Source organism: Ranitomeya variabilis, chromosome 2 (genome assembly GCF_051348905.1).
Source record: "Ranitomeya variabilis isolate aRanVar5 chromosome 2, aRanVar5.hap1, whole genome shotgun sequence".
In the NCBI taxonomy this organism is placed as follows: domain Eukaryota; kingdom Metazoa; phylum Chordata; class Amphibia; order Anura; family Dendrobatidae; genus Ranitomeya; species Ranitomeya variabilis.
In genome coordinates, this window is record NC_135233.1 from 866,626,635 (window position 1) to 866,698,723 (window position 72,089).

The window sequence follows — 72,089 nt, forward strand, 5'->3', positions numbered from 1 at the left end:
TTGGTTCAATTAGGCTTCGGCCTACACTCTGCTCCCCCTGCAGAGCCCGGGCTCTAACACCGCCAGTTGGGGCCCGGTACTGCTAGCTGCACAGAGAAAAACACCAGCCAATGTGTCAGTGGGGTTCAGCACCGCCAGCTGTTCCCCTGCTGTGCAGCCGGCAACGTGTCCTGCAACTGCCACGCAGACACAACAGACCCAAAGCTGCCGCCAGTGCAGGCTTCGGCCTACACTCTGCTCCCTCTCCTCCTCCTGCTGACCCCGGGCTCTAACACCGCCAGTTGGGGCCCGGTACTGCTAGCTGCACAGAGAAAAACACCAGCCAATGTGTCAGTGGGGTTCAGCACCGCCAGCTGTTCCCCTGCTGTGCAGCCGGCAACGTGTCCTGCAACTGCCACGCAGACACAACAGACCCAAAGCTGCCGCCAGTGCAGGCTTCGGCCTACACTCTGCTCCCTCTCCTCCTGCTGACCCTGGGCTCTAACACTGCCAGTTGGGGCCCGGTACTGCTAGCTGCACAGAGCAAAACACCAGCCAATGTGTCAGTGGGGTTCAGCACCGCCAGCTGTTCCCCTGCTGTGTAGCCGGCATCGTGTCCTGCAAAAGCCACGCAGACACAAGAACTGAAATTGAAGGGAACCTGTCCCCCCTCCCCCAGGCGTTTGTATGTTTTACAGCCACCTTGTACAGCGGTAATGCTGCATGTGTGCAAGGTGGCTCATAAACTTATTCTCCTCGCACATGTGGAACTGAAAACACGTCTAAAATGTGTCCTCTGTGTGACCATTTAACCGTCCCGGAGGTGTGACTTTCCTTTGTAATGACACGCTGCAACCCCCTTGGTAGCGCTGCCCGTCTTCTGGCATCATTGTTTGGCTGCCTGCGCCTCTGCGGCCGCCCTGACCCACACAACTCCCCTCGGTGTCTTATTTATTGGGACTGCGAGGGTGTGATTGACGGGCATGAGCAGTGCATATCTTCGCCTGTTGTCACTCATCTCCTTCCGTCTTCTTCAGACTGTGCGGCTTTATGGCCGTGGCATGCGGTAAGGGATCAGCTGACGCCGCACAGTCTGTAGCAGGTGTAAGGACCCGAGCGAGAGGCGAACCTATGTACTGCGCCAGGCCATGAATCCCAGCCCCGCAGTGTTTTAACTATGTAAAGACACTGCGTGGCTGGGATTCATGGGCATCGCGAACCGCACCAGCCGACATGAAATGATGTCAGAAGACGGGCAGCGCATGGCCAAGGGATAACGCAACAACACAGACTCCTGTACAGCAAAATGCGATGCTCAGGAGGCCGCGCCAAGCACCAAGGTGTGATTTTTGACATCTGTGCTGCGTCTCATTACGAAGGGAACTCTTGCCTCCAACACAGTTTGACTGTATAAAGGGCTAAATGTTATACGTGTTTCATTCAGCGTGTGCAAGGAGAAAAATTAAAAGAGCAACCTTTGACTTGTGCAGCACTACTGCTGCATAAGCTGTGGCTCTTCTAGTTTGTAACCCCTGAGGGGGGGGTTAAAGGTTACCTTTGAAATTGGTTCAATTAGGCTTCGGCCTACACTCTGCTCCCCCTGCAGAGCCCGGGCTCCAACACCGCCAGTTGGGGCCCGGTACTGCTAGCTGCACAGAGAAAAACACCAGCCAATGTGTCAGTGGGGTTCAGCACCGCCAGCTGTTCCCCTGCTGTGTAGCCGGCATCGTGTCCTGCAAATGCCACGCAGACACAAGAACTGAAATTGAAGGGAACCTGTCCCCCCTCCCCCAGGCGTTTGTATGTTTTACAGCCACCTTGTACAGCAGTAATGCTGCATGTGTGCAAGGTGGCTCATAAACGTATTCTCCTCGCACATGTGGAACTGAAAACACGTCTAAAATGTGTCCTCTGTGTGACCATTTAACCGTCCCGGAGGTGTGACTTTCCTTTGTAATGACACGCTGCAACCCCCGTGGTAGCGCTGCCCGTCTTCTGGCATCATTGTTTGGCTGCCTGCGCCTCTGCGGCCGCCCTGACCCACACAACGCCCCTCGGTGTCTTATTTATTGGGACTGCGAGGGTGTGATTGATGGGCATGAGCAGTGCATCAGTTCGCCTGTCCCTCATCTCCTTCCGCCTTCTTCAGACTGTGCGGCTTCATGGCCGTGGCATGCGATAAGGGATCAGCTGACGCCGCACAGTCTGAAGCGGGTGTAAGGACCCGAGTGTGAGAGGCGAACATATGTGCTGCGCCAGGCCATGAATCCCAGCCCCGCAGTGTTTTAACAATGTTAAGACACTGCGGGGCTGGGATTCATGGTCATCGCGAACCGCACCGGCCGACATTAAATGATGTCAGAAGATGGGCAGCGCTAACAGCGCTAGGCCAAGGGATAACACGACAGCGCAGACTCCTGTACAGCAAATAACAACGCTCAGGAGGCTGCACCCAGCAACAAGGTGGGATTCTTGACATCTGTGCTGCGTCTCATTACGAAGGGAACTCGCGCCTCCAACACAGTTTGACTGTATAAAGGGCTAAATGTTATACGTGTTTCATTCAGCGTGTGCAAGGAGAAAAATTAAAAGAGCAACCTTTGACTTGTGCAGCACTACTGCTGCATAAGCTGTGGCTCTTCTACTTTGTAACACCTGAGGGGGGGTTAAAGGTTACCTTTGAAATTGGTTCAATTAGGCTTCGGCCTACACTCTGCTCCCCCTGCAGAGCCCGGGCTCCAACACCGCCAGTTGGGGCCCGGTACTGCTAGCTGCACAGAGGAAAACACCAGCCAATGTGTCAGTGGGGTTCAGCACCGCCAGCTGTTCCCCTGCTGTGCAGCCGGCAACGTGTCCTGCAACTGCCACGCAGACACAACAGACCCAAAGCTGCCGCCAGTGCAGGCTTCGGCCTACACTCTGCTCCCTCTCCTCCCCCTGCTGACCCTTTGCTCCAACACTGCTAGTTGGGGCTCTAGGAAGACAAGCTTGAATAGGTCCCCATCCTGGTTCCAGCACCGTCAGCTGGTTCCGGGCAGAGCCTTTGGCTTAGGTGCCTCCCTCTGGGTATCCGAGTTCCACCAACGTCAGGTGGTCCTTGGTAGTGCTTTCAGGCACGGGTACCTCCTGCTTAGTAACCGGGTTCCAGTAACGTCAGCTGGTCCTCGGTCGTTCCATTGGCTCTTGGACCTTCGGCTACCCATCCGGGTTCCAGTACCGTCAGCTGGTTCTCGGCAGTGTCTTTTGCTCTTTTACCTTCTGCTCCCCATCCTGGTTCCAGTACCATCAGCTGGTTCCGGGCAGAGCCTTTGGCTTAGGTGCCTCCCTCTGGGTATCCGAGTTCCACCAACGTCAGGTGGTCCTTGGTAGTGCTTTCAGGCATGGGTACCTCCTGCTTAGTAACCAGGTTCCAGTAACGTCAGCTGGTCCTCGGTAGTTCCATTGGCTCTTGGACCTTCGGCTACCCATCCGGGTTCCAGCACCGTCAGCTGGTTCTCGGCAGTGTCTTTTGCTCTTGTACCTTCTGCTCCCCATCCTGGTTCCAGTACCGTCAGCTGGTTCCGGGCAGAGCCTTTGGCTTAGGTGCCTCCCTCTGGGTATCCGAGTTCCACCAACGTCAGGTGGTCCTTGGTAGTGCTTTCAGGCACGGGTACCTCCTGCTTAGTAACCGGGTTCCAGTAACGTCAGCTGGTCCTCGGTAGTTCCATTGGCTCTTGGACCTTCAGGTAGCCATCCGAGTTCCAGTTCCATCAGCTGTTTCTCGGCATTTTCTCAGCCTTCTTGTACCTTCTGCTACATTTCCAAGTTCAAGAGACTAAACACGATGACCCGGAAGACCACCCCTAAGATGACGACGACACCAGAGACGACAACCACCGTGATGACGACGACCCTGGAGACGATGACCCTAAAGACCACCCCGATGACGACGACCCCGGAGACGACGACCCTGGAGACGACGACGACCTGGAAGACCGAGAAGCAGAAGAACAAGAGGCTGCAGAACAAAGAGCAGAAGAACATTAAGCATAAGACTAAATATCAGAGCAAAAGATATTATCTAAATTATAAGCAGAAGAAGACTAAGCAGTGTATGGGGGTGAGTCCGTTCCTCCTCGTGGTGCCCCTGGATAAAGCCTGATGCTGCAGGCCAAACTGAACGCGGACAAATGTAACTGTTTTGTGACAGGCAGAACGGAAGGTGTAATCTTCAAACTTTTATAGATAACAACTACGGGAATGCCTGTCACAAATAAGAATATGATGAAGAAGTAGAATATGAAGAAGATAATAGTAAAATAAAAAGAATATGAACAATGTAACAAAAAAATAATAGGTAGAAGATGAAGAAGAAGATGAATAAGGTGAAGAAGTTGATGTCAAAGAAGCTGATGATGAGGATAATGAAGAAGAAAGTGTGGGAGAAGTAAAAAAGAAGGTGAAGGGCGTGGAAGTAGTGAAACATCAATATCTGACAAAATAAAAAAAAAATTAACATAGTCAAAATCTTTCTAACGCCGAACGTCATAAAAAACAAAACAAAATCCTGCTATTCTATTAGATTGGGCTAAACCTCTGTGCCTTTAATGTCTCCGCCACGTCCCCCAATACATCCTACATTATTCTTAGTTGTTTTCCTTCATGTAGAATGAACCTACAAGTTTATAAAGGGTTTATTTTAATTCCGATATTTTTGTCCCATTGACTTGCATTGGGATCGGGTATCGGTATCGGATTAGATCCGATACTTTGACGGGATCGGCCGATACTTTCCGATACCGATACTTTCCGATATCGGAAGGTATCGCTCAACACTAGTGTTGAGCGATATCGTCCGATACTTGAAAGTATCGGTATCGGAAAGTATCGTCCGATACCGGCAAAGTATCAGATCTAATCCGATACCGATACCCGATACCCATACAAGTCAATGGGACACCAAGTATCGGACGGTATCCTGTATGGTTCCCAGGGTCTGAAGGAGAGGAAACTCTCCTTCAGGCCCTGGGATCCATATCAATGTGTAACAGAAAGAATTAAAATAAAAAATAGGGATATACTCACCCTCCGACGCAGCCTGGACTTTACCGCCATAACCGGGAGAAGTTGTACCTAAGAATGCGCGCTTGAAGGGCCTTAGATGAGGTCACTGCGCTCTGATTGGTCCGTAGCGGTCGCGTGACCGCTACGCGACCAATCACAAAGCAGTGACGTCTTCTAAGGTATTTCAAGTGCTTGAAAGACCTTAGGTGACGTCACTGCTTTGTGATTGGTCGCGTAGCGGTCACGCGACCGCTATGGACCAATCAGAGCGCAGTGACCTCATCTAAGGCCCTTCAAGCGCGCATTCTTAGGTACAACGGCTCCCGGTTACGGTGGTAAAGTCCAGGAGCCGCCGGAGAGGTGAGTATATCCCTATCTTTTATTTTAATTCGTTATTTTACACATTGATATTAATCCCGATACCGATTCCCGATACCACAAAAGTATCGGATCTCGGTATCGGAATTCCGATACCCGCAAGTATCGGCCGATACCCGATACTTGCGGTATCGGAATGCTCAAAACTAACCGTTGGCAACTTTCACGGTTCCTGGACACCCCTCGGCCTCAGAGGTGCCCAGACGCAATGTCTCTCTTTTCCTTCCACTGACCCCGGTCAGTACCCCATGGATCTCCATCCGTTCCCTGTCATTGCCACACAGGTTCCCGGATCCCTCTTCTCCTCAGAGGTATCCTTTTCCTTTCAATCTGACCCCGGTCAGTACACCACGGATCTCCATCCGTCACCTATCATTGCCACACAGGTTCCCGGATCCCTCTTCTCCTCAGAGCTATCCCAAAAACAGCAGTTCTCACTGACCCCGGTCAGTATTTACTCACGGTTGTCAAGACCGTCCACTCTTCTGGCTCAGACCAGCCAGCACTGCAACCTGTGTTACTTGGATCGTTGCCCGCATTCGAAACACCAATTGTAGCATTTCACCCGCTACGGGTCTAGGGGACACTCGCTTAGGTGCGACGGGTGACACTCAGGAGACACGTATCCTTAAAAGTTCCCAGGTTTATTGCTCCATAAACCACATTGCAACAGGAACAACAGGTAAACAGTCTTACGTCAGACAGGTTAATCCTCAATGTCCATAGTAGAGCCCCGCTCTCTCAGGTCTGTGGGCACACAGACTGTGCTATGTCCAGCACATAGGCTCTCCAGCCTAAAGATGGTCTCTGTGTGTTGTTCAGGATGTCTGTCCCCACGTGGAACTGTCCAACACACAGGCTACTCTGCAGTGTCCAGCTAGGACACGTGGAAGTGTGTCCACCCTGACACACACCCACACACTCACTCCATGTGCTACACACACCTCTTTACATAGGTGTAACCACACCCAGGTACCTGTCACATGGCTAGTCAGGTGAGCATGACATCACCACAGGTCCATACACACAAAACCATCTTACGTTTTCAGACACGCCTCTTTGGGAGGGTTTGTAGGTGACTGAACCCACCCATCTCTCCAATCACCTGGAAGCCTTCCCAATGTAAACAAATCCCTCAGCAGTAGACCTGCTTGAGCAAAACATACCCAGGCTTCCATCACAGGGCCACCCACCTCTGCAATACATACCGTCCATCAATCACATGACCAGTCGCTATGCCACAATATAAAATATATATATATATATATACACTCACCGGCCACTTTATTAGGTACACCTGTCCAACTTCTTGTTAACACTTAATTTCTAATCAGCCAATCACATGGCGGCAACTCAGTGCATTTAGGCATGTAGACATGGTCAAGACAATCTTCTGCAGTTCAAACCGAGCATCAGTATGGGGAAGAAAGGTGATTTGAGTGCCTTTGAACGTGGCATGGTTGTTGGTGCCAGAAGGGCTGGTCTGAGTATTTCAGAAACTGCTGATCTACTGGGATTTTCACGCACAACCATCTCTAGGGTTTACAGAGAATGGTCCGAAAAAGAAAAAAAATCCAGTGAGCGGCAGTTCTGTGGGCGGAAATGCCTTGTTGATGCCAGAGGTCAGAGGAGAATGGGCAGACTGGTTCGAGCTGATAGAAAGGCAACAGTGACTCAAATCGCCACCCGTTACAACCAAGGTAGGCCTAAGAGCATCTCTGAACGCACAGTGCGTCGAACTTTGAGGCAGATGGGCTACAGCAGCAGAAGACCACACCGGGTACCACTCCTTTCAGCTAAGAACAGGAAACTGAGGCTACAATTTGTACAAGCTCATCGAAATTGGACAGTAGAAGATTGGAAAAACGTTGCTTGGTCTGATGAGTCTCGATTTCTGCTGCGACATTCGGATGGTAGGGTCAGAATTTGGCGTAAACAACATGAAAGCATGGATCCATCCTGCCTTGTATGGAGCATCTTTGGGATGTGCAGCCGACAAATCTGCGGCAACTGTGTGATGCCATCATGTCAATATGGACCAAAATCTCTGAGGAATGCTTCCAGCACCTTGTTGAATCTATGCCACGAAGAATTGAGGCAGTTCTGAAGGCAAAAGGGGGTCCAACGCGTTACTAGCATGGTGTACCTAATAAAGTGGCCGGTGAGTGTATATATATATATATATATATATATATATATATATATATATATTTTCACGGCTCTGCATTATAAACTTTAGTGAAACACTTGGATGTTCAAAGTTCTCACAACACATCTAGATAAGTTCCTAGGGGGGTCTAGTTTCAAACATGGTGTCACATGTGGGGGTTTCCACTGCTTAGGCACATCAGGGGCTCTTCAAACGCAACATGGCGTCCAATCTCATTTCTAGGCAATTCTGCATTGAAAAAGTCAAACGGCACTCCTTCCTTTCCAAGCTCTGCCATGCACCCAAACAGTGGTTTACCCCCACATATGGGGTATCAGCGTATTCAGGAGAAATTGTACAACAAGTTTTGTCATTCATTTTCTCTTTTTACATTTGTGAAAATCAAAAAACTGGTTCTGAAATAAAATCTTTGTGAAAAAAGTTAAATGTTCATTTTTGTCCTTCCACATTGCTTCAGCTCCTGTGAAGCACGTAAAGGGTTAATTAACTTCTTGAATGTGGTTTTGAGCACCTTGAGGGGTGATATTTTAGAATGGTGTCACTTTTGGGTATTTTATATCATGTACACCCCTCAAAGTGACTTCAAATGTGATGTGGTCCCTAAAAAAATGGTGTTGTAAAAATGAGAAATCGCTGGTCAACTTTTAACTTCCTAACAAACAAAAAATTTGTTTCCAAAATTGTGCTCATGTAAGTATACATTTGGAAAATGTTATTGAGTAAGAATTTTTTGTGACATATTTCTCTGATTTAAGGGCATAAAAAAATCAAATTTTGAAAATTGCAAAATTTTCGCCATATTTCCATTTTATCATAAATAAACGGAACGGAAGTCATATTAAAGAAATTTTAGCACTAACTTGAAGTACAATATGTCTCAAAAATTCATTTTCAGAATCATCTGGATCTGTTAAAGCATTCCAGAGTTATGACCTCATTAATGACTGTGGTCAGAATTGTAAAAATTGGCCTGGTCAAGTACAACATTGGCTCTGTCACTAAGGGGTTAATAGTCTGGGAAGCTCCATGGGTATTACCCCTTTCCCAGGCTATAAACATCTGCCCCCCGACCCTCAGTCTGCTTCCCTTCTGCAGGTTAACAAAATGTCGAGGGATCACGCACTGATTATATATTTATATTTATATCTATCTATCTATAAAGATAGCACTCTGTGAGGGCCAAAACATACAGAAACAATGGAAACATTAACTCCAAGCTGTGTTGTAACTCAGTAAGATGTTCTTACAAAAAACGTGAAGGTTCTCAGTGCATAAGTTGGCCAATTCTTGTGTGTCCATCAACCACGGCAATGTGACATTTCTCTTATGGGTCCTATCTAGTGATGAGCGAGTATACTTGATGCTCAGGTTTTCCCGAGCATGCTCAGGTGGTCGTCGAGTATTAGTGAGTGCTCGGAGATTTAGTTTTCATCGCCGCAGCTGCATGATTTGCGGCTGCTAGACAGCTTGAATACATGTGGGGATTCCCTAGCAACCAGGCAACCCCCACATGTACTCAGGCTGGCTAGCAGCTGTAAATCATGCAGCTGCGTCAACAAAAACTGGAGACCACCCGTGTATCACCATGATTAAGACGTCAGTCGAAACGCGTCCGAAGAACGCTGCCATATGTGCATAATGCTGTAAGAAATTATAACTTATTTACAAGTGGTGTACCATAGGATATAACCCTTCCTTTTTAAAAAAAAAAATGAAGAAATAAATTCACTGATTTTACTACATTCCTGCTGGATTCATCGTATTTTTCTGTGATCCAGAAACAAGCTCAAAGAGGGAGCAACAGTTCAGGGCCATAGGGCTGAAAATCACAAGCATATGAGGAAACGGGAGCAGCATGAGAATGGCAGCAACTAGGTTCAGTTGGATTTCCCAGAAAGTCCGAGATCTGCGTTCTGGAAAAGGTATGGAAGAGCCATCCTTAATTTCACCGTCGGAGGGGAAAATGGGCAGGGATGTCCAAGCAAGCAGCTCAGAAAGTCTGGAAGCTGCTGTACCGAATGGTACATTTTAGGGACAAGGATTGCCAGGAAAGCAAGGGACAGCACAGATGGAAGGAACTGTGACTAATGAGAATAACTGTGCGGTACCTTTGACTGAACTGAGCTTGTTGAGTAAAGTTAATATGTTGAAAATGGACTCAGATTCTGTCAGGTAATGTGTGGTGACATCTGGAACTGGTACAATGGAAACTTAGAAATCTCCAATGCAAAAGTGATTGTTGCGCACTACATGCAAACCACATGACAGATGGGACATTATCTTTTCTTTGCAGAGTGCCAGGGTGTGCCTGAACAGCAGCCCCTTGCCATGATAGCCTCCCTGGCCACCTCACATAGCATGTCTTAGAGACGCCTCTCCATTAGTAATTTGTGGGTATGATGTCAACTGACAATACAAAGGTGACATCATCCCCACAAATATGAACCCCATTTGCCACCGCTATAGGGCAAGTGGGAAGAGCCGGGCAAGGCGCCAGAATTGGCGCATCTAATAGATTACCCTTTTCTGGGCAGTTGTGGGCTGCTATTATATGCTATTAAAGGCTGGGGGAGAAATGATATTGACCAGCCTGAGAATACCAGCCCCCAGCTGTCTGCTTTAGCAAGGCTGGTTATCAAAAATGGGGGAAATCTCACATTGTTTTTTTAATTATTTATTTAAATAATAAAAAAAAAACAGCATGGGGACCCCTCTTCTTGATAACCAACCTTGCTAAATATGACAGTTGAGGTTTGAATCCCCCAGCTGTCAGTTTTTCCTGGTTGATTATCAAAAATACAGGGGAACCCACACCATTTTTATATTGTTTATTTAGAGCGCCAGCGCCGGTTGATTAAAACTCTAATCATCAGCTTCTACTCTAGCTGTTATTAGCGGCAGCAGGCGTAGGCTGATTGAAGCAGTAGTTCCATCAGCCAGCGCCAGTGACCGGTGGTAAACTTTATACCTCCGATCACATCTGCGGGCTGATGCTGTCATTTGACAGCTAGGGAATCATTGCTGTCTAAACGGCGGTACTGATTTTACCGCCGATCAGAAGTCGTGTTTGCCACACTGTCTTGCATATGACAGCATGGAAATCACAGGATGTTCAGGCCCCCCATTTAAGTGAATAGGGTTTTGGTACTGTTCTGGTACCTGAACCTGAACCTTTTTTTAACTGCTCGGCTAAACCCGCTGGACCCGAACATCCAGGAGTCCGCCCATCTCTATTCATCAGACAACATCTAAGTAGTCTTGAAAGTTTGCTATTTGTTGCCTTTTCAGTTAGCAATTTAAAGCTAGGGACCACTAAGACTATCTCTGAGAATATCATAAAATAATGATAGGCAAGCTGTCTTGGAGAGTGAGTTTAATTTATGGCTATGGTATGGTTTGGTCAAACTCACCCTTTAATTCTTGCTGAGTGTGACCAAATCTGTGCAGCATAAAGACAACGATAATCATGCACATGACCTGCAGGCTAACCCCATTCACCCTTCATCCTTACTGTTGCTAATTTAAATTTTTTCCCAGGTCTTCTTTACCTCCGCCTCTTGCATATACACAGCAGAATGAGCACCTTGGGCCATGTATAGAGCAGCTGAGCTAGTCACAATAACTGGCAATCATGAGGGCACTCCACCTACAGAGCCAAACTCCTAATCAGAACTGTGGAGTTTTAGGATAATCTCCTTGAACATGTCCTTCCTGCGAACCCCAGGACACGTGGGTATCTGTTGTGAATTCTGCTCTTGGGTTCCCTCCGGTGGTTGTTGGTGGTAATACAGTTGTCCCTGGGTTGCAATCCTGAGCAGGTGTCCCTGCTGATTGCAGCTCTCTTTGGGTATTTAGGTTTGCAGGATCCATTAGCCCTTGCCAGTTGTCCATTGTTCTTGGAGGTTTTACATCTCTGTCTGGTTCCTCCTGCCCTGCAGCCATATCAGCCAAGATAAGTGTCTGGGTTTTGTTTCTGCAGCACACATGCTGTGTGCTTTACTATTCAGTACTATTCATTGTTTTTTCTTGTCCAGCTTAGACTGTGTTTGGATTTTTTCAGTCAAGTTAGATTCTCAGGAGATGCAGATATACATTCCATGTCTTTAGTTAGATGGTGGAATTTTTGTATTATCTGCTGTGGATATTTTTAGGGTTTTAATACTGACCGCTTAGTATTCTATCCTATCCTTTTCTATTTAGCTAGAGTGGCCTCTTTTGCTAAATCCTGTTTTCTGCCTGCGTGTGTCTTTCCTCTAATACTCACAGTCAATATTTGTGGGGGGCTACCTATCCTTTGGGGTTCTGCTCAGAGGCAAGATAGAATTCCCATTTCCATCTATATGGGTATTTAGTTCTCCGGCTGTGTCGAGGTGTCTAGGATGTGTTAGGTACACCCCACGGCTACTTCTAGTTGCAGTGTCAGTTTAGGGTTTGCGGTCAGTACAGGTTCCACCGACTCCAGAGAAAGTCTCATGCGGCTCCAAGTTCACCGGATCATAACAGTACAACTGGCCAATAATGAGTTAAATGCATCTCAGAAGAAGGGAAGAAAGGTGTTGAGCCATTTTTTTTTCTGTAGCCTGTTTTGTCTTTCCTTCCCTCTTTTTTTCTGGGTGGCTGAGGAGTCTTGTGCTAGCATGGATGTTCTGGGATTAGCTTCTCGTGTAGACCAGCTTGCTGCTAGGGTACAGGATATTTCTGATTATATTGTTCAGACTCCAGTTTTAGAGCCTAAGATTCCTACTCCTGATTTGTTTTTTGGGGACAGGTCCAAATTTTTGAGTTTTAAAAACAACTGTAAACTGTTTTTTGCTCTGAAACCTCGATCCTCTGGTGATTCCATTCAGGAGGTTAAAATTGTCATCTCCCTGCTGCGTGGCGATCCTCAGGATTGGGCATTTTCCCTGGAATCTGGGAATCCGGCCTTGCTTAATGTAGACGCCTTTTTTCAGGCTTTAGGATTATTATATGATGAACCAAATTCTGTGGATCAAGCGGAGAAGACCTTGTTGGCCCTGTCTCAGGGTCAAGAAGCGGCAGAATTGTGTTGTCAGAAATTTAGAAAATGGTCTGTGTTGACTAAATGGAATGATGATGCTTTGGCGGCAATTTTCAGAAAGGGTCTTTCTGAATCCGTTAAAGATGTTATGGTGGGGTTTCCCACGCCTTTCGGTCTGAGTGATTCTATGTCTCTGGCCATTCAGATTGATCGGCGCTTGCGGGAGCGCAGAACTGTGCACGCTGTGGCGTTGTCCTCAGAGCAGATGCCTGAGCCAATGCAGTATGATAGGATTCTGTCTAGAACTGAACAACAAGGATTCAGACGTCAGAATAGGTTGTGTTTTTATTGTGGCGATGCTTCTCATGTCATTTCAGTCTGCCCTAAGCGTACAAAGAGGATCGCTAGTTCATTTACCATCAGTACTGTACAACCTAAATTTCTGTTATCTGTGACCTTGATTTGCTCATTGTCATCATTTTCTGTCATGGCGTTTGTGGATTCAGGCGCCGCCTTGAACTTAATGGACTTTGAGTTTGCCAGGCGTTGTGGTTTCCCCTTGCAGTCTTTGCAGAACCCTATTCCTTTAAGGGGCATTGATGTTACACCTTTGGCTAAAAATAAGCCCCAGTTTTGGACACAGGTGACCATGTGCATGGCGCCAGCCCATCAGGAAGATTGTCGTTTTCTGGTGTTGCATAATTTGCATGATGCTATCGTGCTGGGTTTTCCGTGGTTGCAGGTACATAATCCTGTGTTGGATTGGAAGTCTTTGTCTGTGACTAGCTGGGGTTGTCAGGGGGTTCATAATGACGTTCCTTTGATGTCAATCTCCTCTTCTTCCTCTTCTGAAGTTGCAGAGTTTTTGTTTGATTTTCAGGATGTATTCGATGAGCCCAAGTCCAGTTCCCTTCCACCGCATAGGGACTGTGATTGTGCGATTGACTTGATTCCAGGCTGTAAGTTTCCTAAGGGCCGACTTTTCAACCTTTCTGTGCCTGAACATACCGCCATGCGGAATTATGTTAAGAAGTCTTTGGAGAAAGGGCATATTCAGCCATCTTCTACACCATTGGGAGCGGGATTTTTTTTGTTTCTAAGAAGGATGGCTCCTTGAGACCCTGTATTGATTATCGCCTCTTGAATAAGATCACGGTCAAGTTTCAATACCCTTTACCTCTGCTTTCCAATTTGTTTGCTAGGATTAAGGGGGCTAGTTGGTTTACGAAAATTGACCTTCGGGGGGCATATAATCTTGTTCGTATTAAGCAGGGTGATGAATGGAAAACTGTGTTCAATACGCCCGAAGGCCATTTTGAATACCTTGTGATGCCATTCGGGCTCTCTAATGCTCCATCTGTTTTTCAATCCTTCATGCACGATATCTTCCGGACTTATCTTGATAAATTCATGATTGTATATTTGGATGACATTTTAATTTTTTCCGATGATTGGGAGTCTCATGTGGAACAGGTCAGGATGGTATTTCAGATCCTTTGTGATAATGCTTTGTTTGTGAAGGGGTCTAAGTGTCTCTTTGGAGTGCAGAAGGTTTCTTTTTTGGGCTTCATTTTTTCTCCCTCATCTATGGAGATGGATCCGGTTAAGGTTCAGGCCATTCATGATTGGATTCAACCCACGTCCGTGAAGAGCCTTCAGAAATTTTTGGGCTTTGCTAATTTTTATCGCCGTTTCATTGCTAACTTCTCCAGTGTGGTTAAACCCTTGACCGATTTGACGAAGAAAGGCGCTGATGTGACGAATTGGTCCTCTGCGGCTGTCTCTGCCTTTCAGGAGCTTAAACGCCGATTTACTTCTGCCCCGGTGTTGCGTCAACCGGATGTTTCTCTTCCGTTTCAAGTTGAGGTTGACGCTTCTGAGATTGGGGCAGGGGCCGTTTTGTCTCAGAGGAATTCTGATGGTTCCTTGATGAAACCGTGTGCCTTCTTTTCCCGTAAGTTTTCGCCTGCTGAACGCAATTATGATGTCGGCAATCGGGAGTTGTTGGCTATGAAGTGGGCGTTTGAGGAGTGGCGACATTGGCTTGAGGGAGCTAAGCACCGTATTGTGGTCTTGACCGATCATAAAAATCTGATTTACCTCGAGTGTGCCAGACGGCTGAATCCTAGACATGCTCGATGGTCCTTGTTTTTTTCCCATTTTGATTTTGTGGTCTCGTATCTTCCGGGTTCTAAGAATATTAAGGCTGATGCCCTCTCTAGGAGTTTTTTTCCTGATTCTCCTGAGGTCCTTGAACCGGTCAGCATTCTGAAAGAAGGGGTGGTTCTTTCTGCCATTTCCCCTTATTTACGACGGGTTCTTCAGGAATTTCAGGCAGACAAACCTGATCGCTGTCCAGTGGGGAAACTGTTTGTTCCTGATAGATGGACTAGTAGAGTGATTTCTGAGGTTCATTGTTCTGTGTTGGCTGGCCATCCTGGTATTTTTGGTACCAGATATTTGGTTGGTAGGTCCTTTTGGTGGCCTTCTTTGTCACGTGATGTGCGTTCGTTTGTGCAGTCCTGTGGGACTTGCGCGCGGGCCAAGCCTTGTTGTTCCCGTGCTAGTGGGTTGCTTTTGCCTTTGCTGGTCCCTGAGAGGCCCTGGACGCATATTTCTATGGATTTTATTTTTGATCTTCCGGTTTCCCAGAGGATGTCGGTTATCTGGGTTGTTTGTGACCGATTCTCTAAGATGGTTCATTTGGTGCCTTTGCCTAAATTGCCTTCCTCTTCTGATTTGGTTCCGTTGTTTTTTCAGCATGTGGTTCGTTTGCATGGTATTCCGGAGAATATTGTGTCCAACAGAAGTTCCCAGTTTGATTCTAGGTTTTGGAGGGCCTTCTGTGCTAGGCTGGGCATTGATTTGTCTTTTTCTTCCACATTTCATCCTCAGACAAATGGCCAGACCGAGCGAACTAATCAGACTTTGGAAACTTATTTGAGATGCTTTGTGTCTGCTGATCAGGATGATTGGGTGGCTTTCTTGCCATGGGCCGAGTTTGCCCTTAATAATCGGGCTAGTTCGGCTACCTTGGTTTCGCCCTTCTTTTGTAATTTTGGTTTTCATCCTCGTTTTTCTTCGGGGCAGGTTGAGCCTTCTGACTGTCCTGGTGTGGATTCTGTGGTTGACAGGATGCAGCAGATTTGGGCTCATGTGGTGAACAATTTGGTGTTGTCTCAGGAGGCGTTTTGCTAACCGTCGTCGATGTGTTGGTTCCCGGCTTCGGGTTGGGGATCTGGTCTGGTTGTCTTCCCGTCATGTTCCTATGAAGGTTTCTTCCCCTAAGTTTAAGCCTCGGTTTATTGGTCTTTATAGGATTTCTGAGATTATTAATCCGGTGTCTTTTCGATTGGCCCTTCCGGCCTCTTTTCCTATCCATAATGTCTTCCATAGATCTTTATTGTGGAAATATGTGGTGCCCGTGGTTCCCTCTGTTGATCCTCCGGCCCCTGTGTTGGTTGATGGGGAGTTGGAGTATGTGGTTGAGAAGATTTTGGATTCTCGCTTTTCGAGGCGGAAGCTTCAGTACCTTGTCAAATGGAAGGGTTATGGCCAGGAGGATAAATCTTGGGTTTTTGCCTCTGATGTCCATGCTGCTGATCTGGTCCGTGCCTTTCATCTGGCTCATCCTGATTGGCCTGGGGGCTCTGGTGAGGGTTCGGTGACCCCTCCTCAAGGGGGGGGTACTGTTGTGAATTCTGCTCTTGGGTTCCCTCCGGTGGTTGTTGGTGGTAATACAGTTGTCCCTGGGTTGCAATCCTGAGCAGGTGTCCCTGCTGATTGCAGCTCTCTCTGGGTATTTAGGTTTGCAGGATACATTAGCCCTTGCCAGTTGTCCATTGTTCTTGGAGGTTTTACATCTCTGTCTGGTTCTTCCTGCCCTGCAGCCATATCAGCCAAGATAAGTGTCTGGGTTTTGTTTCTGCAGCACACATGCTGTGTGCTTTACTATTCAGTACTATTCATTGTTTTTTCTTGTCCAGCTTAGACTGTGTTTGGATTTTTTCAGTCAAGTTGGATTCTCAGGAGATGCAGATATACATTCCATGTCTTTAATTAGATGGTGGAATTTTTGTATTATCTGCTGTGGATATTTTTTTGTTTGTTTGTTTCAATATGTTTATTTGAAGTTTTTCATATCAAAATATAACATAAACAATCCTCCATGCAAAGAGGTACGTAAATGATTAAAGTATACCATAATAGAAATATAGAAGCAACAGACAATCGCGAGGAGGAACAGACACACAAACCAAACAAAAAGGTCAAGACAAAAACAGAGTAGGGGTAAAAACAACAGGGGAAATAGCGTCGATACAGTCCTCATAAATATGGGGGCATTCCAATGTATCATGTGGTATTGAGAATCGATAGCTGGGCGCGCACTGGCCCACATCCACACGCAAAACAGAGTTATTCGAGCACTGAATAGACATGTGAACACATATAGACGTCCCGGACTATCTTCTTTCCACATGAGCAAGTAAGACTATACAAAGTCCATTATAAATTAAAAACTTAAGGAGACAGTATAAGGGCCTGGCTTAGAGGAGCGCCGGGATGGATCAAGGTTGAGCCATGGGTTCCAAATCTGAAAAAAAAGCATTCCAGTCATCACTCCTGGTTGCCTGGATTCGTTCACATAATAAAATCTCATTCATTCTGTCCCTTACCATCGAAATGGACAATGACGGAGATCTCCATTTAGCAGCTATGTGAATTTTAGCTGCCATACAAAGGGTATTCACCAACCTCTGAAAACTCTTTGAGAACCCATGGTGTTTCTTGCCCAATAAAAATACTGTGGGGTCCATGGGTATTGGTTTGCCAAATAACTGGTCAACAATTAGCTTGACCTCTTGCCACAGATTCTCGGCAATTGGGCATTTCCACCAAGTGTGGAGCATATCACCAGGGATACTACAGCCCCTAAAGCAGTTTTCAGAAATATGTGGATATATAGCGTGCAGTTTTGTTGGGACGTAGTATGCTCTATGTAACACTTTAAGTGATGTTTCAGTCAATGACGTCTGATGTCTGCCTTTAGACAGGGCATCACTACATTTGTGCTAAGTCTCCACAGGGAGGACAAGCCCTAAATCATCCTCCCATTGAAGCATGTATTTTAGTTTCCCTGATGTGTGCAGGACGTTCATCATAGAATAAATCAATGAGATTATCCCATTACCCATAGGGTCTCCAGAGCACCTTTGCTCAAAACTGGTGAGGCGGAAAGGGGGCCCGTGCGACAAGATCTGTCTGGCAAAGTGGAAAACCTGGTTTATGCTCATAGCTTCTCTAATCGGCGGTTCATGATATTGTGCAAATTCCTGTTTAGTGGACAATAAATCAAATGGTGTACAGAGGTGCTTCAACATGGTGATCCCCTTTTGAAGTCACCAAGAAAATAAAGCTGGTTCTAACCCTGGCAAGAACATGGGATTATGGAACAGGGGTGTAAGGGGAGAAGACTTAGATTGAAGCCCATACTTAAATCTCTCCTTTCTCCATATGATCAGAGAGAGGGCCGAGAAAGGGGCTGTGACCTGGATATCCGGTGGAAGTGTCGTTGTAGACCACAAAAGGCCACAAAGAGAGTATGGTTGCAAGAAGTGGGATTCTAATTGTACCCATCTAGGAGTATTGCTGTTGGAAGTAAGTTTGGCCATTTGGGCTATTTGTGCAGATTTGAAATATAGCAGGAAGTTAGGTAGGGACAATCCTCCAAGCTTTCTATGTAGAAACATTATGCTTTGTTTAATGCGGGGCCTCTTTCCATTCCATATGTATTTGGAAATAGTTGACTGAATATCTCGGAGACATTTTAGAGGGACCATAATAGGGAGTGATCTAAATAAGTAAAGGAATCTCGGTAGTGAGACCATTTTTATAGTATGTAACCGGCCCAGCCACGAAATTTTCAATTGAGACCATTTTGCTATATCTGCCTGGAAATTTTTGATTAAGGGGGAGTAGTTCCATTTGAAAAGAGATGATTTATGGGTCGAGAGATTAATTCCCAGGTAAGTTAGGAAGTGCTCTTTCCTAGTGAAGCCAAACTGCGAAACTAAATTGTCCTGATCTGCCTTGGGAGTATTGACAAATAAAGCCTCGGATTTGTCCACATTAATTTTAAGACCCGATATTTTTTCAAATGTGCGGAGAAGTGAGAATAGATTAGGTAGAGTGGAATAGGGATTAGTCAATGTGAGCAGAAGATCATCCGCGAAAAGACTCAGTTTATATTTTTCGCCAAGATCTGTGGGGCCTAATATATTAGGGTTGTCTCTAATGGCTGCAGCTAGCGGTTCCATGGCTAATGCAAATAATGCTGGTGACAACGGGCAGCCCTGACGTGTACCTCGTTGTATATCTATAGGTAACGGTTTAGTTGATGGGAGTTTGAGATATGCTGACGGTTTATCATATATTAGTTGAAGGCAGGAGATCAGCTTTTGAGGGAAGCCAAATTTGGATAACACTGAAAAGAGGTATGGCCAGAGAACTGTATCAAAAGCTTTTTCAATATCTAAAGCTAGTATCATTAGTGATTTCTGTGATCGGTTCGCTGAGTGGATAATGTTGAGATTCCTACGTATGTTATCAGGTCCTTGTCTCATCGGAATAAAGCCCACTTGATCTCTATGTATAAGCGAGGGGAGTAGTTTGTTAAGTCTATCGGTGATGAGTGAAGTGAAAATTTTTAAGTCAACGTTTAATAAAGAAATGGGAAGGTAATTTTTTACTGATAAGTGATCTCGTTTTGGCTTGGGAATGACAGTCACATGAGCGACATAAAACTCAGGGGGCATTTGGGAGACTGAGAGAAGAGCGTTGCAAAAATTTTTAATGTGAGGTACGAGGAGATTTCCAAATTTTTTATAGTAAAGGGCCGAAAGGCCATCTGGTCCAGGGGCTTTTCCCGTTTTTAGTTTTTTAATTATTGTATTGATTTCCTTGGGAAGAATTTCTGACTGGAGTTGCTGTACCGCAGATTCAGCAATTTTAGGGAGGGTAATGTCCTGTAGGAAGGAATTCAAAAGATTAATGGGGGTGGTTTGAGGGGAGGAATATAGTTTCTGATAATAATCATGAAAGACCCTATAAATGTCTTCTGGATGAGCTGATGTACGTCCAGTGTTATCTCTTATTGAGGGGATGGTATTTAGAATTCCGATACCGAGATCCGATACTTTTGTGGTATCGGGAATCGGTATCGGATCCATATTACTGTGTAAAATAAAGAATTAAAATAAAAAATATTGATATACTCACCTGTCCGGAAGCCCCTGGACATCACCGCTGGTAACCGGCAGCCTTCTTTGCTTAAAATGAGCGCGTTTACGGCCTTCCATGACGTCACGGCTTCGCGTGCCACTCATGTGACCGCCACGCGACCAATCACAAGCCGTGACGTAATTCTCAGGTCCTAAATTCCTCATTCTAGGAATTTAGGACCTGAGAATTACGTCACGGCTTGTGAATGGTCGCGTGAGCGGTCACATGGGCGGCCGCGACCAATCACAAGCCGTGACGTCATCTAAGGCCCTTCACGCGCTCATTCTTAAGACGGAAGGCTGCTGGAAAGAAGCAGGGCGCGTCCGAGGGTGAGTATATACCTAATAGGAATATACTCACCCTCGGCTTCTTTCCGGCAGCCTTCCTTCCTAAGAATGAGCGCGTTCAGGGCCTTAGATGACGTCACGGCTTGTGATTGGTCGCGGCCACCCATGTGACCGCCACGCGACCAATCACAAGCCATGACGTAATTCTCAGGTCCTAAATTCCTAGAATTAGGAATTTAGGACCTGAGAATTACGTCACGGCTTGTGATTGGTCGCGTGGTGGTCACATGAGCGGCACGCGACCAATCAGAAGCTGTGACATCATGGAAAGCCCTGAACGCGCTCATTTTAAGCAAAGAAGGCTGCCGGTTACCAGCGGTGATGTCCAGGGGCCTCCGGACAGGTGAGTATATCAATATTTTTTATTTTAATTCTTTATTTTACACAGTAATATGGATCCCAGGGCCTGAAGGAGAGTTTCCTCTCCTTCAGACCCTGGGAACCATCAGGATACCGTCCGATACTTGGTGTCCCATTGACTTGCATGGGTATAGGGTATCGGAATTGGCGAGATCCGATACTTTGCCGGTATCGGCCGATACTATCCGATACCGATACTTTCAAGTATCGGACGGTATCGCTCAACACTAGTATCTGGCCTTTGCAGTGGATGCCTCCCCCGCTTCTACTGCCTGCTGAATGCCGTAGACTCTCCTTCTACCTCTGACTCCATCTTCACTTGTGAGACAGCCACCATGTACTATCCTCATGGGTCATCGTCTTTCAAAAATCCACTTGGCAAGCTGCAAACTCTGTGAGAGAGCAGTAAAAGGACTACGCTTGACGGAGCGGGAGCTTACATACACTTCTTGTCTAGTACATTCCTCTTCCAGAAAACCATATCCCCACTCCCTGTCAAAGGACAGCACCATCCCCTGTGTCATCTGTTGAATTAGGCATTTTCTCTCTGGACCAGCCAACTGGGTCTTCACTTACTCCTCACTCCGTTGCTTGGCCTCTATAACCTCTGAGATCCATTAGGGCATAGCTGTGTTTGTCACCTTTGCCTATAAGACTACAAGTGGCTTGGCCCTCTCGGCATGCTACATGAAAATGGGGGTCCTGGCTGGGTGTGTGCATTTTAGCTGTGGACTGATACAAAGCACTATAGGGTGCACCAAAAACCAGATATTAATCAATGCGGGTGCAAAAACCATGCATGGAAAATTAGACCATGAATTTGAAAAAGAGAAATGACCAAGCAATAAATCGTTTGCACACCTGAATGAATATCAAATATATAAATCACAATTTATTGGGAAAACAACACACACAAAAAATCTTAAAACCATTTAAAAACACATGCAAAATCAAATCATAAGACCCCTAGCACAATATATATGTGTAATGATAATACAACCCCCTATTGCACTATAACACTGGTATATGAGACCATGTGTATTTGTCACATTCAATAGACAGGCAATGATTATTATATAAGCAAAACAACAAAAAAAAAAAGGCAAAGCTCTGATGATATTTACCAAACCAGTTTGAATAAAGGCAAGGAGCAAATGGAAATGGGCTGAGGGTCCACAGGAAAATGGGGAACACAGGTGTGGGGAAAGCCCCACGCGTATCGCTGGACAAGGCAGATTCGTCAGAGAAAGCTTTCTTTTTTTTTTTCTTTTTTGTCGTCAGTCTCCCTTGGTCAAGGGGCTTTCACATAGCAATCTTTTTTTAGCTATAGGCATGGGTTATTCATCACGGGCTTTCTAACACATAGGGGTTCACTGTTTTCTATTTAGTTATACGTGGACATTTGTATACATGTGCATGCTTCCTCATGTTTTGATTATATCATAATCATTGCCTGTCTGTTGAACGTGACATATACACATGGTCTCATATACCAGTGTTATAATGCAATAGGGGGTTGTTTTACCATTACACAATATACATTGTATTATCATTACAATGTATATTGGGCTAGGGGTGTTGTGATTTGATTTTGCATGTGTTTTTAAATGGTTTTAAGATTTATTGTGTGTGTTGTTTCTCCAATAAATTTTGATTTATATATTTGATATTCATTCAGGTGTGCAAACTATTTATTGCTTGTTTTTTTCTCTTTTTCAAATTCATATTTTAGGTGTGGGGCGATATGTGCTTGCAGAACACATGATGCCAATGAATTTGGATGGCCAGGACCAGATAGTGTAGCATTCAATGAGGGAGTTCACCACTCAAAAATAAATGGTCTTTTACTGAACAATAAAGTGGGAAGTATGTGCAGCAGACAGAGGGTTTATAACTTCCTGGACGTTTCTCTTATAACACAGAACATCTTCATACACATTCCCATTCCTTCCTAAGTTTGGTCTGCCTCTGTCCATTAGCCTCTCTCTCTAGCTTCGCCATCATGGAGTACATCACTTTGGGAACATCGCCATCATGGAGTACATCACTTTGGGAACTTCCCTACTCCCCAACAACAGCACCTGTACCCGGAAAGTGAGATTCCTATTGTTCATCCTGAAGTTCCGCATCCTTTTCCCCTTAGGGGGAGCTACTTATGCTACGCTGGCTGTTACTTAGCTTCTTTATTGCTCTACTGCAGGGGTCACTCTCTATCTTCTCTATTTTTCTATCAGGTAACTCCATGTGGATGTGTCCTAATTTACACTGATGCTGTCAGAGGTAACAACATCATGCTGTTCCAGAGATGAGTGATGGGCAAAAAACAGACATGCACAGTTAAATGTCCACATTTTTTTTAAACAAAACTCAACTCTTTTCCCCAAAATGTTGTGATATGAAATACTACGTAGGTACACATCTAAAAACTAAGCACCTCACACAGTGTATTTTATTTTTTATGGCATACGAATATAAAATTTGACTAGCAAAACAGATGCGACATGCACAATTTGTGAGATAGACAATGACTAGTGATGAGCGAGTATGCTCATTACTCGGGTTTCTCTGAGTATGCACGGATGGTCTCCGAGTATTTTGGCGTGCTCGGAGATTTAGTTTATGTCGACGCAGCTGCATGATTTGCGGCTGCTAGACAGCTTGAATACATGTGGGGGTTGCTTAACAAACTGGCAATCCCCACATGTATTCAAGCTGTCTAGCAGCTGCAAATCATGTAGCTGCGTCGACATAAACTAAATCTCTGAGCACGCCAAAATACTAAGAGACCACCCGAGCATGCTCGGAGAAACCCGAGTAAGGCTGGAGTCACACTAGACCGTAATATGGACGAGTGCTATGCGAAAAAAAAATCACATAGCACTTGGACCAATGTTAATCTATGGGGCAGCTCCTATCATCTGTTGTTTTCAGGAACATTTCTGCGTATCTCGGCCGTAAAAAACGGATCGTATTTTTATACGTTAGGTGTGACGCCGGCCTAACAAGCATACTCGCTCATCACTAACAGTGACCGTTAATTGTCCATATTCTGATGAATTTTCTTTTGCATTTTTTAAAAGCAATTATTCCCCATTTCACAAAAAGGATTGGGCAAGAAATGCAAAAAAAATGAGTACAGTCACTTCTGACAAGCAAGTACATGATTTCTGAAGGATACCGATTTCAGATTTTTTTTCTGTTAAAAATATTGTACTGCCTTGCGGCTGATTTCTAGTATATTAAGAATGAAGAAAAAAGGGGGAATTGTAATTCAAATTGTACACTATGACACTGATCAAACACATTGAAACTGCCAGTACTGTTGACTTTATGTAATATTGAAACTACTACTCTCATCTTCTTCTCATAAATTACTGTCTGGAGTATTTTTCCAATGTTTTATGGCTGTCTCTTACGATCTCCATTGCTAAACTGTGAGCGCTGACATCCTTTCACTCTCTGAAATTACTATAAAATAACTAGTTACTTAACTGGCTAGGCTTTTACACTAAATATGATAGCCTCACATGATTAGCTGTGCAAGTACTTTTTAGGGGTCTAGTCATGCAAATTGAATAACAAATTGTTTGGACTCGTGGGAAGTGCAAATTTCCTAAAAGTTCCATATAGTCGTTTCAGTTATCTCTGCTTCCTAATTTTTTGATTTGTGAGATGTAATTCTTTGATGAAAAATAGGCTGATACTTAGGTCTCATGCACATGACCAATGTTATTGTGCAAGTGCTATCTGTGGTTTTCACTGATAGCCTTTGCACTTATGATATTTTATGGGACTGAGCGCGTCCAACTTTTTCCTTGGAATGAGTGATCCGCGGAAAAAGATCAGACATGTGTGACTTTGATCTGAGTGTTGGATCAAAATCAACAATGCCAGTCTATGGGTCTATGAACAAAATTGGACCACACTCGGATGACAGGTGGAGAAACTTTTTTTTATTCTCTACACATCCAAGAAAAACAGATGCCTTTCTGATCAATTTCTGATCAAACTCTCTTCAGTCTGATCACGATAATCAGACCGTTTTTTTCTCGGATGTGACTCTACCCTTAAAATCAGTACAAGAAAAGTAATGCAATGTATTGACAGAGTTTCACAGTTTTATATGATTAAAATTGGCACACATTTTACAGTACACGCATCAATTTACAACCAGTGAATGCACAAATGCAATGCAGCTTATGTCGCAGTAAATACAGTCATAACTTGTCACATAGGTTTGTAATCACATTAGTTTTAATACACTGTAAAAGGGGTACAATAATATTCTGTTTCATTGTATTGCAAAGAGAATAGTTAAGGTTCCTTGTGATAGCGTAAGCCTAGTTCTTCATTAGGGGTTACCCATGCGTTATTCATTGTAAACTGGATGGATCATTAATTATTTATTCTACATTGTTATTTTTAGAAGTACCCACATTTCCTTGCCAAACAATACGTTTTGTTGGATTTGGCAAAACCCTTTCTCATTTACTTTCAAGGTGTGGATAGAGTAAGCAGCAATCACTTGTGACCTGACTGTTGAAGAGATGTGTAGAATTACAGTACAACACTCCCACTAAACATATGCTGATCCCTCTCCATCACCGGCACATTCCAGCACTTAACTCGTTATATGCTCTTTATATGGCTTTCCATTTATGGATGATATAGCAACATTACTAACTGCATATTAATTTCGCTTTTTATTATTTTCCTACATAGTTCTGGGGTTGAACACATTTTGTATGACTAATTAAAATGATGTTGTGCACAAAATTCATTAAAATCTATAGGTACAGTTTTGACCCATGGAGCACCCAAATACCTAGATGTCGGGCCTGGATAAATTCTGCTCCATAAGGGACAACAAGTGCTCATCCATGGCCAGTCTATTAAAGAGGTTGTTTCTTTTAAAATATTATAATACAATAGGGTTGCAGAGGTTTAAAATAACAAATTAAACTGTTATTTGCCCTCTGTGACTCTAGCGCTGCCTCTCCACTTCACCTACAGTCGTTGTTAATCAGCTGCAGTAGTGATGTCATATTTAGGCTATGTGCACACGTTCAGGATTTCTTGCAGAAAATTTTTGTTTTTGCCACGTTTTTGGTGCGTTTTTTTCCGGACATTTCCCAATGCATTTTATAGTGGGAAATCCGCAGAAAAAAAACGCAAAATTAATGAGCATGCTGCGTTATTTACCGTGATGCGTTTTTTTCGCGGAAAAAAATGCATCATGTGCACAAAAATTGCGGAATTCATTCTAAATGATGGGATGCATATTGTATGCTTTTTTTGTGGTTTTATAGCGTTTTTATCTTGAAAAAACGCGAAAAAAAACGCGAAAAATCAGCAACGTGTGCACATAGCCTTACAGCATTCATGACTGCTGCAGCCAATCACTGAATTAAGCAGCTCTGCTGATGTGCACAACACAAGCCAGTGAGCCCAATGACTGGCTGCAGCAGAAGCAAGTGCTGTAAAGTAACTATAGAAAATGAGCGCAAGTACATTGGTGACTATGATAAAAACTTGCTTGTTCTTGGGATTAATAGTGGGCCATCTAATGGATCAAATTATTGTGTTAAAAATTAGAGAAAAACAACCAAAAACTTTATGTTTTGGGGCTTTACTCACAAACGTTAATAAAAATAATTGCAAAGAAAACCAAGCACTTTGGGATAAGAAGCAATCTTTTGCCTTTCCGATCCGTATCTACACTGCCCTCGGTAAGGATTCATGCATATAGCCATATTTTGGACAAAACATTGGATCGTACTCAGACCAATGTTAGTCTTTGGGGTAGTTCACATGTCAAACTTTTGCCTCAGACCAAAACAGTCCAAGGAGAAAATTGCTACATACCTGAGTTTTGTCCAATATTCGGATTGCACTCAAGCACGTCAATAAGTCCGTGGAGACCATTGAATTGTACTCGGATGACATCTGCCTCAAGTCCGATATCCACAGACTGACAGTATGGTGAAGATGAAGACATTTTTTTTCTCCATCTTCCTTACATCCGAGAGAATCGGATCGCACTGTGATCATACTCTGATGTAGGGTAGATGGAGAAAAAAATAATCAACTCGATTCTCTCAAATAAGAGAGGCTTATTGAATTTAATAATCATATGATCTCTGAGACAGTGGTTATGTAGCGAGACCTAATGCATCTTTATCAAGACTCATCTGCATATTACAGCTATGTCTGGCTAGTGCATGTTTGTGTGAACCATTTCTTTAGCCATTTCAGGGAAAAGTGATGTCACTATACACAAAATTAACCTCACAGAAAACCATTGGATCAGATATCTAAAGGGCCTGTCAAAAACTAAAAGGGAATTTCATACTCTGTCTAGCTACAGAGGCTTGCAAAATTATTCACCCCTTTGTCTTTTTACCTATTTTGTTACATTACATCCTGTGTTTAAATATTCTTGTAATCCGATTTGTGTGTGATGCGTCAGCACTAGTGTTGAGCATTCCGATACCGCAGTATCGGGTATCTGCCGATATTTGCTGTATCGGAATTCCGATACCGAGTTCCGATATTTTTGTGATATCGGAAATCGGAATTGGAAGTTCCCAGTGTATGGTTCCCAGGGTCTGGAGGAGAGGAGACTCTCCTTCAGGCCCTGGGACCCATATTTATGTAAAAAATAAAGAATTAAAATAAAAAATATCGATATACTCACCCCTCCGGCGGCCCCTGGACCTTAGCGATGTAACCGGCAGCCTCCGTTCCTAAGAATGCAGTGAGTTTAGGACCTGCGATGACGTCGCGGCTTGTGATTGGTCGCGTGAGCGGTCACATGAGCGGTCACGTGACCAATCACAAGCCGTGACGTCATCGAAGGTCCTTCACTCCTCATTCTTAGGAACGGAGGCTGCCGGTTACATCGCTAAGGTCCAGGGGCCGCCGAAGGGGTGAGTATATCCATATTTTTTATTTTAATTCTTTATTTTTTACATGAATATGGATCCCAGGGCCTGAAGGAGAGTTTCCTCTCCTTCAGACCCTGGGAACCATCCAGGATAGCTTCCGATACTTGTGTCCCATTGACTTGCATTGGTATCGGGTATCGGTATCGGTGATATCCGATATTTTTTGGATATCGGCCGATCCCATCCGATACCGATACCTTTGAGTATCGGAAGGTATCGCTCAACACTAATCAGCACTAAATAATCTAAGTTGTGAAGTGAACCGAGAATAATACAGGTATAAATTAAATTAATGGGATGAAATAACACAGATTGGCATGTTGTATATGTATTCAGCCCTTTTGCTATGAAGTCTCAAAAATTTCTGCTGCAAACAATTACCTTGATAAGTCACATGCTTAGAGAAAGGAAGTCCACTTGTGTGCAATCTAAGTGTCACATGGTCTGTCAGTATATACACACCTTGTCTGAAAGGCCACAGAGGCTGCAACACCATAAAGCAAGAGGCGCCACTAACCAAACACCATGAAGACCAAGGAGATCTCAAAACAAGTCAGGGGCAAAATTGTTGAGTAGTACAAGTCAGGGTTGGGTGATAAAAAAAAAATCCCAATCTCTGATGATCTCCCAGAGCACCATCAAATCCATTATCATCAAATGGAAAGAACATGGTATCACAACAAACCTGCCAAGGGAGTTCCGCACACTAAAACTCTCAGCCCGGCAAAGGAAGGCATTAATCAGGGAGCACTTGCAAGCCAGACGTCCACCTACATCTATTTCTGGGAAGGGTTTAACTCCTTTTCAAACTCTACCTTAAATACTATTCTTAGCTTTTCATTTGCTCCACTTTATTTTGAGGCTGCGCATGCGTAGATTGGTCAGTGCAACCGGCGTCAATTTACTGAAGTCCACCATTAGTCATAGTGAAGGGTGCTTGCTCAGATTGATCCAATTGTGGACTTCAGTAAAATGGTGCCGGTGGCACTGAGTAGCCTACGAATATGCAGCCAACGGCAACATTTTCCTGAAGACTTTCAAGAGCTCAATCTGAGCAAATCCTGCCTGTGGCTAGGACAGCGCCGAAGCAAAAGGAACAGAACAAAGGTGAAGACCCTGCCCATAGGCTCTCCCCAATATACAAAAATATGGATACAAGGAAACTTAAAAAAAGATTAAAGAAAATCTACAAAATGGATTTCTTCACATGATGTATCATTTGAATCATTATGACAGCACCAATATGGTCCTGTCTGTATTTTACTTAGTAAAATGTTGCTGACAGGTTCTCTTTGATCCCATTTTTGCATGAGTATTGGTGCAACATTCAATTTATAAATCACAAATAATTGTGTAAACTTTTGTGAAATTGTGGCAAGAAATTCCGACATATTCCCCTAAATCGCCTTACAAAACCTCCTATTTCTCCTACCAATTATTTTTTCCCATTTATCTATGCCATAAAACTGCTTAACTGTCTCTTTCAACAATTGTTTTTAAGTTCATGATGAAATCCTCTAGCAATAAATTGGGACTTTGCCAGCCAAATTGACAGTATATATTAGGCACATAACCTTGAAGGAGATATAGCATCTATATAAATTGCACAAATATGCTAAATAGCTTGCTCCATGTACTCTTGATGTGGCCAAAAGGCTAGTTTCCACTGGTTTTGGCTGCATCCTCCCTCCTTCTCTGGTGACTGACAACAATGTCTTGTCTGAACTTTCTTGGCAGACATTTCTTAGTCCAGGCAAGCCAGCTTTGTCATTCACCAGTGACGGAGGCAGGGAAATGGAAAACCAGTCAGCGGAACGGTGCACTAAGCTCTCTGACCACACCCAGGATGCACCGAACAGCCTAATTAGAATGTTTGATTAAAACTTCAGTCAGAATAAAGGCAGCTATCATGGTAGGTACTACAGGTGTTATTTTTATAGGGGCTTTATCCTCTATCAGGCTATGTGCCTAGCTCATACAGACAAGATTTATTAACCAAAACACTTTCACCATTAATCTACTATTATTATGCGCTGAATTTGCTGCATTTTTAATTTGTAAGAAACTAAGAGAACATATATATATTTGTTCCCATGTCCCTACTTAATCTACTTATACTCTTACGTTTCTCGTAAAAATAAGGAAAATCTTAGACCCATTCTTATCTAGTGTTCAAGCTGGGACCCAGTTCATAAAGTATTTGGAGAACTGAAATGACTTTGGTTCTGATATCATTGTCTTGAGTGTCATTCACATTTTAACCTACAGGTTTGATCCTTTCTACACAGAAAGGGAGATTTTTGTTCACAGTTTTATTTTCTCCTTCCTCTTATCAAATAAGGTTATACAGTATGTTTATCATCTGGAATCAGCTGTCATTTTTATTCTGATATGTTACCTTTTAACCTTTTAATTTATTTATTATTTAAAGGGTTGCCTCAGGTTCCTAAATGGTTAAAATTCCAGTTATTGTAAAAACCATAAATTTTGCACTTTATCTCTTATTAAAAATTATTTTCATTCTCCAAAATACAGGAATTTTTAATTTAGTAGTGTTCAATTTTTTTCCTAGGTTACTGACCATTCTCCAGTGTCAGTGTGACCAGTTGCTTAGGTAGTGTGCTCTTCTGTGCTTTGCAACTTGCTCACTCTTCTCTGAAGTTGGCCGAATCGAGAGAACCAACCAGCCTCTGTCCTCCTGCACTTCTCCAATGCTGGCAAAGCAGAGGCAAAGGAGAGTGCTCAGTTTGGGCAAACAATGATACGATGCCACCTGCCTCAACTGTCCATATTCAGGAGCACACCACGGAAATCAGGGCCTGGAGGCAGTGCAGTCCTGAAGAAAGGAATATGAGGGCAACCTTCATCCTTATAGCATTTTAAATTCTTCCAACACTCCAAATAAGTATTTAAGTATGGTGTCAGTATCTGTAAGGAAAATCATCAGATCATCCATAAACAGCAGTGTTCCCCAACTTAGGTCCTCAAGAGCCACCAACAGGTCATGTTTTCAGGATTTCCTTAGTATTGCACAGGTGATGGAATTCTTGCCTGTCCAGGTGATGCAATTATCACAATTATCACCCATGCAATACTAAGGAAATCCTGAAAACATGACCTGTTGGTGGCTCTTGAGGACCCGAGTTGGGGAACACTGATATACAGTATTACACAACAATAAACCTGAGAAAGAAACCATTATGTGTATAAGAATGGAGAAATAAAACAAGAAGTTAAACTATAAACAAAAAGTTATTAACCCCTTAGTATTGGAACCAATTTGACCTTCTGAACAATTTTGATCAAACTCCATATTTCAAATCTGACATGTGTTACTTTATGTGATAACTTTTGAGTGCTTCACCATATCCAAGTCATTCTCAGATTGTTATTTTCATCATACCCTGTCCCCCATATTAGCAGTAAATTTAGGTTTATATGTTTTGCATTTTTTTCTTGAAACTATCTGAAATTTATTGAAAGATTAGAAAAGTTAAACATTTTCTAATTTTGAATGTTTATAACCTTAAACCAGACATTTGTATAAGACAAAATAATTAATAAGTGCCATTTCCCATATGTCTTCTTTATACCAGCATTATTTTTAACATGCTCTTTGATTTTATTAGGATGTTAGAAGGGTTAAAGTTTAGCAACAATTTTTCATTTTTTTCAAGGAAATTTACAAATCCTATTTTGTATGGACCTATGAAGTATTAAAATGATTTTGAGGGGCCTATATATTGAAAAAAAAAAACAGATGTGTACATTTTATTAGCTACACCAGTCAAATTATTCTTAACTACTGTCAGGAAATTTGTTAACTATTCATGGGCTACATTAGAATAAAAAACTAAAAGTTAATTTTTTTCCACAAAAAATATTAATTTGCCATAAATTAATAATTTTTGTGAGGGATAATAGGAGAAAATGGACCTCAAAATGTATTTCATAATTTTTCCTGAATATGGCATAACAATATCCCATGTGTGGTCAAAAACTGCTGTTTGGCCACACGGTGAGGCTGAGAAAGGAATAAGAGCTACTTATTTTTAATTTTGTAAATTTGTCTGAAATAGTTTGCAGCCATGTTATAATGCAGTCCTTTAGATGCCAAAAAATCACCACCAGTGATTTTGGAAACTAGAACCCTGAAGGAATTAATCTAAATTTTAGTTGACAATTTTGCACCCATATGTGCTTCACAGAACTTTATAACATTTGGACATGAAAATGGAAATGTATGTTTTTGCCTTTGAAATGTTGTTTTAGTCCAAAACAGTAGAATATGGATCCCATTATGGGTTACTAGTGTTGAGCGATACCTTCCGATATTCAAAAGTATCGGTATCGGATAGTATCGGCCGATATCCCAAAAATATCGGATATCGCCGATACCGATACCCGATACCAATACAAGTCAATGGGACACAAATATCGGAAGCTATCCTGGATGGTTCCCAGGGTCTGAAGGAGAGGAAACTCTCCTTCAGGCCCTGGGATCCATATTCATGTAAAAAATAAAGAATAAAAATAAAAAATATGGATATACTCACCCCTCCGACGGACCCTGGCTCTCACCGGTGCAAGCGTCTGCCTCCGTTCCTAAGAATGCAGTGTGAAGGACCTTCGATGACGTCGCAGTCACATGAGCGGCCACGCGACCAATCACAAGACCGCGATATCATCGCAGGTCCTACACTCACTGCATTCTTAGGAACGGAGGCTGCCGGTTGCACTGCTGAGGTCCAGGGGCCGTCGGAGGGGTGAGTATATCCATATTTTTTATTTTTATTCTTTATTTTTTACATGAATATGGATCCCAGGGCCTGAAGGAGAGTCTCCTCTCCTCCAGACCCTGGGAACCATACGCACCGCACACGCCTGGGAACTTATAGGAACTTCCAATTCCGATTTCCAATATCACAAAAATATCGGAACTCGGTATCGGAATTCCGATACAGCGAATATCGGCCGATACCCGATATTTGCAGTATCAGAATGCTCAACACTATTGGTTACACAACTTCTTCCAATGCGGTGTTACCTCATAGATGGTCAAAAACTAATGTTTGGACATATAGCATGGCTGGGAAAGTAAAGAGCACTATATCATTTTTGCAATGCAAGTTTGGCTGTAATAGATTGTGGTAGGGATCAGCAGAGGTTTGAGTTACTTGAGTTCAGCCAAATTCAATGGGGATCCAAACTTTGGTGCTATAAAATTGCTGTAAAATAGTCTTATTAAGGGCTTATGGGGTGCATAAGGAAGCTAAATGGGGGTAAGAGCAGGACAATTGCCCTGCAAATGAATATGGATGAGTAAAATAACACAGCATAAAAAAACAATTACAATCTTTAACCACGAGATGGAGGTCCAAGTGGAGCAGGAGGTTGAGAAGGAGGAGGAGGTGGTGTAGGTGGAATAGATGTTGTAGGAGGAGGCAGCCAACAATGCTTTTGTATTGATTTTTGGAGGGAAACTCTGAAAACAGGCAATGTAATAATCTGCTGGCTACTCTCTCTCTGTGTACAGGCCATGTAATACGCTGCAATTTTTTGAACAATCATAACTGTTTCAAAAAATAAAATTACAAAAAAACAAAGCTCAATGATGGAAGTCTGGTAACTAGATTTCTTCGAGTTCCTCCGGGTCTTCTCCCCCATCCGTCAAATTGGGCATCCTGGACAGCGCATCAGCATCAGCATTTTTATGCTCCACACGGTGTTTGATGGTAATCTCGTAGTTGGACAGCCGAGCCATCCATCGCTGCTTCAATGTACCTAACTTCGCCGTTTCAAGGTGGGTCAGCGGATTATTATCTGTATAAATGGTAAACTTCACTGAAGCCAGGTAGTGCTTGAAGCGCTCCATTACCACCCAGACTATGGAGAGAAACTCCAGTTTAAGGGAACTATAGTTGTCTGGGTTCCTTTCCGTGGGACGAAGCTTCCTGCTGGCATAGGCAATCACACTTTCTCTGCCTTGCTGTACCTGGGACAACACTGCTCCCAATCCCATGCTGCTGGCATCTGTATATAGTATAATGGGTTGGATATAGTCGGGGTAGGCCAGGACTTTGTCTCCCTGAAGAGCCATCTTCAACGAAGTGAAGGATTCTTCTCATTTACTCCACTCGAATGGGGACTTGGCTTCTTGGCCTTCTTGGAGTGGCCTATTAACCCCTTCCTGACCTGTGACGCCACGTAGGCGTCATGAAAGTCGGTGTCAATCTGACCTGTGACGCCTATGTGGCGTCATGGAGGGATCGCGTCCCTGCAGATCGGGTGAAAGGGTTAACTCCAATTTCACCCGATCTGCAGGGACAAGGGGAGTGGTACTTCAGCCCGGGGGGGTGGCTTTGCCCCCCCATGGCTACGATCGCTCTGATTGGCTGTTGAAAGTGAAACAGCTAATCAGAGCAATTTGTAATATTTCACCTATGAAAAGAGGTGAAATATTACAATCCAGCCATGGCCGATGCTGCAATATCATCAGCCATGGCTGGAAACCCTGATCTGCCCCCCGCCACCGCCACCGATATCCCCAGTCCTCCTTCCTGCCCCGTACTGTGGTCCTCTCCCCTCCATCCTCCAGTCCGCTCCCCCGTCCTCCTGTCCGCTCCCCCGTGCTCCGATCCACCCCCCGTGCTCCGATATTACCCCCTCATACTTACCGAGCCTCCGGTGTCCGTCCATCTTCTTCATGGGCGCCATCTTCCAAAATGGCGGGCGCATGCGCAGTGCGCCCACCGAATCTGCCAGCTGGCAGATTCGTTCCAGGTAGGTTTTATCACAGTGATCAAAATGTATCACAGTGATCAAAATAAAAAAAAAGTAAATGAACCCCCCTTTTATCACCCCGATAGGTAGGGACAATAATAAAATAAAGAAAATATATATTTTTTTTCTTCCCCCACTAGAGTTAGTGTTAGGGTTAGGGCTAGGGTTAGGGCTAGGGTTAGAGCTAGGGTTAGGGTTAGGGCTAGGGTTAGGGCTAGGGTTAGAATTAGGGTTAGAACTAGAGTTAGGGTTAGAATTAGGCTATGTGCACACAGTGCGGATTTGGCTGCGGATCCGCAGCGGATTGGCCGCTGCGGATTCATTGCAGTTTTCCATCAGGTTTATAGTACCATGTAAACCTATGGAAAACCAAATCTGCTGTGCACATGGTGCAGAAAATACCACGCGGAAACACTGTGTTGTATTTTCCGCAGCATGTCAATTCTTTGTGCGGATTCCGTTTTACACCTGTTCCTCAACAGGAATCCGCTGGTGAAATCCGCACGAAAAACACTGGAAATCCGTGGTAAATGCGTAGGTAAAACGCAGTGCCTTTTACCTGTGGATTTTTCAAAATGGTGCGGAAAAATCTCACACGAATCCGCAATGTGGGCACATAGCCTTAGGGTTAGGGTTGGAATTAGAGTTAGGGTTGGAATTAGGGCTAGGGTTGGAAATAGGGTTAAGATTAGGCTTGTGGTTAGGGTTAGGGGTGTGTTGGGGTTAGGGTTGGGATTTGAGTTAGGATTAGGGTTAGGATTGGGATTAGGGTTAGGGGTGTATTAGGGTTAGGGTTGTGGTTAGGAGTGTGTTGGGGTTAGGGTTGTGATTAGGGTTATATCTAGAGTTGGGATTAGGGTTTGGGGTGTGTTGGGGTTAGTGTTGGAGTCAGAATTGAGGGGTTTCCACTGTTTAGGCACATCAGGGGTCTCCAAACGCAACATGGCGCCACCATTGATTCCAGCCAATTTTGCGTTCAAAAAGTCAAATGGTGCTCCCTCCCTTCCGAGCCCCGACATGCGCCCAAACAGTGGTTTACCCCCACATATGGGGTACCAACATACTCAGGACAAACTGGGCAACAATTATTGGGGTCCAATTTCTCCTGTTACCCTTGCGAAATGAGGAATGAAAAATTATTTTTTTATTTTCACGGCTCTGCGTTATAAACTTCTGTGAAGCACTTGGGGGTTCAAAGTGCTCACCACACATCTAGATAAGTTCCTTGGGGGATCTAGTTTCCAAAATGGAAAATTTCTACTGTTTAGGCACATCAGGGGCTCTGCAAATGCAGCGTGACATCCGCAGACCATTCCACCAAAGTCTGCATTTCAAAACGTCACTGCTTCCCTTCCGAGCCCCGACGTCTGCTCAAACAGTGGTTTACCCCCACATATGGGGTACCAGCGTACTCAAGACAAACTGGTCAACAACTATTGGGGTCCAATTTTTCCTGTTACCCCTTGCAAAAATAAAAAATTGCTTGCTAAAACATAATTTTTGAGGAATGAAAAATGATTTTTTATTTTCACGGCTCTGCGTTATAAACTTCTGTGAAGCACTTGGGGGTTTAAAGTGGTCACTGCACATCTAGATTAGTTCCATGGGAGGTCTAGTTTCCAAAATGGGGTCACATGTGGGGGAGCTCCAATGTTTAGGCACACAGTGGCTCTCCAAACGCGACATGGTGTCCGCTAACGATTGGAGCTAATTTTTCATTCAAAAAGTCAAATGGCGCTCCTTCCCTTCCCAGCCCTGCCGTGTGCCCAAACAGTGGTTTACCCCCACATGTGAGGTATCTGTGTACTCATGACAAATTGCCCAATAAATGTTAGGATCCATTGTATCCTGTTGCCCATGTGGAAATGAACAAATTGAGGCTAAAATATATTTTTTGTGAAAAAAAGTACTTTTTCATTTTTACGGATCAATTTTTGAAGCACCTAGGGGTTCAAAGTGCTCACTATCCATCTAGATAAGTTCCTTGGGGTTCTAGTTTCCAAAATAGGGTCACATGTGGGGAGCTCCAATGTTTAGGCACACAGGGGCTCTCCAAACGCGACATGGTGTCCACTAACCATTGGAGCCAATTTTTAATTCAAAAGTAAAATGGCGCTCTTTCCCTTCCGAACCTTGCCGTGTGCACAAACAGTGGTTTGTGACCACATATGAGGTATTGGTGTACTCAGGAGAAGTTGCCCAACACATTTTAGGATCCATTTTATCTTGTTGCCCATGTGAAAATGAAAAAATTGAGGGTAAAATAATTTTTTTGTGAAAAAAAAGTACTTTTTCATTTTTACGGATCAATTTGTGAAGCATCTGGGGGTTCAAAGTGCTCACTATGCATCTAGATAAGTCCCTTTGGGGGTCTAGTTTCCAAAATTGGGTCACTTGTGAAGGAGCTCCAATGTTTAGGCACACAGGGGCTCTCCAAACGCGACATGGTGTCCGCTAAAGATTGGAACCAATTTTTCATTGAAATAGTCAAAGGCGCTCCTTCCCTTCCGAGCCCTGTTGTGTGCCCAAACAGTGGTTCCCCCCCATATATAAGGTATCAGCGTACTCAGGACAAATTGTACAATAACTTTTGGGGTCCAGTTTCTCTTTTTACCCTTGGGAAAATAAAAAATTGATGCTAAAAATCATTTTTGTGACTAAAAAGTTAAATGTTCATTTTTTCCTTCCGTGTTGCTTCTACTGCTGTGAAGCACCTGAAGGGTTAATAAACTTCTTTAATGTGGTATTGAGTACCTTGAGGGGTGAAGTCTTTAGAATGTTGTCAGTTTTGGGTATTTTCAGCCATATAGACCCCTCAAACTGACTTCAAATGTGAGGTGGTCCCTAAAAAAATGGTTTTGTAAATTTTGTTGTAAAAATGAGAAATCGCTGGTCAAGTTTTAACCCTTATAACTTCCTAGCAAAAAAATTTTTGTTTCCAAAATTGTGCTGATATAAAGTAGATGTGTGGGTAATGTTATTTATTAACTATTTTGTGTCACATAACTCTCTCGTTTACCAGAATAAAAATTAAAAATTTGAAAATTGCTAAATTTTCAAAATTTTAGCCAAATTTCCATTTTTTTCACAAATAAAAGCAAAAATTATTGACCTATATTTACCACTATCATGAAGCCCAATATGTCAAGAAAAAACCGCAAGGATCCGTTGAAGCGTTCCTGAGTTATTACCTCATAAAGGGACACTGGTCAGAATTGCAAAAAATGGCAGGTCATTAAGGTCAAAATAGGCTGGGTCATGAAGGGGTTAAGAGGTCCTGCATGAGTGCCGCTATCTTGGTGAAGCCCTTTATGAATCTCCTGTAGTAACCTACCAGCCCAAGGAACGGCTGCACTTCCTTGATAGTGGAGGGTCTTGGCCAGTCCTTGATCACGGTGACTTTTTCAGGGTCTAGTGCCACACCTCTGGCGCTTACCATGTGACCTAGGTACTGCACCTTGGGCTTCAACAGGTGGCACTTGCACGGCTTTACTTTCAGGCCAAAACCGGATAAGGCCTCAAACACCTCGGCCAGGTGCTCAGGTGGTCTTTGTACATCTTTGAGTAGACTATGACATCATCCAGATGCAACAAAATGGTTTCAAAGTTTTTATGTCCTAGGCAGAGGCGTAGCTACGGGTTTTTGTTCAGGGGGGCGAAGCTTCTGAGTGGGCCCCTAACCAGGTAACCTTGATTACAACTCGGTGACGCATCCTAATAGTAGAGGAGAACCTCCGCAGATGACCGCGCTATTACTGAAGATAATCTCTATATAAGGACCAACATGGATATTACCGCCATATGGTCAGTGGTAGATACCAGCCCTACAGAACATAGATCACAGCATAGTTACAGATAATGACTTACTGCTGACGTTCTTTATGATGGAATCATTCACTTTTCCCATCTTTTCCATCTGGGCCAGAACAACATGACAACTTCTTCCAGCCACAACTCGTCTACAGAGAATACACCTATGAGACATTTCACTTCTCACAATCCAGCCCCATCACCATCTATTCCGAACCTGAACAAACTCCTCATCCTGCTGATACCCCAAATACTGAGCCCCTGCTGCCGTATGTGTCCCTATTACTGCACCTGCTGTGTGGTTCTCTGCACCTTCTAAATTCTAAGGCACCCCTCTATAATACAGTAATGCCGGGTACAAGTGACCTAGAAAACAGTGCCCACATTTTGCCCCCTAAAAAGTAATATTGCCCTGTGTGCCCCTTTGATAGTCACAGTAAACTGAGTTCCCCTATAACAATAAGTGCCCACTTTAAATTTAATAATGTCCTGAGTCTCCCCCATGTACAGCTCCCCTATACACAGTATGATGCTCTCTTATACACAGTATACTGATTCCTTAGTAGCCTCCAAACTGTTTGATAGCTCCTCCAACACTGTAATCCCCACGCTGACCCTGTACTATAAGGCAGCACCCCCATAGGCAGACCCTGCAGTATTAGGCAGGCCCCCCATGGGCAGACCCTGTAGTAATAGGCAGACCCTGTAGTATTAGGCAGACCCCCCCTGATAGGCAGACCCTGTAGTATTAGGCAGTCCCCCCATAGGCAGACCCTGTAGTATTAGGCAGACCCCCCATAGGCAGACCCTGTAATATTAGGCAGACCCCCATGGGCAGACCCTGTAGTATTAGGCAGACCTCCCCATAGGCAGACCCTGTAGTATTAGGCAGACCCCCCATAGGCAGACCCTGTATTATTAGGCAGACCCCCCATAGGCAGACCCTGTAGTATTAGGCAGACCCCCCATGGGCAGACCCTGTAGTATTAGGCAGACCCCTCATGGGCAGACCCTGTAGTATTAGGCATACCCTGTAGTATTAGGCAGACCCCCCATAGGCAGACCCTGTAGTTTTAGGCAGACCTCCCTTATAGGCAGACCCTGTAGTATTAGGCAGACCCTGTAGTATAAGACAGCAGCCCCCCATAGGCAGATTCTGTAGTATAAGGCAGCACCACTTAAAAAAATAAATACTCACTTCTTTCTGGTTCCTGCCCTGCTCTGAGCTCCTGCTTATCTCCTGACAGCGGGTGCCGGGCAGTGACTCATTGCGCCCGCTGTCAGCATAGCCAATGTCAGACGCTGACAGGGGGATGATCGGGAAGGAGCGCAGAGCTCCTTCCCTCATCATTGCGGTCAGCTGTATCGGCTAAACGCTGGTACAGCTGACCCTGCGATGACAGGCAGGGGGCCCACTGCTGGTCCGAGGCCCCCCAACTGCTCAGGGGCCCCATAGCGGCAGAGCAGAGAGATCGATTCTCCCTGCTCTGCCGCAGAAGGTAATTGTATCGGCGCATGCAGTTAAAGTAGCATAGCTCCGGGTGGGCCCCCTCTGAGCACCGGGCCCGGGGCGCCCGCATCCTCTGCCCCCCAGTAGCTACGCTACTGATCCTAGAAAATAGTGATGAGCGAATAGCATTGTTGCTCGGGTCTCCCCAAACATGCTTGGGTGATCTCCGAGTATTTGTTAGTAGTGTTGAGCATTCCGATACCGCAAGTATCGGGTATCGGACGATACTTGCGGGTATCGGAATTCCGATACCGAGATCCGATACTTTTGTGGTATCGGGTATCGGTATCGAAACAACATTAATGTGTAAAATAAAGAATTAAAATAAAAAATATTGCTATACTCACCTCTCTGACGCAGCCTGGACCTCACCGAGGGAACCGGCAGCGTTCTTTGCTTAAAATGCACGCGTTTACTTCCTTCCGTGACGTCACGGCTTGTGATTGGTCGCGTGCCGCCCATGTGGCAGCGACGCGACCAATCACAGCAAGCCGTGACGTAATTTTCAGGTCCTCAATGCCTAATTCTAGGCATTCAGGATTTTAAAATTACGATCCGGCTTGTGATTGGTCGCGTCGCGGTCACATGGGCGACGCGACCAATCACAAGCCGTGACGTAATTTTAAAATGTGCGCGTTCCCTGCCTCCCGTGACGTCACGGCTTGTGATTGGTCGCGTCGCCCATGTGACCGCGACGCGACCAATCACAAGCCGGATCGTAATTTTAAAATCCTGAATGCCTAGAATTAGGCATTGAGGACCTGAAAATTACGTCACGGCTTGCTGTGATTGGTCGCGTCGCGGCCACATGGGCGGCACGCGACCAATCACAAGCCGTGACGTCACGGAAGGAAGTAAACGCGCGCATTTTAAGCAAAGAACGCTGCCGGTTCCCTCGGTGAGGTCCAGGCTGCGTCGGAGAGGTGAGTATAGCAATATTTTTTATTTTAATTCTTTCTTTTACACATTAATATGGATCCCAGGGCCTGAAGGAGAGTTTCCTCTCCTTCAGACCCTGGGAACCATCAGGGATACCGTCCGATACTTGAGTCTTATTGACTTGTATTGGTATCGGGTATCGGTATCGGATTAGATCCGATACTTTGCCGGTATCGGCCGATACTTTCCGATACCGATACTTTCAAGTATCGGACGGTATCGCTCAACACTATTTGTTAGTGCTTGGAGATTTAGTTTTCCTCACCACAGCTGCATGATTTACGGCTGCTAGACAGGCTGAATACATATGAGGAATGCCTGTTTGTTAGGGAATTCCCATATGTATTCAGGCTGTCCAGCAGCTGTAAATCATGCAGCTGAGGCGACGAAAATGAAATCTCTGAGCACTAACAAATACTCGGAGATCACCCCGAGTATGCTCGTGGAGACCCGAGCACAATGCTATTCGCTCATAACTACTAGGCAGCATTCCATTAACCACTGGAATGTTAACGGTGCATTGCAGAGCCCGAATGGCATGCAATTGAACTTGCAGAGGTCCATTGGAGTCATAAACGCTGTCTTCTCTCTGTCTACTTCTGCCACAGAAACCTGCCAATACACACTGGTGAGATCTAAAGTGGAGAAATAGTTAGCGAATCTCAGTGCAGCTAATGATTCCTCAATTTGTGGTAATGGGTAGGCATCTTTATGTGTACTTCAGTTAATCTGCCTGTAGTTAGCAAACATCCTCATTGTACCATCCTTCTTTCTAACAATAACTAATGGAGCTGCCCTGGGGCTACCACTATCTCTGATTACCTCAGCCTCCTTTATCTCCTGTAACATACCCTTGGCACATTGATAGTGAGCTGGGGGTACAGGCCGGTACCTCTCTTTAATGGGCAGATGATCTACAGTGGGGATATGGTGTTGGACCCCTTTTACCTCCCAAAGTCTAGAGGGTGTTTGGTAATGACCCGCTCATATTCTCGAACCACCCAATAAATCCTATGCTTTTGGTGTGAAGGGGTGGAGTCAGTACCTATGTGTAGCTTCTGACACCAATCCTTTAGCTGCCCCTCAGAGCCATTGTTCTCTGCCTGGTCGGACCGAAGCAAGGGTTCCTCAGCCTTTATTGTATTATTATTGACAGTGAACAGCTTAGCAAGGGTGGCATACCGGGGTGAATGGACCTCTTTCTCCCCACAACTCACGATGCGTATTGGTACTCTCGCCTCGCAGACATCGACTACCCCTCTGGCTGTCCGATTGGTGAGTCTACTATTAGAGTACATGGGTTCTACCAGAGCCTGGTAATCTTGACCTCTGAGGCCTATTTGCTGCCGACGCCTAATCCACATTTCTCTACTGGGGGGTATTGCAATGGGGAATGGATCACTCACCCTGACACTGCCAACTTCTCCACCAGACAGCTCTACCTGTTGTCTCTGCATCAGGGCTCTGATTGTCCTTTTGCAGGACACGCTGCTGTCTAGAACTGGCAGTCTCGACTACCTGTTGCAACAAAACAATAATTTCTCCAAGACAATTCTCTATTACATTGGTGCCTAGAGTAATCATATTATGGCATTCTTGTCTGTAAATATCAACTATAATCAAACCTTGCGACTGCAATTCTACTCGGTCAACCTTGATGGTCACCTCCTTATACCCCACCTTAGGCAAGGGCTGATCATTGCTGGCAAAGATGTTAAAGTGTTCATCTGAGCTGCGAGTAATGTCTGAATCAGCCCAATACCATTTAAAAAGGATATATGCATCGTTGTCACCTGGGAACAGGTGTCCAATAAAGCGTTCATCGGGATGCCATCAAGCACGACAGGCAGGAGTGGCCATCCTCCCACGTACTTGTCTTGCCAGCTTTGTGGGCCTGGTCACCTTACTCCAGGGGGTTGGCCCTCTGCCCCAGGGGTTGCTTGTTTAAATTACAGAATCTTGCGATGTGCCCCACCTTGTGGCAGCGGCGACAGATGGGTCGTCCGTCCTGGTTGTAGCAATCATTGTCTCTCCCTCTGGTCAGTGGGATTCTTCTCTGCTGTCACCAAGGTATGTCACCTGGACTGGAGGCCAGCTGGATCTTCTCCTTTGGGGACACTTGCATGGACTGCATGGTTTTGGGTAGTGCAGCAACACTTTTGGTCAGCTCCTGGATATGGAGACGTAGGCCTGCAGATGAGTCATTATCTAAGGTCTGCTCATCGGCCTTCACGGGAAAAGGACGCCACCTCCTGGTGGTATGTGATGGCTGGATGCTGGAGGGGTGCAGTGTCACTTGGGGTAGGTTCTCGCAGCACCCGGATGGCCCGGTCTTTAAATTGTGCGAAGTCCAGGTCAGAGTTTTGCCGGGCCATAATGCGCAGCTGTGACCGGTGAGTGGTAGACAGGAGCCCCTCAGTAAACTGCTCGGTTAGTAAACTGTCTTCGTCTCGCACTCTGTCGGGGTCTACCTGTTTAATGGCCTGCAGTGCCTCTTGCAGGATGAGGGCATAGTCCCATACACTGTCCTGCACCCTTAGAATTTAATTTTAATCTCCATTGCTGTGCGGGTGTCAAAAGTATTCTTCAGCCGGGCCAGGATTTGCCTAACAGTTCTTTTGTAGGTGTTCAGCCAGGACTTCACCTCCCTTTGGCCAATAAGGATACTGACTTTTTGGCTCTCTGACAGGGGGTACACTTCGAATAAACTATGCAGTCTCTCCTTAAAGTTGCTCAGGGTGTGCTAATGTATCGCCCCCAGAGTAGGGCAATGGGGTACTTGGCACCGGGTCCTGCGGTTCAAGGGATGTCACGGTGGCTGACCCGGTCCGTGGCCCTCAGGGGTGTCCAGTAAAAGAGTTTACATATGGGCAAGGTGCAGTAAAGAACGAGGAGACAGGTTTGCAGTCTTTTACCTTGTTAACTGAAGACTTCAGATGGTATCCTCAGCCCGGAGTGCCAGATGACAGGGCAGGCAGAGTCCGGTCGGTCTGAAGGCAATTCCAGAGTTCCCTTATCCAGGTGGAAATCAGTATTCCTCTAGCGCCTGTGTGTTGTAGTACCTCCCTGCTGAGCTTCTCGGTAAGGTCCTCACAACTCTTGTAGATGTTCTAGATGTTATTTCTTCCTCTCTGTCCCCCAGATGGTATGGATAGGACAAACCCATATGACTGATGGCCTGAGGCTTGTTTATAGGGACCCTAGAGACGCCCCGACCCCCACAAGTTGCCACCGTGTCTTCTTAGGTATTAAGGTCGGGCAGCCAACTTGGAATTGACTGTCCTGCCGGTCTCTGGAGCAAGGCTTGGAGACGGTTGCTCCCTCGGTGTTCCTGGCTTCCGGCTTCGGCGCCTCAGAAAGGAGCAGCTTGTTCCTGGCTGATCTCGCTTTGGTATTTCTCTCCTGTACTCTGCTTTCCTGCACACTCTCTGCAGTATGTTCACCTTTTAGTGTCTTTTCCCAGGAGTTGCAGCACTTCATGCCAGCAGAGCTCCTCTCCTTCTGTCTGCCTGACAGGAACTGAACTCCTCTCCCCTCCAGATCAGGATCTTAAATAGGGGAGTTCACCCTAAACAGGCTTAGAGCTCCCCCTTCTGGTTTGGAGTGTGAATATGTTGCATGTGTGTGATACCTGAATGTGGTTGTCTTTCATTGCCTTCAGACATGACATCACTTCTCCACTGAAAGGGTAATGACATCACTGTGACGATCAGGACACTGGGGCGTCGCACTAATCCCCTGAGTAGTGAGGTAGCCAGGCCGCCCCTGGGATATATGGCATGGATAAAGACATTACGGTGGCTGCGGCCGTACCCGCAGCTGGATCCTCTCCTGGATTCCTCCTAGTGAACCTCAGCCAGACTCTGTTTATCATTACCGTAGTAAGCGGCTGCTCCACAGGCGGGATGGATTGAGCTCTCAGGGGTTTCCAAGTCAGGGCCTCCTGCTTTCTGTACGCTGTGTGGTGCAGTAATCACGGCTATTATACAGTTCAAAAAAGTTTATGGCACACAGTACCCGGTAATACTGGGCTACAAAATCCTGTTCGTGACGCCAAAATGAAATGCCCATCAGGGCCGTGGGGTACTCGGAACCAGGTTGGACAGTTCTTGGGGAAGTCACGTGACCCGACTCTGTGGCCCTGGCTGTGCCGTAAAATGGGGAATATGTATATGGGATTTAACGTGACGCCACCTGTGGTGTTCGACAACGGATGGCTGATGCAGCTAAAGGAGACCGCTGGGGTTGATCGTGATGCAGCTAGGATGGTTCTGCTCCCCATAGGTGGAGCGGGGCCTCAGGGCTACCGGTCCCATTTATATCAGGCTTCATGTACCTTGTGGTGCAGGACTCAGGGCACAAGAGATCACTGAATGACACAAGGGTTGTAGTTTTCTTTTATCTTTACTTGATGGTTGATAATACAGACCGGGGTACTAGTATCAGATCATAATGGAGAGCCAGGGAGCCTGGAAGCAATTTTTGGATACACCTGGCCAGATAGATATGGAGGCCTTTTTTCTGCACCGTCCTCCCTTTTTCCTTGTTGCCTAACAGCTCACCCCCTGCTGCTAACTGTCACTCTCTGTTTTTAAAAACTCGCCGTTGCCCGCATGGCAGGCAGCTCGAGCCTATCACAGGTGCTTTTCCTTAGTGTCAGCTCCAGGCTCTGGTATGCTGCTGTGCGGCCAGGTATTAGATCGGGCCAGGAGATCTGCAGTCCCCTGCCCTCTGGATTTAGCTGCTGGGACTTCAGTACCCACGCAACCATGGACTCCGGTATCCAGTTCCTAGGGCTCAGCTCTGGGGCGGGTTTAATCACAGCTCCACTCCCCAGATTCTACTCTACTTCTCTCCTACTGACACTTGGTAAGGGGACCACCCCTTGCTTCCAGGCATTTGTCCCTGTGATGGAGGCAATGCCAATGTAGCAACCGGACTCCTGGGGTGCCACATTTTTTATTTAATTTTTGTGTGTCATTGCAATGAAAAAGTGATTTTTTTGTTATTCTTATAATATTTGCCGTACAGAACAAATAGCATGGTAGCTTATAGTTTTGGATATGGCAATACTAAATATGTCTACATCTTTTCGTTCATTTTTATTTTTTCAGGAAAGCTGTGTTTTTAGTGGCGAAACAACTTTTCGTGATATTTTTTCCACATTTTTGCATATTTTGATTTTGTTTTTACTTTTTTTTTATTTTTTACATAGTTTTCCATTGATCACAGGTCTCAGGTAGTGAAGTACTCATGTACTGCAGTGCAGGAAATCTGTACGACCCCTTTAACACGTTCAGTATTTGGTCAGATTTTTACATCAGTATTTGCAAGCCAAAACTAGGAGTGGGTGAAAAATGTTCCAATCCTGATTTTGGCTTTCAAATGCTGATGTAAAATATCGAGCAAATACTGAACGTATGATTTTGGCCTTAGTGTCATACTCATACAGTTCGTAAGACACTGGTTATTTCCTCATTTAACCTTCTCATTGCCGATGTTGGTAATGATGGCAGCATTTAAGGTTTGGCCATTGATCTATTGTATATTTGACTTTTTTTGGCTACAAACTATTTATATATATATATATTGTTCGGTCAGTTGATCTATTTACTATATATTATTTTCTGACTTGAACGCCCTGCCCTTCTCCATGTTTTAATTACATCTCAACACAATTGGTTCTGAGCCTCCTATATAAGTAGGCTTTATCCTGTCATTAGCCATAAGCAAGTGTTCACATTAGGCATTCAGCTCAGATACCATAGGTAAGTGTTCACACCAGACAGTCAGTGTAGTTACCCATTCGATCTGAGATTACCTTGACGTTTTGGTGAATGGGCTCACAACGTTTGCAAATCTTGTGCTAAAAATCTCATGTGTTTGTTCATAAAGTTCATAAGCCAGTATGCTATTCATATTTCACATATTTCACATTTCCTTGTTTTTTAGCACAGACAAGTTTGGCCATTGATCTATTGTATATTTGACTTTTTTTGGCTACAAACTATTTATATATATATATATATTGTTCGGTCAGTTGATCTATTTACTATATATTATTTTCTGACTTGAACGCCCTGCCCTTCTCCATGTTTTAATTACATCTCAACACAATTGGTTCTGAGCCTCCTATATAAGTAGGCTTTATCCTGTCATTAGCCATAAGCAAGTGTTCACATTAGGCATTCAGCTCAGATACCATAGGTAAGTGTTCACACCAGACAGTCAGTGTAGTTACCCATTCGATCTGAGATTACCTTGACGTTTTGGTGAATGGGCTCACAACGTTTGCAAATCTTGTGCTAAAAATCTCATGTGTTTGTTCATAAAGTTCATAAGCCAGTATGCTATTCATATTTCACATATTTCACATTTCCTTGTTTTTTAGCACAGACAAGTTTGGCCATTGATCTATTGTATATTTGACTTTTTTTGGCTACAAACTATTTATATATATATATATATATTGTTCGGTCAGTTGATCTATTTACTATATATTATTTTCTGACTTGAACGCCCTGCCCTTCTCCATGTTTTAATTACATCTCAACACAATTGGTTCTGAGCCTCCTATATAAGTAGGCTTTATCCTGTCATTAGCCATAAGCAAGTGTTCACATTAGGCATTCAGCTCAGATTCCATAGGTAAGTGTTCACACCAGACAGTCAGTGTAGTTACTAGAGTTGAGCGACTTTCATTTTTTTAAGATCGAGTCGGGTTTTGTGAAACCCGATTTTGTCCAGAGTCGAGTCGAGTGCAGTCGGCCGATTATCGCTAAAAGTCGGGGATCGACCGAAACACGAAACCCAATGCAAGTCAATGGGGAAGCATAGTCGGCAGTGAGTGGAGGCCAGGAAAACACCTACAGTGCCCATTTTAATGCCAAAAACATCCATTCTTGTTTCTGAAGCTTGTCAATCTTAATTAACTTTATAATAATAGTTGGGCATAGGGAATTGGGGGTCATTTGGCAAAAGTTGTGGGGGGAGTAGGGCCGGCTCAAGTTTTTCGTGGGCCCAGGAAATGCGGACTACGTCACGGCGGTGTTGCAGGGAAAGGTAAGTATTTCAACGTTGCAAGTGCTGTGATCCTGAGCAAGCAGGGGGGGCCCACTCGTTCGCATTGGCACTGGCACAGGGCCCCTCAAAGTACAGCGATGTGTGTTTGCATGGCGGGGGCGCCTCCCACCAGCAGTGACACTTTTGCGTACTCTGAGGGGCCCTGTGCCAGTGACGTCGCCAACGAGTATGCCCCCCCACCTGATGAAGGAACCTGCACTTTCATCTGCACCTTCCTCTCTGTCCCTGTGTAAGGTGGTATAACATGCGGGAAGGGGAACCTTACTTTCAGCAGGGTCAGATTCTGGCTGTGTAGAGTATAAGGGGAATGTAGTGGTCTAGGTCAATGTACCAGCAGACTCATCTAGCAGTGGCTGGGCAATGGGCAGGATGAGGAGGAAACAGATATAGAGCCAAAGAATAAAGTAGGCTAAATGCAGTTCAAAATTGGTAACAGGACTAAACAGGCGGCATTGCTTTGTTCAGTGGAGTAGCAAACCCAAGAGCAGCAGACACTGTTTCAAGGGCATAACCACACTAGTAGGCCAAATGCAGTTTAATATCTGATAGTATAGGGCGAAAGCCAGAATGTGGAAGCTCAGCTTTGTTCAGTTGAGGACAACACCAGGCAGGGGCAGACAGACACCTTTAGTAGGCCGGAACAGCCAATTTTTTAAAAAAACAGCAGTTAGTAAGAGGCAGAAGGTAGAAGCTCAGCTTTATTCAGTTGAGGACAACACCAGGCAGGGGCAGACAGACACCTTTAGTAGGCCGGAACAGCCAATTGCATTTTTAAAAATGGTAATTTGGAACAGAAGGTTGAAGCTCAGCTTTATTCAGTTGAGGACAACACCAGGCAGGGGCAGACAGACACCTTTAGTAGGCCGGAACAGCCAATGGCATTTTTAAAAATGGTAATTTGGAACAGAAGGTTGAAGCTCAGCTTTATTCAGTTGAGGACAACACCAGGCAGGGGCAGACAGACACCTTTAGTAGGCCGGAACAGCCAATTTTTTAAAAAAACAGCAGTTAGTAAGAGGCAGAAGGTAGAAGCTCAGCTTTATTCAGTTGAGGACAACACCAGGCAGCGGCAGACATTCACCTTTAGTAGGCCGGAACAGCCAATTGCATTTTTAAAAATGGTAATTTGGAACAGAAGGTTGAAGCTCAGCTTTATTCAGTTGAGGACAACACCAGGCAGGGGCAGACAGACACCTTTAGTAGGCCGGAACAGCCAATTTTTTAAAAAAACAGCAGTTAGTAAGAGGCAGAAGGTAGAAGCTCAGCTTTATTCAGTTGAGGACAACACCAGGCAGGGGCAGACAGACACCTTTAGTAGGCCGGAACAGCCAATTGCATTTTTAAAAATGGTAATTTGGAACTGAAGGTTGAAGCTCAGCTTTATTCAGTTGAGGACAACACCAGGCAGGGGCAGACAGACACCTTTAGTAGGCCGGAACAGCCAATTGCATTTTTAAAAATGGTAATTTGGAACTGAAGGTTGAAGCTCAGCTTTATTCAGTTGAGGACAACACCAGGCAGGGGCAGACAGACACCTTTAGTAGGCCGGAACAGCCAATTGCATTTTTAAAAATGGTAATTTGGAACTGAAGGTTGAAGCTCAGCTTTATTCAGTTGAGGACAACACCAGGCAGGGGCAGACAGACACCTTTAGTAGGCCGGAACAGCCAATTGCATTTTTAAAAATGGTAATTTGGAACTGAAGGTTGAAGCTCAGCTTTATTCAGTTGAGGACAACACCAGGCAGGGGCAGACATTCACCTTTAGTAGGCCGGAACAGCCAATTGCATTTTAAAAAATGGTAATTTGGAACAGAAGGTAGAAGCTCAGCTTTATTCAGTTGAGGACAACACCAGGCAGGGGCAGACATTCACCTTTAGTAGGCCGGAACAGCCAATTGCATTTTTAAAAATGGTAATTTGGAACAGAAGGTTGAAGCTCAGCTTTATTCAGTTGAGGACAACACCAGGCAGGGGCAGACAGACACCTTTAGTAGGCCGGAACAGCCAATTTTTTAAAAAAACAGCAGTTAGTAAGAGGCAGAAGGTAGAAGCTCAGCTTTATTCAGTTGAGGACAACACCAGGCAGGGGCAGACAGACACCTTTAGTAGGCCGGAACAGCCAATTGCATTTTTAAAAATGGTAATTTGGAACTGAAGGTTGAAGCTCAGCTTTATTCAGTTGAGGACAACACCAGGCAGGGGCAGACAGACACCTTTAGTAGGCCGGAACAGCCAATGGCATTTTTAAAAATGGTAATTTGGAACAGAAGGTTGAAGCTCAGCTTTATTCAGTTGAGGACAACACCAGGCAGGGGCAGACAGACACCTTTAGTAGGCCGGAACAGCCAATTTTTTAAAAAAACAGCAGTTAGTAAGAGGCAGAAGGTAGAAGCTCAGCTTTATTCAGTTGAGGACAACACCAGGCAGGGGCAGACAAACACCTTTAGTAGGCCGGAACAGCCAATTGCATTTTTAAAAATGGTAATTTGGAACTGAAGGTTGAAGCTCAGCTTTATTCAGTTGAGGACAACACCAGGCAGGGGCAGACAGACACCTTTAGTAGGCCGGAACAGCCAATGGCATTTTTAAAAATGGTAATTTGGAACAGAAGGTTGAAGCTCAGCTTTATTCAGTTGAGGACAACACCAGGCAGGGGCAGACAGACACCTTTAGTAGGCCGGAACAGCCAATTGCATTTTTAAAAATGGTAATTTGGAACAGAAGGTAGAAGCTCAGCTTTATTCAGTTGAGGACAACACCAGGCAGGGGCAGACATTCACCTTTAGTAGGCCGGAACAGCCAATTGCATTTTTAAAAATGGTAATTTGGAACTGAAGGTTGAAGCTCAGCTTTATTCAGTTGAGGACAACACCAGGCAGGGGCAGACAGACACCTTTAGTAGGCCGGAACAGCCAATTGCATTTTTAAAAATGGTAATTTGGAACTGAAGGTTGAAGCTCAGCTTTATTCAGTTGAGGACAACACCAGGCAGGGGCAGACAGACACCTTTAGTAGGCCGGAACAGCCAATTGCATTTTTAAAAATGGTAATTTGGAATTGAAGGTTGAAGCTCAGCTTTATTCAGTTGAGGACAACACCAGGCAGGGGCAGACATTCACCTTTAGTAGGCCGGAACAGCCAATTGCATTTTTAAAAATGGTAATTTGGAACAGAAGGTAGAAGCTCAGCTTTATTCAGTTGAGGACAACACCAGGCAGGGGCAGACATTCACCTTTAGTAGGCCGGAACAGCCAATTGCATTTTTAAAAATGGTAATTTGGAACAGAAGGTTGAAGCTCAGCTTTATTCAGTTGAGGACAACACCAGGCAGGGGCAGACAGACACCTTTAGTAGGCCGGAACAGCCAATTTTTTAAAAAAACAGCAGTTAGTAAGAGGCAGAAGGTAGAAGCTCAGCTTTATTCAGTTGAGGACAACACCAGGCAGGGGCAGACAGACACCTTTAGTAGGCCGGAACAGCCAATTGCATTTTTAAAAATGGTAATTTGGAACTGAAGGTTGAAGCTCAGCTTTATTCAGTTGAGGACAACACCAGGCAGGGGCAGACATTCACCTTTAGTAGGCCGGAACAGCCAATTGCATTTTTAAAAATGGTAATTTGGAACAGAAGGTAGAAGCTCAGCTTTATTCAGTTGAGGACAACACCAGGCAGGGGCAGACATTCACCTTTAGTAGGCCGGAACAGCCAATTGCATTTTTAAAAATGGTAATTTGGAACAGAAGGTTGAAGCTCAGCTTTATTCAGTTGAGGACAACACCAGGCAGGGGCAGACAGACACCTTTAGTAGGCCGGAACAGCCAATTGCATTTTTAAAAATGGTAATTTGGAACTGAAGGTTGAAGCTCAGCTTTATTCAGTTGAGGACAACACCAGGCAGGGGCAGACAGACACCTTTAGTAGGCCGGAACAGCCAATTGCATTTTTAAAAATGGTAATTTGGAACAGAAGGTTGAAGCTCAGCTTTATTCAGTTGAGGACAACACCAGGCAGGGGCAGACAGACACCTTTAGTAGGCCGGAACAGCCAATTTTATAAAAAAAAAGCAGTTAATAAGAGGCAGAAGGTAGAAGCTCAGCTTTATTCAGTTGCAGCTTCTTGGCAAAAATATAAAGAAGACGCGACAGGACAACACTCGGTGGATGCCATATCTGTGTTTTCAATGGAAAAAAACCTTTCAGTTAACTACTTGCAGGAGCAAGTTTTTGTAGCTGGTGGACAATTTTTTTTAAAAAAAGCAGTTAATAAGAGGCAGAAGGTAGAAGCTCAGCTTTATTCAGTTGCAGCTTCTTGGCAATAATATAAAGAAGACGCGACAGGACAACACTCGGTGGATGCCATATCTGTGTTTTCAATGGAAAAAAACCTTTCAGTTAACTACTTGCAGGAGAAAGTTTTTGTAGCTGGTGGCCAATTTTTGTACTGTACCAGTTTTTTGTTGTATGTGTTTTTGTTTTTAATGTTAAAATGTCTGCATTTGATATCTCTCCAGTATTTTCTTTTTTATAAGCAAAATACTGCAGTTTTACATCGGTTACATGTATACACAGGCAGCTTGGTGGTGAGTGGAGGAGTATTTAAAGTAGGGACCGCAGACAGGCTATCAAAGGCCTAAAATAACAAACAATAGGCTCATGGCAGTTTTACAGCGGTTACATGGATACACGGGCAGGCAGCTGGTGATGAGTGGAGGAGTATTTAAAGTAGGGACCGCAGACAGGCTATCAAAGGCCTAAAATAACAAACAATAGGCTCATGGCAGCTTTACAGCGGTTACATGGATACACAGGCAGCTTGGTGGTCAGTGGAGGAGTATTTAAAGTAGGGACCGCAGACAGGCTATCAAAGGCCTAAAATAACAAACAATAGGCTCATGGCAGTTTTACAGCGGTTACATGGATACACGGGCAGGCAGCTTGGTGGTCAGTGGAAGAGTATTTAAAGTAGGGACCGCAGACAGGCTATCAAAGGCCTAAAATAACAAACAATAGGCTCATGGCAGTTTTACAGCGGTTACATGGATACACGGGCAGGCAGCTGGTGATGAGTGGAGGAGTATTTAAAGTAGGGACCGCAGACAGGCTATCAAAGGCCTAAAATAACAAACAATAGGCTCATGACAGCTTTACAGCGGTTACATGGATACACAGGCAGCTTGGTGGTCAGTGGAGGAGTATTTAAAGTAGGGACCGCAGACAGGCTATCAAAGGCCTAAAATAACAAACAATAGGCTTATGGCAGTTTTACAGCGGTTACATGGATACACGGGCAGGCAGCTTGGTGGTCAGTGGAGGAGTATTTAAAGTAGGGACCGCAGACAGGCTATCAAAGGCCTAAAATAACAAACAATAGGCTCATGGCAGTTTTACAGCGGTTACATGGATACACGGGCAGGCAGCTTGGTGGTGGGTGGAGGAGTATTTAAAGTAGGGACCGCAGACAGGCTATCAAAGGCCTAAAATAACAAACAATAGGCTTATGGCAGTTTTACAGCGGTTACATGGATACACGGGCAGGCAGCTTGGTGGTCAGTGGAGGAGTATTTAAAGTAGGGACCGCAGACAGGCTATCAAAGGCCTAAAATAACAAACAATAGGCTCATGGCAGCTTTACAGCGGTTACATGGATACACGGGCAGGCAGCTGGTGATGAGTGGAGGAGTATTTAAAGTAGGGACCGCAGACAGGCTATCAAAGGCCTAAAATAACAAACAATAGGCTCATGGCAGCTTTACAGCGGTTACATGGATACACAGGCAGCTTGGTGGTCAGTGGAGGAGTATTTAAAGTAGGGACCGCAGACAGGCTATCAAAGGCCTAAAATAACAAACAATAGGCTCATGGCAGCTTTACAGCGGTTACATGGATACACGGGCAGGCAGCTGGTGATGAGTGGAGGAGTATTTAAAGTAGGGACCGCAGACAGGCTATCAAAGGCCTAAAATAACAAACAATAGGCTCATGGCAGCTTTACAGCGGTTACATGGATACACAGGCAGCTTGGTGGTCAGTGGAGGAGTATTTAAAGTAGGGACCGCAGACAGGCTATCAAAGGCCTAAAATAACAAACAATAGGCTTATGGCAGTTTTACAGCGGTTACATGGATACACGGGCAGGCAGCTTGGTGGTCAGTGGAGGAGTATTTAAAGTAGGGACCGCAGACAGGCTATCAAAGGCCTAAAATAACAAACAATAGGCTCATGGCAGTTTTACAGCGGTTACATGGATACACGGGCAGGCAGCTGGTGATGAGTGGAGGAGTATTTAAAGTAGGGACCGCAGACAGGCTATCAAAGGCCTAAAATAACAAACAATAGGCTCATGGCAGCTTTACAGCGGTTACATGGATACACAGGCAGCTTGGTGGTCAGTGGAGGAGTATTTAAAGTAGGGACCGCAGACAGGCTATCAAAGGCCTAAAATAACAAACAATAGGCTTATGGCAGTTTTACAGCGGTTACATGGATACACGGGCAGGCAGCTTGGTGGTCAGTGGAGGAGTATTTAAAGTAGGGACCGCAGACAGGCTATCAAACGCCTAAAATAACAAACAATAGGCTCATGGCAGTTTTACAGCGGTTACATGGATACACGGGCAGGCAGCTTGGTGGTGAGTGGAGGAGTATTTAAAGTAGGGACCGCAGACAGGCTATCAAAGGCCTAAAATAACAAACAATAGGCTTATGGCAGTTTTACAGCGGTTACATGGATACACGGGCAGGCAGCTTGGTGGTCAGTGGAGGAGTATTTAAAGTAGGGACCGCAGACAGGCTATCAAAGGCCTAAAATAACAAACAATAGGCTCATGGCAGCTTTACAGCGGTTACATGGATACACGGGCAGGCAGCTGGTGATGAGTGGAGGAGTATTTAAAGTAGGGACCGCAGACAGGCTATCAAAGGCCTAAAATAACAAACAATAGGCTCATGGCAGCTTTACAGCGGTTACATGGATACACAGGCAGCTTGGTGGTCAGTGGAGGAGTATTTAAAGTAGGGACCGCAGACAGGCTATCAAAGGCCTAAAATAACAAACAATAGGCTCATGGCTGTTTTACATCGGTTACATGGATACACGGGCAGGCAGCTTGGTGGTCAGTGGAGGAGTATTTAAAGTAGGGACCGCAGACAGGCTATCAAAGGCCTAAAATAACAAACAATAGGCTCATGGCAGCTTTACAGCGGTTACATGGATACACGGGCAGGCAGCTGGTGATGAGTGGAGGAGTATTTAAAGTAGGGACCGCAGACAGGCTATCAAAGGCCTAAAATAACAAACAATAGGCTCATGGCAGCTTTACAGCGGTTACATGGATACACAGGCAGCTTGGTGGTCAGTGGAGGAGTATTTAAAGTAGGGACCGCAGACAGGCTATCAAAGGCCTAAAATAACAAACAATAGGCTTATGGCAGTTTTACAGCGGTTACATGGATACACGGGCAGGCAGCTTGGTGGTCAGTGGAGGAGTATTTAAAGTAGGGACCGCAGACAGGCTATCAAAGGCCTAAAATAACAAACAATAGGCTCATGGCAGCTTTACAGCGGTTACATGGATACACGGGCAGGCAGCTGGTGATGAGTGGAGGAGTATTTAAAGTAGGGACCGCAGACAGGCTATCAAAGGCCTAAAATAACAAACAATAGGCTCATGGCAGCTTTACAGCGGTTACATGGATACACAGGCAGCTTGGTGGTCAGTGGAGGAGTATTTAAAGTAGGGACCGCAGACAGGCTATCAAAGGCCTAAAATAACAAACAATAGGCTCATGGCTGTTTTACATCGGTTACATGGATACACGGGCAGGCAGCTTGTTGGTCAGTGGAGGAGTATTTAAAGTAGGGACCGCAGACAGGCTATCAAAGGCCTAAAATAACAAACAATAGGCTCATGGCAGCTTTACAGCGGTTACATGGATACACGGGCAGGCAGCTGGTGATGAGTGGAGGAGTATTTAAAGTAGGGACCGCAGACAGGCTATCAAAGGCCTAAAATAACAAACAATAGGCTCATGGCAGCTTTACAGCGGTTACATGGATACACAGGCAGCTTGGTGGTCAGTGGAGGAGTATTTAAAGTAGGGACCGCAGACAGGCTATCAAAGGCCTAAAATAACAAACAATAGGCTCATGGCAGCTTTACAGCGGTTACATGGATACACGGGCAGGCAGCTGGTGATGAGTGGAGGAGTATTTAAAGTAGGGACCGCAGACAGGCTATCAAAGGCCTAAAATAACAAACAATAGGCTCATGGCAGCTTTACAGCGGTTACATGGATACACAGGCAGCTTGGTGGTCAGTGGAGGAGTATTTAAAGTAGGGACCGCAGACAGGCTATCAAAGGCCTAAAATAACAAACAATAGGCTCATGGCAGTTTTACAGCGGTTACATGGATACACGGGCAGGCAGCTGGTGATGAGTGGAGGAGTATTTAAAGTAGGGACCGCAGACAGGCTATCAAAGGCCTAAAATAACAAACAATAGGCTCATGGCAGCTTTACAGCGGTTACATGGATACACAGGCAGCTTGGTGGTCAGTGGAGGAGTATTTAAAGTAGGGACCGCAGACAGGCTATCAAAGGCCTAAAATAACAAACAATAGGCTCATGGCAGTTTTACAGCGGTTACATGGATACACGGGCAGGCAGCTTGGTGGTGAGTGGAGGAGTATTTAAAGTAGGGACCGCAGACAGGCTATCAAAGGCCTAAAATAACAAACAATAGGCTCATGGCAGCTTTACAGCGGTTACATGGATACACGGGCAGGCAGCTGGTGATGAGTGGAGGAGTATTTAAAGTAGGGACCGCAGACAGGCTATCAAAGGCCTAAAATAACAAACAATAGGCTCATGGCAGCTTTACAGCGGTTACATGGATACACAGGCAGCTTGGTGGTCAGTGGAGGAGTATTTAAAGTAGGGACCGCAGACAGGCTATCAAAGGCCTAAAATAACAAACAATAGGCTTATGGCAGTTTTACAGCGGTTACATGGATACACGGGCAGGCAGCTTGGTGGTCAGTGGAGGAGTATTTAAAGTAGGGACCGCAGACAGGCTATCAAAGGCCTAAAATAACAAACAATAGGCTCATGGCAGCTTTACAGCGGTTACATGGATACACGGGCAGGCAGCTGGTGATGAGTGGAGGAGGATTTAAAGTAGGGACCGCAGACAGGCTATCAAAGGCCTAAAATAACAAACAATAGGCTCATGGCAGCTTTACAGCGGTTACATGGATACACAGGCAGCTTGGTGGTCAGTGGAGGAGTATTTAAAGTAGGGACTGCAGACAGGCTATCAAAGGCCTAAAATAACAAACAATAGGCTCATGGCTGTTTTACATCGGTTACATGGATACACGGGCAGGCAGCTTGGTGGTCAGTGGAGGAGTATTTAAAGTAGGGACCGCAGACAGGCTATCAAAGGCCTAAAATAACAAACAATAGGCTCATGGCAGCTTTACAGCGGTTACATGGATACACGGGCAGGCAGCTGGTGATGAGTGGAGGAGTATTTAAAGTAGGGACCGCAGACAGGCTATCAAAGGCCTAAAATAACAAACAATAGGCTCATGGCAGCTTTACAGCGGTTACATGGATACACAGGCAGCTTGGTGGTCAGTGGAGGAGTATTTAAAGTAGGGACCGCAGACAGGCTATCAAAGGCCTAAAATAACAAACAATAGGCTTATGGCAGTTTTACAGCGGTTACATGGATACACGGGCAGGCAGCTTGGTGGTCAGTGGAGGAGTATTCAAAGTAGGGACCGCAGACAGGCTATCAAAGGCCTAAAATAACAAACAATAGGCTCATGGCAGCTTTACAGCGGTTACATGGATACACGGGCAGGCAGCTGGTGATGAGTGGAGGAGTATTTAAAGTAGGGACCGCAGACAGGCTATCAAAGGCCTAAAATAACAAACAATAGGCTCATGGCAGCTTTACAGCGGTTACATGGATACACAGGCAGCTTGGTGGTCAGTGGAGGAGTATTTAAAGTAGGGACCGCAGACAGGCTATCAAAGGCCTAAAATAACAAACAATAGGCTCATGGCTGTTTTACATCGGTTACATGGATACACGGGCAGGCAGCTTGGTGGTCAGTGGAGGAGTATTTAAAGTAGGGACCGCAGACAGGCTATCAAAGGCCTAAAATAACAAACAATAGGCTCATGGCAGCTTTACAGCGGTTACATGGATACACGGGCAGGCAGCTGGTGATGAGTGGAGGAGTATTTAAAGTAGGGACCGCAGACAGGCTATCAAAGGCCTAAAATAACAAACAATAGGCTCATGGCAGCTTTACAGCGGTTACATGGATACACAGGCAGCTTGGTGGTCAGTGGAGGAGTATTTAAAGTAGGGACCGCAGACAGGCTATCAAAGGCCTAAAATAACAAACAATAGGCTTATGGCAGTTTTACAGCGGTTACATGGATACACGGGCAGGCAGCTTGGTGGTCAGTGGAGGAGTATTTAAAGTAGGGACCGCAGACAGGCTATCAAAGGCCTAAAATAACAAACAATAGGCTCATGGCAGCTTTACAGCGGTTACATGGATACACGGGCAGGCAGCTGGTGATGAGTGGAGGAGTATTTAAAGTAGGGACTGCAGACAGGCTATCAAAGGCCTAAAATAACAAACAATAGGCTCATGGCAGCTTTACAGCGGTTACATGGATACACAGGCAGCTTGGTGGTCAGTGGAGGAGTATTTAAAGTAGGGACCGCAGACAGGCTATCAAAGGCCTAAAATAACAAACAATAGGCTTATGGCAGTTTTACAGCGGTTACATGGATACACGGGCAGGCAGCTTGGTGGTCAGTGGAGGAGTATTTAAAGTAGGGACCGTAGACAGGCTATCAAAGGCCTAAAATAACAAACAATAGGCTCATGGCAGCTTTACAGCGGTTACATGGATACACGGGCAGGCAGCTGGTGATGAGTGGAGGAGTATTTAAAGTAGGGACCGCAGACAGGCTATCAAAGGCCTAAAATAACAAACAATAGGCTCATGGCAGCTTTACAGCGGTTACATGGATACACAGGCAGCTTGGTGGTCAGTGGAGGAGTATTTAAAGTAGGGACCGCAGACAGGCTATCAAAGGCCTAAAATAACAAACAATAGGCTCATGGCAGCTTTACAGCGGTTACATGGATACACAGGCAGCTTGGTGGTGAGTGGAGGAGTAGTGCAAGGAGTGTCTGTCCCAGTACTCCCAAAATATAAATAGATGTTAATGTCTCGCAAAACAACCAAAACAAAAAAAAAGGTGGCGTACTTAGGTACAGGGGTGGGCTCATCTACTGAGTTTCTGACATAGTAATTTGGCAGTAACTATTTAATGGTGCCAATATAGGACACAGACACAGACTACTTTAAGTTGCATCATAGATGTCTACAAATTTGTATTGTCAGTGCCAGACATTGAATGATGTCAGCGAATAGACTAAAGATTGGTGGAGCTGTGCGACATAATTTTGCACGTGGTAGAGCACATTTTGAGCTGGGGTAGGGGGGAACTCTCTTGAGGCCGGCGGGACCGCCCCAGGGCCCCTCATGTTACAACGGTGTGTCTGACGTTGGGTGCGCACCACCACCGCCAGAGACACTACATTGTACTATGAGGGACCCAGTAGCAATGCCGTCAACCAAAAGCGAGCACACCCACCTCTTCAGACAAACAGCAGTCTCACGGGTGCTTGCGCCAAGTCGCGATACCACGGCCCCGTGTGGGGAGTTTTGCCATTTAGGGAGGTGTAAACATGTCGTATGCTGTACAATCAGCTGCAGCAAATTAGACATTAGAAAAGTAATTCACAGGCAAGAGCTTTTCATAGGAAAGCTAGGTGTCGGCCGGGCAAGGTGGGGCAAAAGATTTCGAAATCCAGTTGTGGTTCATTTTAATGAATGTTAGATCGTCAACATTTTGGGTAGCCAGACGAGTCCTTTTTTCGGTTAATATTGAACCTGCAGCACTGAATACTCTTTCTGATAGGACACTTGCTGCCGGGCAAGCAAGCTCCTGCAATGCATATTCTGCCAATTCTGGCCAGGTGTCTAATTTGGAGGCCCAGTAATCAAATGGGAATGACGGTTGAGGGAGAACATCGATAAGGGATGAAAAATAGTTAGTAACCATACTGGACAAATGTTGTCTCCTGTCACTTTCAATTGATGCAGCAGTACCTGTCCTGTCTGCGGTCATAGCAAAATCACTCCACAACCTGGTCAGAAAACCCCTCTGTCCAACGCCACTTCTGATGTGTGCACCCCTAACACTCCTAGTCTGCTGCCCCCTGGAGCTCGTGTGAGAACGATCACGTGCGCTGTGTGCTGGGAATGCCTGAAGCAAACGGTCAACAAGAGTTGATTGTTTGGTTGCTAATATTAGTTCCAAGTTCTCATGTGGCATAATATTTTGCAATTTGCCTTTATAGCGTGGATCAAGGAGGCAGGCCAACCAGTAATCGTCATCGTTCATCATTTTCGTAATGCGTGTGTCCCTTTTTAGGATACGTAAGGCATAATCCGCCATGTGGGCCAAAGTTCCAGTTGTCAAATCTCCGGTTGTGATTGGTTGAGGGGCAGTTGCAGGCAAATCTACGTCACTTGTGTCCCTCAAAAAACCAGAACCCGGCCGTGACACGCAACCAATTTCCTGTGCCCCCGGGAAAGGTTCGGCATTAAAAATATACTCATCCCCATCATCCTCCTCGTCCTCCACCTCCTCTTCGCCCGCTACCTCGTCCTGTACACTGCCCTGACCAGACAATGGCTGACTGTCATCAAGGCTTTCCTCTTCCTCTGGTGCAGACGCCTGCTCCTTTATGTGCGTCAAACTTTGCATCAGCAGACGCATTAGGGGGATGCTCATGCTTATTACGGCGTTGTCTGCACTAACCAGCCGTGTGCATTCCTCAAAACACTGAAGGACTTGACACATGTCTTGTATCTTAGACCACTGCACACCTGACAACTCCATGTCTGCCATCCTACTGCCTGCCCGTGTATCCTCCCACAAATAAATAACAGCACGCCTCTGTTCGCACAGTCTCTGAAGCATGTGCAGTGTTGAGTTCCACCTTGTTGCAACGTCTATGATTAGGCGATGCTGGGGAAGGTTCAAAGACCGCTGATAGGTCTGCATACGGCTGGCGTGTACAGGCGAACGTCGGATATGTGAGCAAAGTGCACGCACTTTGAGGAGCAGGTCGGAGAACCCAGGATAAGTTTTCAATAAGCACTGCACCACCAGGTTTAAGGTGTGAGCCAGGCAAGGAATGTGTTTCAGTTGGGAAAGGGAGATGGCAGCCATGAAATTCCTTCCGTTATCACTCACTACCTTGCCTGCCTCAAGATCTACTGTGCCCAGCCACGACTGCGTTTCTTGTTGCAAGAACTCGGATAGAACTTCCGCGGTGTGTCTGTTGTCGCCCAAACACTTCATAGCCAATACAGCCTGCTGACGCTTGGCAGTAGCTGGCCCATAATGGGACAACTGGTGTGCAACAGTGTCATCTGCCGATGGAGTGGTTGGCAGACTGCGTTCTGTGGAAGAGCTGTAGCTTCTGCAGGAGGACGAGGAGGAGGAGGAGGAGGGGGTGCGAACGCCTACAGCCAACTGTTTCCTAGACCGTGGGCTAGGCACAACTGTCCCTAAATTGATGTCGCCTGTGGACCCTGCATCCACCACATTCACCCAGTGTGCCGTGATGGACACATAACGTCCCTGGCCATGCCTACTGGTCCATGCATCTGTAGTCAGGTGCACCTTTGTACTCACAGATTGCCTGAGTGCATGGACGATGCGCTGTTTAACATGCTGGTGCAGGGCTGGGATGGCTTTTCTGGAAAAAAGTGTCGACTGGGTAGCTCGTATCGTGGTTCAGCGTACTCCATCAGGGCTTTGAAAGCTTCGCTTTCAACTAACCGGTAGGGCATCATCTCTAACAAGATTAGTCTAGCTATGTGGGCGTTAAAACCCTGTGTACGCGGATGCGAGGATAAGTACTTCCTTTTTCTAACCAGAGTCTCATGTAGGGTGAGCTGGACTGGAGAGCTGGAGATCGTGGAACTTTCGGGTGTGCCGGTGTACATGGCAGACTGAGAGACGGTTGGAGACGGTATTGTTTCCGCCGGTGCCCTAGATGCAATATTTCCTCCTACAAAACTGGTGGTTCCCTGACCCTGACTGCTTTTGGCTGGCAAAGAAACCTGCACAGATACTGCCGGTGGTGCGGAAAATGGTGGCCTTACAGTGACGGAAGGGATGTTGCGTTGCTGACTAGCTTCATTGGCCGAGGGTGCTACAACCTTAAGGGACGTTTGGTAGTTAGTCCAGGCTTGAAAATGCATGGTGGTTAAGTGTCTATGCATGCAACTAGTATTTAGACTTTTCAGATTCTGACCTCTGCTTAAGCTAGTTGAACATTTTTGACAGATGACTTTGCGCTGATCAGTTGGATGTTGTTTAAAAAAATGCCAGACTGCACTCTTCCTAGACTCGGATCCCTTTTCAGGGATTGCAGACTGAGCTTTAACCGGATGGCCACGCTGTCCTCCAACAGGTTTTGGCTTTGACACGCGTTTTGGGCCAGATACGGGCCCGGCAGATGGAACCTGTTGCGATGTTGATGCCTGCTGCGGCCCCTCCTCCACCTCCGCTTCTGAACTACTGCCGCCTGCACCCTGTTCCCCCAATGGCTGCCAATCGGGGTCAATAACTGGGTCATCTATTACCTCCTCTTCGAGCTCGTGTGCAACTTCGTCTGTGTCACTGTGTCGGTCGGTGGTATAGCGTTCGTGGCGGGGCAACATAGTCTCATCAGGGTCTGATTGTGGATCTGTACCCTGAGAGGGCAATGTGGTGGTCTGAGTCAAAGGAGCAGCATAGTACTCTGGCTGTGGCTGTGCATCAGTGCACTCCATGTCAGAATCTACTTGTAATGGGCATGGCCTGTTAAATGTTTCACTTTCTAAGCCAGGGACGGTATGTGTAAAGAGCTCCATGGAGTGACCCGTTGTGTCGCCTGCTGCATCCTTCTCTCTTGTTGTAGTTTTTGCTGAGGAGGACAAGGAAGCGACTTGTCCCTGACCGTGAACATCCACAAGCGACGCGCTGCTTTTACATTTACCAGTTTCGGAAGAGGAGGCAAAAGAGCTAGAGGCTGAGTCTGCAATGTAAGCCAAAACTTGCTGTTGCTGCTCCGCCTTTAAAAGCGGTTTTCCTACTCCCAGAAAAGAGAGCGTTCGAGGCCTTGTGTAGCCTGACGACGAAACTGGCTCCACAGCTCCAGACTTAGGTGGAATATTTTTATCCCCACGACCACCTGATGCTCCACTACCACTACCATCATTACCAGCTGACAATGAACGCCCACGACGACCTCTTGCACCAGACTTCCTCATTGTTTTAAAATCTTAACCAAAGTAACTTTATTTGTTGCTGTCAAACAACTTACACGGTGAGCTATAACTTCAGTATGATTTCAATATCCCTTAACAGGTTGGTGAGACCACAAGGAAAATCAGGCACAATGTTACACACTCTGTTTTCTGTGGCACAAAATCACAGAGATGACACACACGCAGGACTGTCACTCAAGCACTAATGTCAATATTAATCTCCCACCTAATTTATTTATTTTTTTTTCTCAGGGAGACTTTAGAAACCAAATAATATTAAAAACAAAACAAAAAAAAAAACAAAAAAAAAAAGGCTTTCTATGGCCCACAATTAGAGAGAGAGAGGTGGCACACCCAGGAGTCAAGACTGGCGCACAAGCTGAAAGGGCAATATTACTCTCCCACTGTTTTTTTAAGTTTTTTTTTTTTTATTTTCAGGGAGACTTTAGAAACCAAATAATATTAAAAAAACCAAAAAAATAAATAGCCTTTCTATGGCCCACTGAATGAGAGAGAGAGGTGGCACACCCAGGAGTCAAGACTGGCACACAAGCTGAAAGGGCAATATTACTCTCCCACTGTTTTTTTATGTATTTTTTGTTTTTTAAGGGAAACTTTAGAAACCAAATAATATTAAAAAAAAACAAACAAAAAAAGGCTTCCTATGGCCCACAATTAGAGAGAGAGAGATGGCACACCCAGGAGTCAAGACTGGCGCACAAGCTGAAAGGGCAATATTACTCTCCCGCTGTTTTTTTATGTTTTTTTTTTTTTTTCAGGGAGACTTTACAAACCAAATAATATTAAAAAAACCAAAAAAATAAATAGCCTTTCTATGGCCCACTGAATGAGAGAGAGAGGTGGCACACCCAGGAGTCAAGACTGGCACACAAGCTGAAAGGGCAATATTACTCTCCCACTGTTTTTTTAAGTTTTTTTTTTTTTTTTTTCAGGGAGACTTTAGAAACCAAATAATATTAAAAAAACCAAAAAAAAAAAAAGGCTTTCTATGGCCCACTGAATGAGAGAGAGAGGTGGCACACCCAGGAGTCAAGACTGGCACACAAGCTGAAAGGGCAATATTACTCTCCCACTGTTTTTTTATGTATTTTTTGTTTTTTAAGGGAGACTTTAGAAACCCAATAATATTAAAAAAAAAAAAAAAAAAAGGCTTTCTATGGCCCACTGAATGAGAGAGAGAGGTGGCACACCCAGGAGTCAAGACTGGCACACAAGCTGAAAGGGCAATATTACTCTCCCATTGTTTTTTTTTTTTTTTCAGGGAGACTTTAGAAACCAAATAATAAGAAAATAAATAAATAAATAAATAGGCTTTCTATAGCCCACTGAATGAGAGATAGCACACACAGCAGTGGCACACAAGCCCTGACTGAGGCCAATATTTTTCTCCCACTGATTGATGTAGTGTTTTTGTGTTGAGGTAGATTTTAGAACACAAATCAAGGAAAAAAAAAAATGCTTTCTATGGCCCACTGAATGAGAGAGGTGGCACACCCAGGAGTCAAGACTGGCACACAAGCTGAAAGGGCAATATTACTCTCCCACTGTTTTTTTATGTATTTTTTGTTTTTTAAGGGAGACTTTAGAAACCCAATAATATTTTAAAAAAATAAATAAATAGGCTTTCTATGGCCCACTGAATGAGAGAGGTGGCACACCCAGGAGTCAAGACTGGCACACAAGCTGAAAGGGCAATATTACTCTCGCACTGTTTTTTTATGTATTTTTTGTTTTTTAAGGGAGACTTTAGAAACCAAATAATATTAAAAAAAAAACAAAAAAAAAAAGGCTTCCTATGGCCCACAATTAGAGAGAGAGAGGTGGCACACCCAGGAGTCAAGACTGGCGCACAAGCTGAAAGGGCAATATTACTCTCCCACTGTTTTTTTAAGTTTTTTTTTTTTATTTTCAGGGAGACTTTAGAAACCAAATAATATTAAAAAAACCAAAAAAATAAATAGGCTTTCTATGGCCCACTGAATGAGAGAGAGAGGTGGCACACCCAGGAGTCAAGACTGGCACACAAGCTGAAAGGGCAATATTACTCTCCCACTGTTTTTTTATGTATTTTTTTTTTTTTCAGGGAGACTTTAGAAACCAAATAATATTAAAAAAACCAAAAAAATAAATAGCCTTTCTATGGCCCACTGAATGAGAGAGAGAGGTGGCACACCCAGGAGTCAAGACTGGCACACAAGCTGAAAGGGCAATATTACTCTCCCACTGTTTTTTTAAGTTTTTTTTTTTATTTTCAGGGAGACTTTAGAAACCAAATAATATTAAAAAAACCAAAAAAATAAATAGGCTTTCTATGGCCCACTGAATGAGAGAGAGAGGTGGCACACCCAGGAGTCAAGACTGGCACACAAGCTGAAAGGGCAATATTACTCTCCCACTGTTTTTTTATGTATTTTTTTTTTCAGGGAGACTTTAGAAACCAAATAATATTAAAAAAACCAAAAAAATAAATAGGCTTTCTACGGCCCAATGAATGAGAGAGAGGTGGCACACCCAGGAGTCAAGACTGGCACACAAGCTGAAAGGGCAATATTACTCTCCCACTGTTTTTTTATTTTTATTTTTTTCAGGGAGACTTTAGAAACCAAATAATAAGAAAAAAAATAAATAAATAAATAGGCTTTCTATAGCCCACTGAATGAGAGATAGCACACACAGCAGTGGCACACAAGCCCTGACTGAGGCCAATATTTTTCTCCCACTGATTGATGTAGTGTTTTTGTGTTGAGGTAGATTTTAGAACACAAATCAAGGAAAAAAAAAAATGCTTTCTATGGCCCACTGAATGAGAGAGGTGGCACACCCAGGAGTCAAGACTGGCACACAAGCTAAAAGGGCAATATTACTCTCCCACTGTTTTTTTATGTATTTTTTGTTTTTTAAGGGAGACTTTAGAAACCCAATAATATTTAAAAAAATAAATAAATAGGCTTTCTATGGCCCACTGAATGAGAGAGGTGGCACACCCAGGAGTCAAGACTGGCACACAAGCTGAAAGGGCAATATTACTCTCCCACTGTTTTTTTATGTTTTTTTTTTTTCAGGGAGACTTTAGAAACCAAATAATATTAAAAAAACAAAAAAAATAAATAGGCTTTCTATGGCCCACTGAATGAGAGAGAGGTGGCACACCCAGGAGTCAAGACTGGCACACAAGCTGAAAGGGCAATATTACTCTCCCACTGTTTTTTTTTTTTTTTTTTTCAGGGAGACTTTAGAAACCAAATATTAAGAAAAAAAATAAATAAATAAATAGGCTTTCTATAGCCCACTGAATGAGAGATAGCACACACAGCAGTGGCACACAAGCCCTGACTGAGGCCAATATTTTTCTCCCACTGATTGATGTAGTGTTTTTGTGTTGAGGTAGATTTTAGAACACAAATTAAGGAAAAAAAAAAATGCTTTCTATGGCCCACTGAATGAGAGAGGTGGCACACCCAGGAGTCAAGACTGGCACACAAGCTGAAAGGGCAATATTACTCTCCCACTGTTTTTTTATGTATTTTTTGTTTTTTAAGGGAGACTTTAGAAACCCAATAATATTTAAAAAAAAAAATAAATAGGCTTTCTATGGCCCACTGAATGAGAGAGGTGGCACACCCAGGAGTCAAGACTGGCACACAAGCTGAAAGGGCAATATTACTCTCCCACTGTTTTTTTATGTTTTTTTTTTTTTCAGGGAGACTTTAGAAACCAAATAATATTAAAAAAACCCAAAAAAATAAATAGGCTTTCTATGGCCCACTGAATGAGAGAGAGAGGTGGCACACCCAGGAGTCAAGACTGGCACACAAGCTGAAAGGGCAATATTACTCTCCCACTGTTTTTTTATGTATTTTTTGTTTTTTAAGGGAGACTTTAGAAACCAAATAATATTAAAAAAAAAACAAAAAAAATAAGGCTTCCTATGGCCCACAATTAGAGAGAGAGAGGTGGCACACCCAGGAGTCAAGACTGGCGCACAAGCTGAAAGGGCAATATTACTCTCCCACTGTTTTTTTATGTTTTTTTTTTTTTTCAGGGAGACTTTAGAAACCAAATAATATTAAAAAAACCAAAAAAATAAATAGCCTTTCTATGGCCCACTGAATGAGAGAGAGAGGTGGCACACCCAGGAGTCAAGACTGGCACACAAGCTGAAAGGGCAATATTACTCTCCCACTGTTTTTTTAAGTTTTTTTTTTTATTTTCAGGGAGACTTTAGAAACCAAATAATATTAAAAAAACCAAAAAAATAAATAGGCTTTCTATGGCCCACTGAATGAGAGAGAGAGGTGGCACACCCAGGAGTCAAGACTGGCACACAAGCTGAAAGGGCAATATTACTCTCCCACTGTTTTTTTATGTATTTTTTTTTTCAGGGAGACTTTAGAAACCAAATAATATTAAAAAAACCAAAAAAATAAATAGGCTTTCTATGGCCCACTGAATGAGAGAGAGGTGGCACACCCAGGAGTCAAGACTGGCACACAAGCTGAAAGGGCAATATTACTCTCCCACTGTTTTTTTTTTTTTTTTTTTTTTTCAGGGAGACTTTAGAAACCAAATAATAAGAAAAAAAATAAATAAATAAATAGGCTTTCTATAGCCCACTGAATGAGAGATAGCACACACAGCAGTGGCACACAAGCCCTGACTGAGGCCAATATTTTTCTCCCACTGATTGATGTAGTGTTTTTGTGTTGAGGTAGATTTTAGAACACAAATCAAGGAAAAAAAAAAAATGCTTTCTATGGCCCACTGAATGAGAGAGGTGGCACACCCAGGAGTCAAGACTGGCACACAAGCTGAAAGGGCAATATTACTCTCCCACTGTTTTTTTATGTATTTTTTGTTTTTTAAGGGAGACTTTAGAAACCCAATAATATTTTAAAAAATAAATAAATAGGCTTTCTATGGCCCACTGAATGAGAGAGGTGGCACACCCAGGAGTCAAGACTGGCACACAAGCTGAAAGGGCAATATTACTCTCCCACTGTTTTTTTATGTATTTTTTTTTTTTCAGGGAGACTTTAGAAACCAAATAATATTAAAAAAACAAAAAAAATAAATAGGCTTTCTATGGCCCACTGAATGAGAGAGAGGTGGCACACCCAGGAGTCAAGACTGGCACACAAGCTGAAAGGGCAATATTACTCTCCCACTGTTTTTTTTTTTTTTTTTTTTTTCAGGGAGACTTTAGAAACCAAATAATAAGAAAAATAAATAAATAAATAAATAGGCTTTCTATAGCCCACTGAATGAGAGATAGCACACACAGCAGTGGCACACAAGCCCTGACTGAGGCCAATATTTTTCTCCCACTCATTGATGTAGTGTTTTTGTGTTGAGGTAGATTTTAGAACACAAATCAAGGAAAAAAAAAAAATGCTTTCTATGGCCCACTGAATGAGAGAGGTGGCACACCCAGGAGTCAAGACTGGCACACAAGCTGAAAGGGCAATATTACTCTCCCACTGTTTTTTTATGTATTTTTTGTTTTTTAAGGGAGACTTTAGAAACCCAATAATATTTTAAAAAATAAATAAATAGGCTTTCTATGGCCCACTGAATGAGAGAGGTGGCACACCCAGGAGTCAAGACTGGCACACAAGCTGAAAGGGCAATATTACTCTCCCACTGTTTTTTTTTTTTTTTTTTTTCAGGGAGACTTTAGAAACCAAATAATAAGAAAAATAAATAAATAAATAAATAGGCTTTCTATAGCCCACTGAATGAGAGATAGCACACACAGCAGTGGCACACAAGCCCTGACTGAGGCCAATATTTTTCTACCACTGATTGATGTAGTGTTTTTGTGTTGAGGTAGAATTTAGAACACAAATCACGGAAAAAATAAATAGGCTTTCTATGGCCCACTGAGTGAGAGATGGCACACACAGGGATGGCACTGTAGCAGAAATGCCAATCTTAATCTCCCAAAAAAAAAAAAAAAAAAAACAGGGACTGTCCTACAATTACTATCTCCCTGCAGTAATCTAAGCCAGGTATGGCAGGCAGCAATAGGAGTGGACTGATGCACAAATTAAATAAAAAGTGTGGACAAACAAAAAAGATAGCTGTGCAGAAAGGAACAAGAGGATATGTGCTTTGAAAAAAGCAGTTGGTTTCCACAGTGGCGTACACACAGCAATACAGCTATCACGGAGCCTTCTAGGGCAGCCCAATGAGCTACAGCGCTGAGGAAAAAAAAAATAGCTTCCACTGTTCCTGCACACAGAAGGTGGTGTTGGACAGTGGAAATCGCTACAGCACAAGCGGTTTGGTGGTTAGTGGACCCTGCCTAACGCTATCCCTGCTTCTGACGAAGCGGCAGCAACCTCTCCCTAAGCTCAGATCAGCAGCAGTAAGATGGCGGTCGGCGGGAACGCCCCTTTATAGCCCCTGTGACGCCGCAGACAGCAAGCCAATCACTGCAATGCCCTTCTCTAAGATGGTGGGGACCAGGATCTATGTCATCACGCTGCCCACACTCTGCGTTCACCTTCATTGGCTGAGAAATGGCGCTTTTCGCGTCATTGAAACGCGACTTTGGCGCGAAAGTCGCGTACCGCATGGCCGACAAGCACAGGGGTCGGATCGGGTTTCATGAGACGCCGACTTAGCCAAAAGTCGGCGACTTTTGAAAATGATCGACCCGTTTCGCTCAACCCTAGTAGTTACCCATTCGATCTGAGATTACTTGACGTTTTGGTGAATGGGCTCACAACGTTTGCAAATCTTGTGCTAAAAATCTCATGTGTTTGTTCATAAAGTTCATAAGCCAGTATGCTATTCATATTTCACATATTTCACATTTCCTTGTTTTTTAGCACAGACAAGTTTGGCCATTGATCTATTGTATATTTGACTTTTTTTGGCTACAAACTATTTATATATATATATATATATATATATATATATATATATATATATATATATTGTTCGGTCAGTTGATCTATTTACTATATATTATTTTCTGACTTGAACGCCCTGCCCTTCTCCATGTTTTAATTACATCTCAACACAATTGGTTCTGAGCCTCCTATATAAGTAGGCTTTATCCTGTCATTAGCCATAAGCAAGTGTTCACATTAGGCATTCAGCTCAGATACCATAGGTAAGTGTTCACACCAGACAGTCAGTGTAGTTACCCATTCGATCTGAGATTACCTTGACGTTTTGGTGAATGGGCTCACAACGTTTGCAAATCTTGTGCTAAAAATCTCATGTGTTTGTTCATAAAGTTCATAAGCCAGTATGCTATTCATATTTCACATATTTCACATTTCCTTGTTTTTTAGCACAGACAAGTTTGGCCATTGATCTATTGAGCATTTAAGGGGTTACATAGCCCTCATCAGTTCTAAAACCAATAGGGAGTGATGCAGTAGGGTAGCAGCTGCCATACATACATGACAGCGACAACCACTGCATTTTCGCAGTGGCTCTGGGGATTAAGGGCCCTTAATTACCACTGTTAGGGTGTAGTCACACATAACATATAATAAATCGGTCTGTTTTCACGCATCAATGTTCCCTGAGCGGTGATCTGTATGTCATCCGTTTGCAATGCGAGGATGCAATTTTCTCGCATCTAAGCATCCATGTGACATCTGTATGGTGAGATTTTCTCGCCGGCTTGCAAAATGGACATAGAATGGATCCTGGCCCAGAAAATCATGAATAAATAATCTGAAAGCCTATTTATTGGCTCCACAAGTTCCATCCTACAAGCGGAAAAAATTGCTTGGTCTCCCACGCAATTTTCCTTGCCAGAGAGGGAAAGCCGACAGCCGGGGCCGATATTTTTAGCCTGGGAAGTGTTATGGACCTGGTGGTTAGGAGCACCCGGAATGACCTGATGAGTAAACTCAAAATCAGGACTAGCTCTGGGGAAGTGGGAACTCTGCTGACCGCAAACCCTACTCCTATCACACACACTAGAAATAGCCGTGGAGCGTACCTAACTCTCCCTAGACGCCTCGTCACAGCCTAAGAGCTAACTACACCTAAAGATAGAAATAGAAGCCTTACCTTGCCTCAGAGAAATTCCTCAAAGGTAAAAGGCAGACCCCCACATATATTGACTGTGAGTTAAGAGTAAAGTCACAAACACAGGAATGAAACAGGTTTTAGCAAAGGAGGCCAGATTTCACTAAATAGTCAGAGGATAGAAAAGGGAACTTATGCGGTCAGCACAAAAGACTACAAAAAACCACGCAGAGTAAGCAAAAAGACTCCCCACACCGACTCACGGTGTGGAGGTGCCACTCTGCACCCCCAGAGCTTCCAGCTAGCAAAGGAATATCATGATAGCAAGCTGGACAAGAAATTAGCAGTACTAAGAAATATATTCAGGAAGCAGTAACAACAAATGAACTAGCAAAGACTTAGCTTCTGCTGGAGTAGACAGGTCCTCAGAGAAGTCCAAGAGAGATCTGAACCAATACTGAAACATTGACAGCAGGCATGAAGTAACGATCTGAGTGGAGTTAAATAGGGAAGCCAGCATAGCAATAAACGAGAGCAGCTGATAAAGCCAACCTCAGTGACCAGCAGTTCCGCTCGAAGCCACCAGAGGGAGTCCAAGAGCAGAACTAACCAAAGTACCATTCATGACCACAGGAGGGAGTCCGAGAACGGAATTCACAACAGTACCCCCCCTTGAGGAGAGGTCACCGAACCCTCACCGGGGCCCCCAGGCCGATCAGGACGAGCCAAATGAAAGGCATGAACTAAATCGGCAGCATGGACATCGGAGGCAACAACTCAGGAATTATCCTCCTGACCATAGCTCTTCCACTTAACCAGGTACTGAAGCTTCCGTCTCGAAATACGAGAATCCAAAACTTTCTCCACCACATACTCCAACTCCCCCTCAACCAACACCGGAGCAGGAGGATCAACGGAGGGAACCATAGGCGCAACGTACCTCCGCAACAACGACCTATGGAACACATTATGGATGGCAAGAGAAGCTGGAAGGACCAAACGAAATGACACAGGG